Here is a 60,948-nt window from a genome sequence, read left to right as displayed (position 1 = left end):
CTCAGTAGGGAAGAATGGTTTTTGTTTTTCCATCCATAGATTGGTGGTGCCCTTTCTTTTCCGATCCAGGTGGACACCAAGTATCAAATGCTCACAGGATGTTGGAGCTTGTCAGCCTCTGTCTAGTAATACCATCTGTTAGATACACTGCAGACTCATGGGAAAGTCTCTGATGCTAGCCGATGTCCTAGGAAATTGGTCAGCTGTCTGCTCCACACCTCAACCCCCGCCCCCCGTTCCTGCCTGGCTTTTGAGCACTATCTTCCTGGGGGCAAAGCACCTCTGGGGGAGCCTGGCTTCCAACTTGCCCCTGCTTCCTCTGGGATTTGGCAGGAGAAACCCCTGGTTTAGTCATCAGCTCTCTTGCTCCCCTCCAGCTGCAGTCTCCCCACATCTCCTATTATCTGAGGGCAGATTACCCTTCTAGCCTCTGCTCCTGTGGACCCCGCTCCGCTTGGACTCCTGGAACAGCCTCCTTACTTCCATTCCCAGATCTGCCCCTTGCAGCCCATTTCCCACACAACAGCCAGGGTGGTCTTTTTAAAACCTGAATCAAACATGTCACCCTCCTGGCTTGAACCCCCTCAGTAGCTCTCCGTCACACTTGGAGCAAATTCCAGTCCCTTATCATCACCTAGAAGCCCCCACCTAATCAGGCTCCCACCTCCCTCTCTATCGTTGTGTGGCCTCACTTCCCCCTGCTTACGGCACCCCTCCCGGGGTCTGCCCTCTGTTCTTAAGAGGACCAAGCCTCTTTCTGCCGTGGGAGTTTGTGCATGCTTGTTCCTCTGCCTGAGACAGTCCGCTCTGCTTCCCCTCTCCATCAGCCTTTTTCTGAGACTGATTCCTTTTTACCCCTCAGGGCATAGCTTAAATGTCACCTTCTAACAGAGACCTTTTTTCACTACCCAGTCTCAACTAATTTGTAAGGACACAATTCATACCCGCTGACGTGCCTGTTTGTCTACTGGTTTATTACCTGTTCCCTTCTCTGAGCTGTTCACCCCTGAGTCCCCAGCTTAGCATACTTTAGGCCTCTGTATCAGAGCAGGCTAGGCTATAGGCAGTAACAGACAACTTCCAAATCTTAGTGCCCTCAACCCACACAGGTTTGTTTCTCGGTCATGCTAAATGTCACCACGGGTTGGCAGGGGCAGCGCTGTGTACATCGGAGGGTCCCAGGCCGACGGAGCAGCCACCACCCAAACATTCATAGCGGCCATACCATAGAGACAAGAGCTAGGGAGGGTCTCGCATTGGCAAATAAGTTCTCCGGCCCCCAAATGACTTCCACTCACAAGGCATTGGTTAGAGCCAGTCACAGAGCCTCGCCCAACAAAGGGAGCTAGAAAGTTCCATCCTACCCAGTGCCCAGTTAAACAGCACTAAAGTTTCACACAATACGCAGTAAATACTTTTGAAGGAGGGAGTGTCTAGAATGTTCTTTCCATAGCTGCAAAGGGTTAGAGGGACCTTGCGGGATCTTGTATTGCTGTTGCTCAGGCCCCTGGCTCTGCTGGGAGGCAGAGGTCCCTCAAGAGCAGCTCAGCAGACAAGAGGATCTTGAGGCCTAACACGAGCAGTCCTCGAGGCAGATGCAGCCAGGGTCAGCCAATGCTCTTTCTCTGGTGGGGCATGTTCTGGCGCTGGGGGACAGCCCCTCCAAAAGAGTCCTGCCATTATCCCCTGAACCTACCACACTCAGCTAGGGCCTGGCATATCCAGGGGCTGAATAGATGATCCTATTGGTAAAGTTCAGAATCCCAGAGTACTGAGGCTGAGGCCCGGTAGACAGGTGATACAAAGGAATGGCAGTTACACACCCCAGGAAAAGTGAGAGATTCTCCTGTGATTGCTGTGGGTGTAGAGATGGGAAAACCCTCGTCTGCCTATGACCGTGATCTTGTTCCCTGAACTACTCATTTCACTTGGGCAGGATGCTACGGGCAGCTCCCCTGTCTAAACTTCCATTGGATAAAATGGCATCATGACAGCAGCTCCTTTCCACCAGGCTGCACACAGCATTGGCGGCAAAATGGTGGTGTCATACGCTCCCAGATATCACAGGCCTTGGGTGGAAATGCTGTCGCTGGGTTGAGTATACGTCGTAGCCTCCAGTGGCAATCACTCTTTAAGGTAACATTTATTGAGTCCTCACCAAGATCGTAGCACTCCCCAGTTCCTAGTGGAGGGCCCGCTCCTACTGGGCAGCTGGGGATACTGAGGCCCACAGAGGTTAAGTAACTTCCTAAAGTAACAGCTAGTTATATGGTAGAGTCCTCCTTTGAACCTATGCTTTCTGATTCCAAAATCTGTGCACTTAATCCTTACTCCCTAAGAAGAGGTTTGGGTCTGATTCCCCTTCTAGGTTATAAATACTAGAGAACTTCCTTTTTGAGACACCTCTTCTTCTCCTAGCAGCGTTTCTGCCATATACTTAGCACGCAATAAGTCTTTGATGTGTATGAGAAAGATAAAACAGAAAATTTAAGGTAGTCTAACACTAGGATACTCTTCCAGTTACATGTGTTTTGTGAAGCCTGCTATTGAAGACTAAGGTAAAGCGTCTGTGCGTTTTTTGATACAGCTGTTGGTGGAGGGCTTGCATCTGTTAGTTGCTTTTACAGGCCAATCTAATCAAGGCACAAAGCCTCTCATATAATACACCAGTATCTTCATGTATAATTATTAACAAGGAAAGAATGAGCTAGCTGCTGTGGATATCAAGTTGAACAAGAGAGTGTCCATCCCTGGAGATTTAGAGGCAGGCATTTAGACAATTGGGATATAGTGCGACGGGCCATGTGAGGGTCAGTGGGGCCACAAATCCTGATGAAGGGGGTAGGAGAGGATTCAGCTCTAGGGAGGGGGTGATAGTTAGGAAAATCAAGCCGAGAGAAAACCGCATTTGGATAGAAAATAACAAGTTTCCTGTATTTGGAGGACAATGACGGGGGCAGGATGTGGGAGAAAAACCTGTCCGTGAGGTTGCCTACTGCACTTCCTGCCTCAGGGAACCTGGGGTTAGGATTCTCCCCCCTTGTATGTGATCTGGATCAAGTTATTGCTAGGCACTGGTCAAGTCACTCCGTTACCGCTAATGGGATGTCATTTAGCCAAGCGAGTCGTGGAGGCAGGCGGAAGTCCCGCGGCCTCAGGTGTCCCGGCCGGCGTCCTGACAAGCCGCCTGGACCCTGAGACACGCCCGCGCCGCATCGTAATTTTGGTTTTTTCTATATCGGTCTGCCCTTCCCTTTTGCTTTCCACTAGTTTGGCCTCGCTCTGACCTAAATCCACGACTGGAGCGCCGTCCATCCGCCCACGCCCAGAGTCCCCGGACCAACTCGACTCCTCACTGCAGCAGCGGTCACGCGCAGCGAGTCCGGCCCCAGCAGGAGGAGGAAGCGGAGGTGGGCGGGGCAGGCGTGCGGAGCCCGCCCCTCCCGCCTGCGGCGGCTTCTCACTGGCAGAGCCCCCTCCCCAGCTTCCCAGACCCACTTTGGATTGGTCAGCACGCTCTCGGTAGGCGTGGCCTCCAGGGGGAGGGCGGGAGCGGAAGGAAAGCGCGCTCTCTCGGGAGGCGGGGTTGCCTAGGCGACGCCGGGGGCGCGCTCGGGGGCGGGGAAGCGAGCAGGGCTGCTCAATGACAAATCGGCAGGGGACTGCTGGGGTCCGGCCCCGGGAGGAGGCGAAGGAGAGGGCGGGGTAGTTTTAAGAGCGGCGGGACCGGGTGCGGGCGGCCGAGGCGGCGCGGGACGGGTCCCAGGTAAGTGTGCCCGCACCCCGACAGGCCCGCTCCGGGCGGGGTAGGGCGCGGGCTGGGGCGGTGGGGTGCGCCGCCCCGCGCTCTGTGGCCGGCTGCCGCCCTGCGCTCTGCGTGCACGCTGTGGAGGGCGGCGGAGGGCGACGCGGGGTCGACGGCTCCCTTTGGCCCCGGCAGGTCCCCTGGAGAAAACCTCCGAGACCGGCCCGGGGCTGAGGAAATGGGGGTGGCGCCCCAGCCTCTCCCTTTTCGCCGCTCGTTCCCTTTTCCCACAAATGGCCTCTGCTTCCACTTCCTGCCCTTTCGGGCCTCCAGCCCGAGGATGGTCCACTTCCTCAGTTCCTTAGTTGACGCTGTGGGCAGGGTAAGAGCTATTACAGTGTTGCAAAAACTTATTAGTACCCTAAGAACTTGGACTGAACCGGGGCCGTGTTCCAAAAGTTGTTTGGTCTGTTTTTGGTCCTGTCTTGCAAGTGAGCCTAAAGTTGTTTCTTCCCCCCGCCCCCCTCCAGCCCCCACCCTTTAGTTCCTTTCTGATAGAGGCTGACACTGAATGTGGCTTCTAATAGGAAGCACCACAGACTTGAACTGTTTGGCTGGACCAGGTTTCCACTCCTCTTTTCCTGCCCTCTTGTAGGTATGTAAGGTTATCTGGGTCGTGGTTGGTTCAGAACTGCTAGTGGCAAAGATAGCTGTGCCCAGACTGCTTGTTTGAGCAGTGTCCTTTCTGTGCTAATTTACAGATGAATATTGGAAACGTTGGAGCTTTGATATTGTTATCAGGTGAGTCTTCTGGGGAGAAGTTCTTGTGGCTGGCGGACTGCTTTAGAATTGCCCCTGGAAGAGACTTGGCTGATTGTTGATTTACGTTCCCTGTGAGATGATTTCAACCTTTGCAGACCAGGCAACTTTCTGCTTTGGTCCAGCTTTCTAACCTCATTTCTTTCTAAGTTTTGAGGATGGGTAGTGGGTGCTGATTGTCAAAGACTATAGTGTATCCTTTAGATGTGTAAATGACCCACCTTCTACAGCTGAGCTCGAAGTTCTTGGATCAAAGCCCAAACAGGTGAAGGCCATGTTCGAAGTTCTTGGATCAAAGCCCCAAACAGGTGAAGGCCATGTTCGTTAAGCCCGGAGCGATAGAATTAGAACATGGAAGTTCTCAGAAATGGAGTGACTGTGGAGGTGGCATTGGATATAGGGAAGAAAAAGAGGTCAGGGTGTGAAGACCTAGATTTGAATCTGGTTTTGAAACTTTATTAGTGGTGGGATCTTGAGTATGACTTTTCACCTGTCTGAGCTGGGGAGTCCACAGCGGTGAGAAGTTGGCAATAGTTTCCCCTACCTGTTAGGATGACATGAAGTTAGGAATGTTGAAGGTGTTCTTTGTGGTAGTGGGGGTGGGATGGAGGTGGGGGTAGGAATAAGGCCAGGCATACACATTCCTTGTGTGTGGTTTTAGTCCTGTCCCCTCGTCTACATTCTTCTGACTATATCTGAGTCTTTCCTTCCTTTTCTTTTCATGGTATTTCCCATTGGAAACAGTGGGGATCTGGGATCTCAGTAAGATTTCCTTTGTGGTAGAAACTTTCCCAGGACTTTGTGAATATGGAACCAAGACACATAGGTAGGAAGACAAGAATTCGAACGTCAAATGGGATCTAAACGGGTGTTGGTGGAAGGTGGAAGAAGTAAAAAAGTTTTGAATTTTGGCTTAATTCTTGAAGTTTCTTGCCTTGGCTGGAAATGGGTCGAGACTCTGGAAATTTGTAAACCAGAGAGTTGAGGTAATCCGTTGTGCCACATCGCCCAATCCCACAATGCCTGTTGGCATTCAGTTACTAAATTCCTCTCCACTCATGGAATTTATGGAAGTTAGAAACATCAGTGGAGACTTTTCTGAAAGCTAAATTTGGAGACAGTATAACAACAGTGTTGGAAGAGATCTTGGTGAACTCTCCTAATGTTCCCAGTGTAACTTGTCTCAAGATGATAGGCGAGAATCCCACTTTTCATTGGCTCCAATTACTTCTAAACAAACAGCCCCTGCTGTTAGATATGCAAGACGCTTGAGATTTTTTTTTTTTCAAGTGAGTATGTGTTGTTGAGAAGTCTGAATCAGAGAGACCAGACTACCAGAGAAAATGGAACACTTCCCTAATCACGGGGGAGGTGGGTAAGGAAGAGGAGGGAAATTCACATTTATTGAGCATCAGGTATCCACTCGGCGCAGACCCACTGGTCTAACATACCTGGCCTTGGAGGTTGGCCATGAACTGGCTCCTTTAGCTCCTCAGTGCTTTTGATTACTTAGGAATACAAATATAAGGCATATATGTGTACATATTCTTAAAGGTTTCAAAAAGGAGAGGGGCCAGTAGGCAAGAGGGTGTATGAGGCTTTGGATGGGTGAGAGTGGGAAGAAAGTTGAAAAGAATGTGGAAGTGGAAAGTCAGAGAGGGACGGTATTTCAAGTTTATGTTACTCTTAAAAAAAGGAATTGCCTATAATTTCTGTGAGTGTTCTCTGTGGTGGGTGTCAATGAATCTTTGGGGAGTCCATGCTTTTTGAAAAAAATTGAAATCTAAATGCAGGAAATGGCACTGTTAATCGATAATTGCTAATATATCGTCATTGTTGCTTTTGCCAGGGTTTGTGGACAACTTTGCTATAGTGTACTCTAGGCCCACCAAACTGGGAATTGACCGAAAATTTCAAGTGAGGTCCAATCCAAAGGAAAACATGACAAGCTCTGTAATTTTACTTAGTATATGGCATGAGTTGAAGGAACTATAGTGGTTTGGTCCTGTGTAGCTGGCCACCTCTGTAGTTTGTCTGTCTTGAATGAGTTTTCTGCTGTGTACTCTATTACCCCAAATGTAATAGCTTCAAGCAAGAGACATATATTATCTCATACAGTTTCTGAAGTTCAGGAATCGGGGAGCGGCTTGGCAGGTGCTTCTGGCTGAGGGTTTCTTCTGAGGTTGTTGTCATCTGAAGGCTTGACTGGGGTTGGAGACTGTGATTCTAAGTTGGCTCACTCACATGGCTGGTGGCTGGAAGCTTCAGTGCTGCACCATGTGGGCCTCTTTCCATAGGACTCTTCGCGACATGGTAACTAAGTTTCTCCCCAGAGCAAGTGATCTGAGAGAGGGAGAGAGAGAAAGCGGACAATCAAGATGAGAAGTGTGGTATCTTTGCATCTAGTCTTGGAGGTGACATATCATCCCTTCTACTGGCACATAGACCGAACGGGGTACAATGGGACTGCAGGAGGGAAGCTTGAGGTCCCTTGACATTGTCGGAGGCTACCAGATTTCCTTTTGAAGCTTTAGACCAGACATTATTGAGAAGAATCTTTGTTTCACATGCTTACTAAAGTATGTACTCCAGGAGAATAAAATGCAGCTGGAGTTTCTACCATTTTAGAAACTTTTAATATTAGACTTTTAACTTTATGTTCTTTCTTCTGGTTCTTCGTTGTCAGATGCTAGAATTAATTAGCCAAATATGCAGTAGCTTTGGAAATTAGAAATTTAAATCTTGCTGATCCCTAAACCAAATGCAACAGCTGAGTTCTTTTTTTTTAACCCTAAAACAAATTGGTTAAAAAATTATTGCCAAAACGAGCTCCTTGATGAACAGCTTAAAATTAGTCATTAATTATCTGTGTATTTTTTTTTAAGATTATTTATTTATTTATTTATTTGACAGAGAGCCAGCCAGCAAGAGAGGGAACACAAGCAGGGGTAGTGGGAGAGGAAGAAGCAGGCTCCTAGCGGAAGGGCCTGATGTGGGGCTCGAACCCAGATCGCCAGGATCACGCCCTGGGCCGAAGGCAGATGCTTAACGACCACGCTACCCAGGTGTCCCCATCTGTGTATTTTTTAAAAATAAAACTCATTGGCAAAGTAGCTAAAAAAAAAAATCTTGGAGAACCTAAACCCTGCCCCCTCCCCCAATTATTTTAAATCTTTGGACAATATTTATTTGGCCAGCACTTTTTCATTTCTCTTTTGAGAACTTACTACCTTTTAATTATCCACCTGGACAGAAGGACTTTATTCTTTTAGCTTCTACATGAAATCTTCCTGAAGTGTCTAGAGGTGGAGAGAAGAGGCATCCTGAGCCAAAGCCTAATTAAATGACCTCCGAGTTCCTTTCCATCTCTGAAACTTCTGTGATTGTAGTATTGTCATTTAACAAATATCCTTGGAATGAGGCATATTTAGAACGAGAGAGTTCATAAATCATGTTAAAATGTAACTTCAGAAAGCGAAGGCTGGTGAGAATGGCTTTTGTTCATCCCAGCCCAGTTGAAGGTTGCTAGAGTCGTCACTGGGCAGACTGGACACTCAGCACAGCTTGTGTTTCCTTTCTTCCCATTTTTGGCCTTTTTCCCATTCGCTACCCTCATTTGTAGCTAGTATCTTTCTTTTCTTTCATCCTGCCTCTCCTATTGTCCTCTCCTTCCTTCCACCCCACTCCGCCTGGAAAAACAGGAAAGGCTCAGTGGAGGGTCCTGGAGTGTAGATTAGCTGATCCCTTCTGAGTAGTGGATTTAGTCATGGTTGGACCTCTACTCATACTTGCATGTTAAGCCTTTTTAAAATCTAAAATTATGGTGTTCATTCATTAAGTTCTGCCATTTTTTCATGTCTAAAGGGGTTCAGTACCGAATTCCAAGGCGGGGTATGTGGTTTTTCCGGCACCACTGCACAGTTCTCTGACATGAGCTGAGTGTCTACATTTCAGCTCGATTCTGCCACTATCTACCTGGGGACAGCATCAGAGTCTATAGGTGAAGGGCCTGGCCCCGCAAGACCGCACTGCACTTCAGATGTCAGTTGCAAGTGCAGATTGTTACCTGGGCTTCTGACTGACCCGCTCTAAGCCGGAGAGATTTTCCTAACCCCCAGCTTGGGTTTGATAATGTGCTACAGCGCCTCACAGAACTCAGGAAGCCCGTTTACTCACTAGATTACCACTTTATTACAAGAGATATTAAAGGATATGAATCAGCCAGACGGAGAGATACATAGGGTAAGGTGTGGAACAAAGGAGCTTCTGTCCTCATGGAGTTGGGGGCCCACCATGGTGGCACATGGAAGTATTCTGTCTGGTTCCCCAACCTGGAAGCTCTCCGAACCTCCTTTCTGGTTTGTATGGGGGCTTCATTATCTAGACAGGATTGATGAAATCATTGCCACTGGTGATTGATTCAACCTCCGGCCCCTCTCCCTTCCCCAGAGGTCAGGGGATAAAACTGAAAGTTCTAACCCCCTATTGGAGGTTGGTTCCTCTGGCAACCAGCACCTGTCCTGGGTGGTCTAAAGGTCACCTCATTAGCACAAACCCGGTTGTGGTAGAAAGGCCTTGTTTATGAATAACAAGACTCATTTCACCTTTATGGCTTGAAGTTCTTCAGGAGTTGAGGACAAGAGACCACACATTCTAACAAAAGATGCTCCCATTGCCCTTAGCATTATGGAAATTCCAAGGGTTTGAGCATCTGTGAGAGAAACTGTTTGCAGACCAAATATATGTGAGACATATATTTTGGCCATCTGAAGGAGCAGGTATCGATTTCTTATAAATCATAGTGTCACATTCTCCGAGATAGTTCTGACATCTAGCCATTTTCCTCACATCTGCTGTCATGCTCTTAGGCCACCCTTGTCTCTGGCCTGCTGTATCTCCCACATCCGCTCTTGGCCCTTCTGTTTCTCCACACTCTCGCTAGAGTGAGCTTTTCAACATGCAGGTCTCATTGTGTCACCGGTTTGCTTAAAGCACTTCAGTGGCTTTCCAGTGCCCTCAGTAGAAAGTCTAAAATCCCTAAACTGCTGGGCCTACCAGGTCTTAAATAATCTGGCCCATTCCTTTCCCATGTCATTTCATCTCATGGTGGCCTCTGTCTTTCTTTCTTCTCCAAGCGGCCCCAGGGGTTCTTCAGTTACTTGACTGTACATCGCTTGCTTCCTCTTGCTTCAGGTCTCCCTAAAAGCACTACAAGAGGAGAGTAGACTGTGAAAGGGGTCCTAGGTAGGAAGGCACTGGGCATAGTCATGGAACGGAAGGAAGGCAAAGCAGGCCAGGGAAAGAAAGGTTTGGGTAGGGTCTTGTAGGCCATGGTGAACAGCGGGTTTGGATTTTATTCATGGTGCGCTATGAAAGGGCTTTATGCACACTTTTATTTGCATTTTTGGAAAATTCACTGCAGGGGCTATGTGGAGAATAGATGAAGAGGGGCTCAAGTGGCCATGACAAGACATTTAGGAAGTTGTGGCCATTCAGTGGTTGGTGCCCGGGCCTAGGGTACGGCAGAGATGAAGTGAATGGATTTGAAATGGGTTTTGGAGAGGGAACCAGTAGAATTGGGCATGAACTGAGTTGGGGGGAAGAGGCAAGGGGAATCAGAGATGACTCCCAGGTTTTTGGCTTTACTAATAACTTGGAGACGACTAGTTACTTGAGTAACTACTAGGTGGGGAATAGCGGAGAAGGAGCAGACTTGAAGCAGGGCAGGAAGAATCCAGAATTCTGTTTTGGGACCGTTAAGTTCCAGCCGGACACACACATGGGCGGCAGTTAGGCGGAGGGAGAGGAGACTGGAGGTCGGGAGAATGCTCTGCACTGCGTTTTCAAGGTTTGGGAGCTGTGTGTAGGGCCGCAGGAATGGGCGAGGCCACTGAAGGAGAGTGGAGGGGTGGGAAGGGTGTAAGACTGAGCTCCGAGGGGGACTGACTGACATTAGAAGCCAGGTAGAGGAGCAGGAGGCAGCCAATGAGCTGTCAGAGAAGCAGCAGGGCCCGTGGGAGAGTGTGGTGCTCTCGAGGCCGGCGTACAGCATCCGGAGGGAGATGCCAAGCGGGGTGTTTGAGCTGGCCTCCTACGGGCCTTCCCCTTTCCAGGCAGCTTTCTCTCACAGTTGCTACAAGCTCCTTTGTGAGAAGAGGGAGGGCGTGGGAGAGGAGAAAGAACAGTTTTTATTGGAGTTTGCAACGTGGAGTTGATGGGTGATCCTGACCAGCCCAGTTTCAGGAAGTTTTGCTGGCGGAGGGAGCCACACTCACAGGGACTGGGTAAAGGAAGTAATCAGGGAAGGAGCCGCAGGCCTTGTTATGTGGAGTGGAGTCCTTGGGCCTGACCGTCCTCTGGGAGCTGGTTGGCGGTGCTGACTCTTGGGCCCCACTCCAGACCCACTGAAGCAGGATACACATCTTAGCGAGATTCCAGGTAACTGAAGTTGGAGAAGCATTGGTAGAGATAACCAGGGCTACAGGGAAATTGTGTCACCAGCTAGAGGGACATAGGCGATCAGATGGGCGTGTGTGGTTAGGATGAAGATTAACAAGAGAGTCTGTGCTGTCGGGGATGGTCCCCTGCGGAGGTAAAGACTGAGGAATGATGCAGGAAAAAGGGGGGTAATGGCAGGAGTGACTTCCTGGGCCGGGAGGGAGGGGCTGTGCTAAGAGCAGTGGGGGGCCATCCATGGAGGTGGGCGTGCATGCTGGGAGGTTCGTAGACTTGGCGTAGGAGCAGTGAGGGAGCTTGTCCCCGATGGCTTGTGTTTGGGGAAAAATGAGGTGAGGTTATCTGCCGAGAGGGAGCATGGGGAGGGCGTGGGGGAATCACAGTAAAATTTCTAGGCAGTGTAGAGTGAATTGCCCATTCCTGGTTTGGGATCACAAACAGATTTAATGTGAAGCTTCATAAGGCTGGCTGCAAGATTCTCTTCCCCTCTCCAGCAACATTTGTTGGCTTGCCAGTGCTGCAGGAGTCCAAGGGGCGAGGGCGGGCCTGTATCAGCAAGAGGGCTTTCATACTGTGAGATCTAAGCTGCTGAAGGAGGGAGGCAGGGCCGGGAGGGAGTTAACGCCCGCCCGGAGAGAAAGTGCTAGAGGCCTGTGCTTGCAAGTGACCAGCAGGCAGGCAACTGTGGTAGCAGTACCAGTAGTGGGTATTTGAGCAAGTGAACTAGAACGAAGGAGGCCGAGGCTGGAGACCTGGAGGAGCCAGCTGTTTCTGATGGTGCTGAAAGTGCGGGCCTGAGCGCGACCGTGATGCGAGAATGAAGGAAGCGGTTTCCAGAGAAGAGGTTTGGCCTTTGGGAGAGGCGGAGCTCTGTGACAGGTCGTCCATAGGAATGCAGGAGTCACTGAGGAGGATGACAGAGATGGAGTAGAAGGGAAGTCTGTGAACCGGAAGCAAATACCAGCAATAGATGCGGGAAATGACGAGGTCCAGGGCTGATACGAGGGCAGCAAGGTGAGGGAAAATGAATTGCCCACGCCTTGAAGATGTGGGCTTTTTGCAGGAGGAAGGAGATTATTTTTCTGAGGGAAGTCGTCTACTAGAAGTGACAGTGGGAGGGAGGAAGGACACTTCCTTCTTCCTGGCCCTGAGGCACATGGCGGGAGAGGAAGATAGCATCTGCTTAAGATACGGTGTCCCCAGGGCACATCTGAGACTCAGGGAAAGCTGAGAGGTAGAAGAACGTTCTCGGAAGAGCTGGAGGGTCTTGAAGAGTTGGCGGGTGTTCTGGGCATGGGGTGGGGGTGGGGGGTGGGGAATGAGTCATTTCAGAGGATGGTGCAGTCCTGTTGGGAAGGGAGTGCCAGTAATGAGGGAAGAGGGGCACGTCTGTACTTCTGGTGGGGACTGGGCAGAGGGTGTTCAGCTGTATACTGCCCCCGTAGAGAAGGCAGACCCACTTCTGGCTCTGTAGCTCCCCAGTCATGGCTGCCTAGGTGGCAGCTTCCCTAGGTTCCCTAACCCTTTGTACAGGAGCTAACAGGGAAGAGAATGAAGGACTGTTTCTGTTAGAGAAATTTCCAGAGCTGCTGGAGGAGACTGAGGGTAGGTCCCACGGAGATGCCCACTGGCCATGCTTCTCAAGGTGAGTGACATTGTCTTTTGGGTGATAGAGAAGAGAGAAGGGTCTGAAGGGCCTCTGTTGATAACACTCCTCTTGTTACCATATTGAAAATGCTTCCAAGGCCCGGAAGCCTTTAGTATGAATTTTCCCATTTGTTCCTTCCCGGTTACCTTGAAAGATAGATGGGGCGAATACTGGGGCCGAGGGGGGTGAAGTGACTAGCCTAGTCATACAGTGAGTGCGTGGCTGAACGAGGTCCAGAGGCCAGGCCTCTTCCTTCCTGGTGTGGCGTTCTGGACTGGAGTCACCTCAGCTCTCAAAAGACTGAGTCTTGGCAAAGGAGCCTCCCTCGCCTATTCGTGTCCTTCTTTAAGGACTGGCAGCCCATCCTGCCTTCAAGTAGGTTTGGTTGCTAGACCATTTTCTTTCTCAGGACTTTCTAGAACATCAGAATGATGTACAAAAACGTAAGTGCTTACTCAGAGCCGGTATTATGATGGTGTTTTCTCATTTAGTCTCCGTAATAACCCTGAGGATACACATGCCCTGTGCATTTTTCAGAGGAGACTGAGGCCGAGAAAAGCAACTTCAGTAAGAGAACTAGGGGCATTAGCTGCCCAATGGCAGACTCCAGACTTCTAGCTGGGTGTTTTTTCTCCAGTCCCACGCTGTAGTTGGTATAGAATTACCGAAAAAAATTGTGGTAAAATATGCATAGCATAGCATTTGTCATTTTAGCGATTTTCTACAAAAAAAGTAATCTCTACACCCAACGTGGGGCTTGAACTCATGACGTCGAGATCAAGAGTCATCGCATGCTCTCCTGACTGAGCCAGCCAGGCGCCTCTCTGTCATTTTAGTGATTTTTAAGTGTGAATTAAGTACATTCACAGCGCTGGGCAATCACCACCACCATCCATCTCCAAAACATTTTCAACCATCCCCATTTTGCAGCTCTGCATTCACTAAACACGAACTCCTGTCCTGTCCTCCCTGGCCCCTGGCAACCACTATTCAGCTTTCCATCTCTATGAATCGACTCTCCTAGGTGCCTCATATAAGTGAAATCGTATATTTGTGTCCTTTTGTGTCTGGCTTATTGCACTAGCCTCATGTTCTCAAGGTTCATCCGTGTTCTAGCTTCTATCAGAATTTCATTCCCTCTTCAGGCCGAATAATATTCCATTGTACCGATAGCCCATGTTTTGTTTTCCATTCATTCATCAGTGGACACTTGGGTTGCTTTCACTTTCGACTGTTGTGAACAGTGCTGCTGTGAACACGGGTGGATGAATCCGTTCAAGTCCCTGCTTTCGGTTCTTTGGGGTGTATGAGAACTGCTTTTTTTGTGGTCTGCTTCCCCCTAGAACTTGTCCCCTAGTTGCCTGTGCCTTTCTCTCTTTGAGGAACTTTCTGATCCATAGTTCTGTATGGTTGATAAAAATTCCAGTATTTCATACCCTGTTTGAAGGCCTTCCCGCCCCACCCCAGTCCACGAATGAGCAGCCCAGTGTCATGGCTCGGAAGCCAAACTGCTGGGATTCTAGCCCTGCATAGACTAGTTAAGTGACCTTGCAAGTGCTCCGAGCTCTGTTTGAGTGCGTGCCGTCCGCTAGTAGACACTGTAGAAGTGGAAATAGTAGTACATCTCTAAATTGGATTGTATTTGGGTAAGTGATTCGGAACAGGGACGTGTGTGCCAGCTCCAAATTTGACCTTCAGCTACTGAGAGATAAAGTGGTTCTATTTTTTTTAAAGATTTATTTATTTATTTTTGAAAGCCAGTGAGCATGAGCGGTGGGGGAGGGGCAGAGGGAGAAGCACGCTCCCTGCTCAGCAATTCTGGACTCGATCCCAGGACCCTGGGATCATGACCTGAGCCAAAGGTAGACGCTTAACCAACTGAGCCACCCAGGCGCTCGAGATAAAGTGGTCCTAGTGTCTCTGAGGCTGCCTTTGCAGGTGGAAGGAACCAGAGTCTGTATATGGTGGTAGACCTCTCCAGGGCCAGTGAAATCCCCAGATTCCATTGGGGGTGAGGATATGGTGGGAAGAGGACTTTATTTCAGAAATAACTGTATACTTAAAAAAAAAATCGGAGCTTGCAAATTTCCTCCCACTGTAGTTCAGTTGCTTTGTAGTTCAGGAAAGTCATCCTAGAAATGAATTAACTTTTCCAAGTTTACCAGTTACCAAATATCCTCTTGAGACTAGACCTCTCAACCCAGATGGTGAACTCAGTTATTTTTTCCAAGTACCGAGCATTTCCTAAGGCACGCTGAGCACACAAAGATGAATGGGCAGCCCTCAGTGTGGTGGGAGAGACAGCCCTCAGCTAAGAGGAAATTATGGGTTTATCTCAGTGCAACAGTAGGCTTATCAGCCCTCAGGGGGGCCCACTTATGGGAGGGTCAGCCTTGCTGGGGGAGATGTAGGAAGGTGGTGGAGGAAGTATTTAGGCTGAGTGCGAAATTACGGGCGATCCTCGATCAGGAGGAAGGACGGTCCTGGCAGACGGAACGACATGTGAATAAGGGCCCAAACTAGAAGCAGAGTGCTTATGGTGAGTGACTTCAGAGCTTTCTGGTTTTCGTTTTAGTTAATTTAGCTTTTGTTCATTTAGGTGTGTGTGTTTTGGTGGGAGAACATATAAAGAGATATTCATTAGGGAACAGAAAGACCTAAAATAAATTTCCTTAGGCACTCAGCAGCACTAATTGAAGTTGTTTTGCAGATTTGGTTTCAGAAAAAAACAGCAAAAGACTGGAAAGGAACTTAGATCATTTAATTCAACTTCCTTATTTTTATAGACATGGAAACTGAGTCATACGTGTACAATATAAAAATATTCTATCCACTAGTGCTAATGACAATAGCAGTTGTGTAAGGGAAGGGAAAAATGAGTTTCCTTCTTCAAGTGAGATTGCGTAGGCAAGGCTGAGCACACAGAAAGAGAAACGCCGAGAACACCGATGACTTAAGCTGTGTCTTCCCAGGACTGTCACTGCTGGAGTGTCCTAGTCAATGAAAAGCAGCAAGAAAATACAAATTTACCAAATAGAGAAGTCAAGACTGAGTGTCTTCATTTAATAGAAGGATTTAGCCGAGGTTCAGCAGCAGCCCTAGTGAGTTTGTATCTGTGGAGAGCTTGTTAGCTAGCTGATAACACATTCTTCGCCAGGTGACCAGCAGTACCTGGAGCTAAGGGGCTCTGAGCCACGTCACACGTTATTCCCATCGCTGAGCCCATCGCGTTGTGCTCGTTCCTGCAAGGGCCTGTGCCCCTTTCTCAGAATGCAAAGTCCTAGGAGAGATGGACAGTCTGAAAAAATCACTGCCAAATGAATAACAATTAAATGTTCATAAAACTTCTCAGACATCCTTATTTAAATCAGTGGGTGAAATGATGAGAGTCTTATGAGTACCAGGTTGCTCTAATTTTTAAAGAGTGTCTCTGGGGGCACCACGTGGCTCAGTCGTTAAGCGTCTGCCTTTGGCTCAGGGCGTGATCCCAGGACTTGGGATCGAGCCCCACATCAGGCTTCTCTGCTAGGAGCCTGCTTCTTCCTCTCCCACTCCCCCTGCTTGTGTTCCTTCTCTCTCTGGCTGTTTCTCTCTCTTTCAAATAAATAAAATAAAATCTTAAAAAAAAAAAATAAAGAGTGTCTCTGGTATAGCCGTGGAAGTTGGCCTATTGTATGGAAATACCAGACCCTAAGGCAACAATTTTTTGTTTACTCTGAAACTTGTTTAATAAATAAACTTACTTTACTTGATGATCTGGAAGTCTCTGTTTTAAGGGCCTGTATTATAATTAATAATGACAACCCCATAACAAGTTCAAATAAATACTTAAATAACAGCCTTAAGAGAGTCCAAGTCTTTAGAGATAAATCCACAAAACTTAAAAAATAGAAATTCATGTCATCCATTTGCCCAGCTTGGCTTTTGAAACAAGGAAATGATGGCTTAAGCTTTTTAGGCTTTTGGCCATAAGTAATGGAAATAGGATATGGATGAATCCAAGTGTTAAATTTACACAGCATTCTAGATTTTATGATGACCATAGTTTGGGTAAGCTTAATGTTCTTTAGGCTGCAGTGTGTTTTATATGACAACAGGGAAATATTCCCACCGTACAAGAGTCTAAGAGGGCAAAGGGCAGACCCGGAGCCCGGCCTCATGGAGCCTTAATAGTAGTGGAAGAAATAAGCAAAAAGCAAGTAAGCAGAAAAAAAGGAATTGCAAGTTGTGTGATCAGTGCAGGGAAAGAAGCCAAGGGGCTTACCTGAGGTGTGGGGTTCCTGGAAGGCTTCTTGGAGGAAGTTGACATTAAGTTGAAAGTTAAAGGAGAAAGAATTTGGTTGTGAATGACGACGGTGGAAAGGCTCTGGGCTGGGAGGGGCAGGGGGCAGAGTAGTAGGCGGAGAGGTGGAAGAGGTGGAGCCTAGGGAAGGGGGGAGAGAAAGTGGGTTCTGGAGCCACCATCTGAGCCCCTGGAGCCAGCTTTATTCCTGGACACATGGTTACATGAGCCAGTAAATCATTGTTTTGCTTAAGCTCCTTTCAGTTGGGCTTTCTTTCATTGTGGACAAGAGTCCTAATTCTTTTTTTTTTTTTTAAAGATTTATTTATTTATTTATTCGACAGAGATAGAGACAGCCAGCGAGAGAGGGGAACACAAGTAGGGGGAGTGGGAGAGGAAGAAGCAGGCTCATAGCGGAGGAGCCCGATGTGGGGCTCGATCCCACAACGCCAGGATCATGCCCTGAGCTGAAGGCAGACGCTTAACCGCTGTGCCACCCAGGTGCCCCAAGAGTCCTAATTCTGTAAGGGGGCAGAATGTTCGCATTCCCTGGAAGCACCTTCAACTGGAATTTCTATTTGTAGAGCTCATGCTTTACTCATGCAGGATGAAGTATTTTTGTGTCGTTACATTTTCCCCCTGGGCCTGCCTGGGTCTGATTCCCTGGACTTGGCTTGTGTGTGTATTTTCAAAGCTGTTATGTACAGTCAGTTGGGACTCCCTTGGTTGGAAGTGATAGAAACCTAAGGTGCATGAGCTCACACCACAGGGGGGATTTACTGGATGGACACCAGTGCATGTCACTGACTCAGCGGAGAAATGAAAAAGCAAAAGCAAGCCAAGGAAGGGGCCGAGCATGCGGCAGGGACTCAGGAGAATCTGGAACCAGCCCCCTGAAGGCTGCCCGTCCCCGTGTTTCCTCCCCATGTGCTGGCTTTGTCTCTCCTTCTTGCTGTAGATGGGTTTTCGCTGCTTGGCAAAAAACATAGCTGCCAGTTTGCAAAAACGAGTGGCCTGCAGACAGGCTTTGTTTGTTCACAGTGCTTTTAAAAATTGATTTAATTATTAACATTTTAAAAAGGGTGATTTCACATAAAATTCCAAATTTCTGGCATCTCTTAAAGAATCAGAAGTTTGACATTCCTAAATCCCAGCAATCAGCAGGCGCTTCTTTTGGCAAGGAAAATACATTGTTCAAGGGCCGCAGGAGGGCTGCTGCGGTCTTACTTCTGCGGGGGGGGGAGGGGGGGGGGCTTCCTGTCCCTGCTGTAGCCATCATGGGCCTGGCTGCTTAGTTCCCTAGCTTGGGTCTGGTGCCTGCCTTGGGGTCAGTCGGTTTGTCCCAGGGGATGGGGCCATGAACCAACCTGGCATGTCTTATCTCCCTCACCCTTCTCCCCTGTCCTGTAATAACCAGGCGGATGGTGGAGGGGAGCAGTTTCTAGAAAAAAAATGCTAGGCATACAGAGCCATAAGTTACGTATTAGTATAAAGTTGTGTGTTATTTCGTGAAATCTTTTTTGAACTAATCTTTACTGATGTATGTTTGCCAAAAGGGCTGGTTATTCTTAATACACTTAACATACTTTAAGTAGTCCTCTGCTTTTTTATCTTGGAGGAGAGCTGGAAGACTTCATAGAATCCTTTGTGATGATTCAGTCCCGTGACCGTTCCCATCAAAACTAAGCATTTCAGTTGGAATTTACGATGTAACGTGGCTTATCCATTTGTTTTTATGGATGATTCGAACTAGGATTGCAAAAAGCTGCTACAGATGTACCAACAATCTTCCAAACCTGATTGAGTAAAAATTAAAATTTAGACATTGGTAGAATTTGGTAAAGTATTTAAAAAAAAACTATTTCCTGGTTTCTAGAGTTTCTGTTCTGTTCTAACTTGTGAAAATCTAAGAACACATTTTCAAGTCAGAATCACTTTTTTGTTTCTTTAAATGTATTTCATTATTTGAAGTGAGTCTATCATTTTAAGTCTTCATTATTTTTTCCTATCTTTGGTAAAATTCTATGCTTTTCCCAAGACAGACAATCTTTTAAAAAATTTCTTTCTCACTTACTCAGGGCTCCCCTATTTCTGAAGACTTTAAAACCTTAGAGTGAAGTTATAGAAATTATTGCTACTTGAATTTGAAGAACAGGAGATTAATAGAAGACTAATGTGAAAAAGGGTCCATAGTTAGAAGGGAAATAGGAAGAGGAAAACATTCACCTGTGGACTGACTGAAAGCTAAATGCCTCTAGGGAAGACATTAGGTAATATTTTGTCATCACCATCCAGACACTGGAAAACTCACATGAAAACTTTTTTTGAGAAAACTCTCAAAAAGGTTTGAATCAGATTGTAAAAAGTGAATCAGTTTTCTTAAGATGGCAACGTAGCATGGCCTTTGCAAAAACAAAGGTGGCGGGAGAGTGTTCCTTGTGAGACCGCTGACTAACAGAAAATAAGAATTTCATTCGAAGGTGGGTTCATGGTGCCATCCCGTGTTCTGCTTATAGAATTAAGGTGAGAAAATGGCTCCAACCTTAGTTAGTGAATTCAATTAATATGTATGTTCTCTGTGATAGGTCATGAGTGAGACAGTGGTTAAGGAAGATAGAGAATGTTCTCAAAGAGCGTCAGGTCCAGCGGAATGGTTTTCAAAGCTAGGCATGAATCGGAGTCATCCGGTGCCAGAGCACCGTGCTCCTCAATTGGAATCTCTACGGGAGTGGGACCCAGGCGCCCACATTTCTGTCATTATGTCTTATAAATGTTACAGTGCAGACATTTTCAAACATGTATGAAAGTACAGAGAACAGTGTAACCAGTCAGCCTTTTGCCCATCAGTCAGCTTTGGTAATTATCAGTTCACGGCCGGTCTTATTTCATCTGTATCCCCGCTCCCTTCCCCCTTGATAACTGAAGCCAAGCCCATATGTCATTTCACTTCATTTGTAAGGAGGTTACAGTAAGTTACTGGGAATTTTTTATTTTTTTATTTTTTTTAAAAAGATTTTATTTATTTATTCGACAGAGACAGAGACAGCAAGCGAGAGAGGGAACACAAGCAGGGGGAGTGGGAGAGGAAGAAGCAGGCTCATAGCGGAAGAGCCTGATGTGGGGCTCGATCCCACAATGCCGGGATCACGCCCTGAGCCGAAGGCAGCCGCTTAACCGCTGTGCCACCCAGGCGCCCCTACTGGGAATTTTTTAAAATAATAATTCCTTAATATTATCAAATCCAGTCAACATTCAGATTTCCCCAGTTTTCTTACGTGTTTAGGATCCAAATTGAGGTCCGTATGTTTCGCTCACTTTATGTCTCTTAGTTCTCGTAATTTATAGGTTCCCTCTCCATCTCTCTTTCTTCTTGCAGTTTATTTGTGGAAGAGGCTGGGGGGCTTATTCCATAGAGCTTCCTCCAGTTTTTCTGTTGCCGGTGGTGTGTCTGTGTGGTGACGCTCACCAGATTCCTGTCTCCTGTATTTCCCATAATTCCCATAGAAGCTTTCTTCACAGGACAACATCGTTGATGGCTATTTGTCTTTTTCAAGGTGCTTGTAATGTCAAGTTGTCTTTTTTTTTTTTTTTTTTTGTAATGTTAGCAGACTTTGATGCTCAGGGCCTAGATTTTCTTAATTGGTGAGGAATCGCAAAGTGGTGATAGCCCACATTCTGTCATTCCTTGATTTGTTAGAAGATTTTGTGGAAGGAAACATTGCTTCATCTGTTACAGCTGACCCTTCAACAACACGGGTCTGAACTGTGCAGGTCCACTTACATGTGGGTTTTTCTCGATAAATACAGTACAGTACTGTAAATGTATTTTCTCTTCCTTACGATTTTCTTAACATTTTCTCTAGCTTTATTGTAAGAATGCAGTATAGAATACATGAAACATATGAAATATGTGTTACTTGAATGTTTATGTTATTGGCAAGGCTTCTAGTCAACACTAAGCTATTAGTAGTTAAGTTTTTGGGGAGTTAAAAGTTATATGTGGAGTTTTGACTGTGGAAGGGTCGGTGCCCCAGCACCGTCATGTGGTTCGAGAATCAGCTGTATTTAGTCACCCGATAATACAGAGTATAGGAGAGGCACGATGCATTTTTCATTCTTTCCCTGTGTTGACCAGTTTTCAAAATAATGAGTTGTTTTCCTAGTCCTCCAAAGGTGACCAAAAAGACGCACTTAAAGTATTACTGTGAACAAATTTGATGTATTTCAATCCATTGCAGTTACTGTCTTTAGTGATCTTTAATTGTCCACCTTTGACCAGTGTCTTCACCTTGGCTCCTGAGTGTGTGTCTGCGTGTGCGCAGATATATTTTAAAATTACTATTACTTTTGTAGCTAACAGCATTTATTAAGCCATAAAAAGAACCTCTGGGGAGGGCTGCCACTTTAATGATGTACCTTCTAGAATCAGTGTTCACAATAGAACACTCAAGACGCTATTTCCTTAATGGAACATTGATGAGAAATGTGGCACGGTATGCGTCATGGAAAATCGTTTAAAATGTGTCCTTGTTTTCATTTCTTAAAACTCTTCCCTCATTATTCATTCATTCCTTTATTAATCCTCTAGGCGGGTCTAGATCTCTAATCCACTGGAGGTCAGACTTCTAGATCCTGGCGACGTACATAGGAGTAAGCCACTATCTTTCCCCCCACCGTGTTCCTGTGAACCTCTTGGCCAATAACCACAAGTTTGTGTGTCATTAAGGTGACAGTGATATAGGGTTTCAATGCAGGAAGGGAGGTGCTGTCATCACACACCGGCGCAGTTGTGTACGGTCCCTCAGCTTGTTTATTTGGTTACAACTACTGAATAATTTGGCGTTAGATGCTAAGAAATAAGATTCCATGTCGATTTTCAATACTAGTGGAAATGACGTCTACTGAGTAGACAGTGTCATTGCGTCTTACTTTTTCATGACAATCCCTGCAATCCATCTGTTTCCTGTGTTACTTCATATTTGAAAGCGCTGGGGTTTTGTTTTGTTTTGTTTTGTTTTTTTTGGGAGGTTGCTTCATGACCCTAATTTAGATCAGATTGTTCCGAATTTGGATTGTAACAGGAAGTGGTATGAATAAATTGGGATTTGCCTTGACACCTAAACAGTGCTGCTTGTTAAAATGCAGATTCTGATTCATAAGTGATGTATGGAGACACTTTAAGACCATGCAAATATCCTGTTCCTCATCCAGATCTCCCCTTTAGATTTAGCATCTATTAATGATTCTTGCGTGAACCAGTCTTTACTAGGATCGTTACAAAATGTTGATTTTCCAACTTAGATGCACCCTTTACATTTATCAGTCTTCCTTGGACGTTCTACTGGAAGCAAGAGCCCTCCCTGCCTCTTCCCTTGTTTATTTAATACTTATCCTAGGTATGGATTCACAAATTCCTAATTTTTCAATGGTCTGTTTTTATTACTGTCCTTAATTACTTTGGTGCTTAAATTGTCCCAGATTTAGGATTGTTCTCCTTTCTGATGGTTATTTAATGGATTAAAAACATGAGACAAACCATGAGAGACTCTTGACTCCGGGAAACAAACTGAAGGTTGCAGAGAGGTGGGAGGGGGGATGGGGTAACCAGGTGATGGGTATTAAGGAGGGCACGTGATGTGATGAGCACTGGGTGTTACGTGCAACTCATGAATCATTGAACATTATATCAAAAACTAATGATGTACTATATGTTGGCTAATTGAATTTAAATAAAAAACATGGATAATATTTTGGGAGATTGAAGTATATATCTAGCTTACCTAAGTTACATTATCTGGAAAAAAAGTGCCAAGTGCAATTTTTCACATGTGTATGGTGTTTGAGAGTTTCCCCTGTGCTTTTGTGGGCCCTATTACCTAGGACACTTGAATTTTATGAGGGGGTCTGGAGGAGTAAGTTTTCCTCTGCATTTTCAAATTCTCGCTTGATTTTCTGGACAATCCTGTGATATAGACAAGGTGGCATTTTGACTCTACCTACCAACTCATTTTCTCCTAGCCTCAGTTTAACAAAAGACTAATGATTATATTAGCCTATGGGACTAAGGTTCACTGGAAACTACTCCTTCCACCTAACACGCATCAGCGTGGTTTATATATTGTGATTTGCTATAAAAACTTTACTTCGCCATTGAATGTGTTCTGGTCTTTGAATTAATGCTGAGTGGTAGAGAGCCCTGTTTCTTTTTTTTTTTTCCCTAGTGAAAATATCTTTCTTTTTTTTTAAATAATTTTTATTTTGATATATTAGTCACCATACAATACATCCCTAGTTTTTGATGCAATGTTCCATGATTCATTATTTGCATTTAACACCCAGTGCACCATGTAATACGTGCCCTCCTTAATACCCATCACCAGCCTATCCCAACCCCCTCACCCTCCTCCCCTCTGAAGCCCTCAGTTTGTTTCCCAGAGTCCATAGTCTCATGGTTCATTCCCCCTTCTGTTTACCCCCCCTTCATTCTTCCCTTCCTTCTCCTATCGATCTTCCTATTTCTTATGTTCCATAAATGAGTGAAACCATATGATAATTCTATTTCTCCGCTTGATTTATTTCACTTAGCATAATCTCCTCCAGTCCTGTCCATGTTGCAGCAAATGTTGGGTAATCGTTCTTTCTGATGGCTGAATAATATTCCATTGTATATATGGACCACATCTTCTTAATCCAGTCATCTGTTGAAGGGCGTCTTGGCTCCTTCCACAATTTAGCTATTGTGATCAATGCTGCTATGAACATTGGGGGTGCATATGGCCCTTCTCTTCACTACGTCTGTATCTTTGGGGTAAATCCCCAGTAGTGAGAGCCCCATTTCATATGAATGTATCATAGAACATGACATAGAAAAAGCATTTCCCCACCCTTGCCTTCCTGCCCAACCATCTGAAGGAAGCTTTTTTAGTTTGGAGTGGCTCATTTTTCTACACGGTAATGTGTGTGTTTATTCTTATTGACCCAGTGCCTTACACGCTGGCTGGGGTGAAGGACACACCTTGCAATGGCTTCTCATTTACTCCAGGGGAGGTTTCTTAAGATGGCATCTTAGGCCCATTTGGAGGTGAACATGTCTCTGTTTGGAGACTCCTCACCCAGTCACTTCCCCACCCCATACTTGGTACTCGCTATGGTGTTTCATGCCTTCTTTCCTTAGCGTGTGTTCTCAGTTATGCATGGAAAGCTCCCCTCTCTCACCCCCATCTGCTGAGTGAATTCTTATTCAATTCTGAATCCTTTCCTGATTCTCTTTCCCCGAGTTCATTATTCTTTCTGTTATACCTTGTACATCTTTACCATTGCATGTGGGAAATTACAATAAAATGCTTTAGTTGTATGTCTAACCTTAGGGGATTAAGTTTTCTAAAGGCAGAGACCCACGGCTTGGCACAAAGTAGCACTTAAATGTTTTTTGGACAGAAATGAATTTTCCTGTTAGTAAGTAGAGACCTAGTAAAGGGTGTTCACTGGTATGTTTCTCAAGTCCCCTGTAAAAGACCTCTGACCAAGAGAGAGAGCCATGCCAGGACTTGGTGTTATGAACCCGAATTCCCCTTCTGGAAGGTCTGTGTTGTGGCTTCATGTATTGGCCATGAACCCAAATAGTTTGCTAGGAGGATTGCTAACCCCCTAGAGAGAGTTCTGAAATTGTTAGTGGAGGCAGTCGGGGGGAGTCTGATTGCTTTGGAAAAAAATGATGTCTCCGTCGAAGTCAGGGGTGAAGTGTACTGATGTCTACAGCTGACATGAAAATGCATCAAAGAATAAGATGGACTGACGGGTGGGGGAGGGACGCCAGATGATGGGGTTTGTGGTAAAGCGAACGGAGCAAAACGCTCATTGGAAAATCCAGGTGGTGGGTATATGGACTCGCTGTTGCAGTTCGTTCAACTCTGCTGTAAGTTTGAAACTTTTCATAACAAAATGTTGGGAAAAAGGGATACTTGTATTATTTTTTAAGAACACGTTTATTGGCTAGGCATGTCAATTACAAACATTAAATCATCACCACGCACTTCCTAAACCGCGCTGATTTGTTTTCTTCCTCTTATTTTTCTTCCTCTCTTTATCGAGTCGGCTCTTTCAAATCCCAGTTCCTGTGTTGCTCCCTTTAGGAGAATTTCCCTGACCTTCTAGTCTGATTTAGTTGTCTCTCCTCTGTGCTCTGGGAAGAGCATCCCTTGTGTCGTTCTTACGCCACAGCATTTATTATTCTGCACTGTGATCGTTTACTAATCTATTGCAATCACTAGACTTGGAGTTTCTTGAGTCAAAGACTAGGTAGGTTTCTGGAACACTTTTGGTACAAGTAAGGACAAAAAACAACAACAATAAGTAGACTAACAGTGGCTTAAACAAATAAGGATTTATTTTTTCCAGTGTCAGGAGCCTGGAGGTCAGCATTTCCAGTTTCCAGGATCGGTTTGGTGATAGGCACTTGGCTGGCCCTTCTGCCTTTTCTCCCATCTTTTCCTTCATCAGGTCAAGTCGACCAAAGTGGGTATGTGGGTTGGAAATATCCACCGTGGTTATTTCAGTTTTTGAGCTTTGAGCACAGATACTTTAGCAGATATCTTTAGACTTGCTAAATAGTCTTCCATTCTTTTATTATGGTTTCTTCTAGAAAAATTGACTTTGTTTTTGGAAAAGAAGAGCTCAGAATTTGATAGATGTCTACATGGGTTTGAAAGCCTCCCCCACCCCAACCTGGAAGCTTAGTTCTCCATTTTCATACAACTATAATTATTCGTAGAAGCAAGGTTGCTTCAGAGAAATTGTGCGGTGGATGGTCTGGAGGTTGCAACCTCATACACCAACCTGAGCTCTCTGGGAAACACTTTGTGGACCAGAAATTAGGCCAAAAGCTGTTTCACTTTCCTAAAGTGAAGCCTTTTGGGGAGGCCCACGCCTTATCCCATTTATTCTATTTTAGTCACAATTCAAATGTGCTTAATTATCTAGTTAATTGCTTAGAACACTTATTAAAAAGCACATAATTAGAAAAGGAGCAGTAGAAAGAAGGCCTGGCATAGGCAAGTAAGCTGAGGTTCTGTGGAAGGGGGCAGAATGAGCAGACAACCGATTCTACTCACAGCAGCCCCAGGCGGCTCACATAACTGATCTCATGCTGAGGATGGTCCTTAAATCATCAAGGAAAGATTTAATTATGTTCAGTCTGCTCTAAGAAGACAGATGGTTATAATACGTGAGGGATAACATGCCAAATTACACAAATATGATCTCAAATAGGTTTTAAATATAGGAATATATAGATTAGAATACTGGCAGGAAATCTCCTGTTTATAGTGAATATCTCTGGGTGGCAGAATCATAAGTGATTTTTTTCTCTTTTAAAGATAGTTTAGATATTTCCTAAATTTTCTTTCTTAAAAAAAAAAAAGATTTTATTTGTAAGTAATCTCTGCACCTAACATGGGGCTTGAACTCAATAGCCCCGAGATCAAGAGATGCGTTCTCCACCAACTGAGCCAGCCAGAAGCCCCTGTTTCCTACATTTTCTATTGAGCACTGAAAGGGTTCAGAGTATGCTATCCCAAAATATGCTGCTTTGACTTAGGATTATTTTGAGCTGAAGGCAGTTGAAAAGTAACAGACCAAAATAAAATTCTGTGCCTCCCCCTCTCTACCAGGAGGGGCAGGGCTATTCTGAATCACCTGAGAGCTCTGGACTCTTACCAGCCCAGAGAAGGCACCAGAGAAGCCTGCATCACACACTGTACTCACCAGCTCTCATCGTCTCTCAGTTTCTCCTATATAGTATTTGTCTTCCCACAATTTGTTGCCCTTAGAAGTGCAAAGTCCTTTGTTTTTTGGTCTTATCACTTCTCAGCAAAATTTATTATTATTTTGTTAAGACGCCATGTGAGCCGAAGTTCTAACCGACCCTTTGAGTTACTCATCACTGAGTTGTGTGTGTATGTGAGATGCACACAGTAATAAGCTCCTGTTTGTTTTTCTCTGTTAGTCCGTTTTTTGTCAGCTAAATCTGCAGGGCCCCAGCCAATGAGCCAAAGATAGGTAGAGAAAAAAATGATAAGTTCCCCCCCATTGTTTTATAACTTTGTTTTAAATACTTATAAAAATACTTTAGACATTCAGAGGGGTTCTTGTTCAACCACTGGTCTTTTGATAATGTCATTTTTCTCATTTTGATTTTGGCTTTGTTAAAAATGCTGAAATTCTACTTCTTGTAATAGTCTGAAAAGTCCTGCTTGTTGTGGATGTGGGCTCCTGTGTATGGTGATTTTCTTAGGTGTGTCATAGGTTGGAATTGTGGGCCCTATCTTTGGGTTTTAGCTATGACTGTCCTAACCTGTCTTACTGCATGTTGTCCTCTCAGGGAGGTTTTGTTTGTCACTCTGCCTTGTGCTCCAGCACCATGACCAGCCTGGGACCACTTTTTATGTTAATTTCTTGGCTTTGGAGAAATGCTATGGTCACAGATTTTCTGGGTACACTTCCACACAGCTGGGGCCCAGTCAGACAGACTTCCTTGTCATTGTCCCCTGTTGGTCAACAAATGTTTTTCTAGTCCCTTCTTTACCTGTAGGTGTGTTCCCCCAAGGGCCTTGTCTTCTCAGTTCACAACTGAGAAGAGGTCTCAGTTCTAACTCCCACCTGGCCTGGGCAGCTGGTCTCCTAGCCCTGTGTGTTTGTTAAATCCTAAGTGACCAAGAACAGCAGCTATTTAGGACTGCAGGAATAGCAGCTCTTAGTGCCCTGATTGTTTTTGCCCTACCATGGGGATTTCTTATTTTCTTTTGAGCCCAGCTCTGCATGTAAGAGAACTTTTCATCCTTGGACATCCACTATAATCACCTAGGAAGCTTTTAGAAGTCCCCATGCCCAGGCTGCATGCCAGGCCAAATCCATCAGAAGCTCTGGGGTGGGACCCACACATCAGGATGTTTTTAAAGCTCCCCAGGTGATTTCCATTGTGCAGCCAAGGATGAAAACCACTGATGTAAAGCAGTGTTGTTTTATTTTGCGTGGATGATTTATGTGTGTGCTGTGTAATTTATTGTTCTAGTGGTGATGTTTTCAAGTTACCTGGTCAGCAGTAATGCTGACATATTGTAAGCCTGTCATATTGTAATTAGAAAAATATTTAAAATTTTAAAAAGTTAGAATTTGCTAGGAAGGAAACCAGCCTTTATTTAGTTTCTACTGGGTGCTAGGCACTATGCTTAGGTCGTTCACATATGTTGTCTCCTTTAATCCTCAGGAGAATCCTGCAAGGTAGGGGGTGGTTGGTTTTTGCAGATAAAAAAACTGACTTGGAGAAATCAAATAGTTCTAAGTCTCACAGCTCACAAATGGCAGACCCAGGCTCAGGCCCATGAGATGCCCAGCCCCACGTCCTTTTCTGTACCCTGTGGTATATGTGAAATAGGCTTTTCCATACACATTGGTTAAAATAAAAATTGGCACTGGGATTAAAATAAGTTCCAGGTATCTGTTAAATTAACTTATTTGGGGGGCGCCTGGGTGGCACAGCGGTTAAGCGTCTGCCTTCGGCTCAGGGCGTGATCCCAGCGTTACGGGATCGAGCCCCACATCAGGCTCCTCTGCTATGAGCCTGCTTCTTCCTCTCCCACTCCCCCTGCTTGTGTTCCCCCTCTCGCTGGCTGTCTCTATCTCTGTCAAATAAATAAATAAAATCTTTAAAAAAAAAATTAACTTATTTGGAAAATTTTATCTTCCCACTAATTCCAGGGATTCTTGCCTCTTTTTATCTCACATCTGATGTTAAGCTGATTTTGACTAATCAATTGTTATTAATAGGAAAGCTTAGCTCATTTTAGTTCACCACTTTAAATACACTTGGAGAAAACGCTGTCATGTGCCACGAAGGGGTACTTATTATAAAAACTGCATTTACTCACCCCCTTCCTGAGTACCTCCATGGCCCGTGTGGGGGGCTGTGTGAGTGTGTGTGCTGGGAGGTAGAGGTACAAGGGGAGGTGAGGAGTAGAATAAAGAGGTGGCGGCTCAGGTCCCTGAGTGCTGGTGGTGTTCTCTGGGGTACCAGATGCCTTGGGGTAGGGGTGGAAAGTGGGACTCGGAGCTCTTGGGTACTCAGCGTCGGTGAATCACTTTGAGGCTATATTGATTTTTAGTGGCAGGTTGCCCCCCCCCCCCCCCCGATACAGGTGTTGGATGTGTAACCATTTTCCCCTCTCTCTGTCCTGCCTTCTCTCTGGCTCTGCTGTGGTACATGACTTGCGGGGTTGTTGGAGGGGTGGTTTTATCTCTGTGTGGAACCGAGAAGATTTATTTCTCTGTGGGAATGTCTGGGTTAAACTTTTCTGGTGCATGTGGATTTCATTTGATTTTTAGTTGGGTAGAAATCAAACTGCTTCTAAGTCTGTGTCTTGTTCACTGGCAGCTCTTCAACTAGGTCTTCTGTTCGTGTGTCGTAACCTCGGAAAACCAGCAGGATGGCCGCAAACAAGAGTAAGAGCCAGAGTTCCTTGGCCCTTCACAAGGTGATCATGGTTGGCAGTGGAGGGGTTGGCAAGTCGGCCCTGACGCTTCAGTTCATGTATGATGAGGTAAGACACCAGGCACAGATGACCTAGATCATCGAGTCTGCTGTAACAATGTCCCTTCTCCAGCTGTGTCCATGTGCTCATTGCCTCACACGCATGGAGGATTGTGGGGCAAATCTGTGTTAACATTGGTTTCTGAATAGCTTTCTGCGGGGGTTTAACCAGCATAAGACCTGGGTCGCTGATTTTGGTAAGTAATTTCAACCGTGGCAGGGATTTGAGGGGTCCCTGCTTACATGATTTCCATTATCCTTTGTGCTTTCTTTCTGACACAAGTAAGGGATGAGGTTGTTTCTAAAGAACAAGTCAGATACTTAGTTTGTAACAGTTTGGGGAGATATTGAAAAGGACAGCTAAGTTGTCTAAGACAGTCTTTCCTCAAGTGACAGACATCTGGTTCTCTCTAGTTCTCCATGCAGCAAAGGGAAGCTCGCACCATCCTTGCCTCAAATTGGTATTACTTAATGTGGATAATAGAGCTGGTGCCGAGTCCAGTGTGACAATACAGTTTTGATTTCCGTGGCAACAGACGTCCCTGCCTGATGGCCGTTGGCTGGTACTACAGGCAGAGCGTTCCGACCAGAGTTTGCATCCCATTTACATGGGTGTGTGCTTCACACAATTTGAGAAAAGAAGAAACCTGTAACCACAATCGGTGAAGATCATTACCTGTTTTCCTTAGACTTGCCCTGTCCACCTTCCTGTAATGTTGGATGGTATTTGAGTGGCAATGGCCATTTTGGGGATCTAGATGAGGGAAGTGGAATTAAGGATATGGTTAGCTGGGAGTTAGTGGAACATATTTTTGTGGTTTGGAGTCACTTTGGCATCTGGTTGTTACCAGCCATCTCACTGTCGGCATGGCTTCCAGGAATATGCCCACCACCCACTCCGCTGACTCACCTGGCACTGTGACACGAGGTGCAGGCCAGGAGTGTATCGTGGTGTGGCTATTATCCTGTGGCACCTGGCTCTGAAAATGTGTGGGCTATGAAAGGGAAACAAGGGCTGAGACATATGGAGCTAGAAACTGGTCTGGAAAGTTCTTCCAGATCTTACAGCTTCTTACAGGGAAGTTCAATAGGGGTTTCCTAAATTTGACAACAGTCCTACAACTTTTATGACTAGTAATGTCAAGTCGTGAAGCTGAAAAAACCCTTCTAAACTTTCAAAAAAGAGAAATGTGGACTGATTATGCTAGAGGACCAGACTAAATTGTTTTTTTATTCGCTATAGGAAGTATTACAGAATCATTGGCATGTCTGGCGAGATAATCAGAGGATATGGCAAACAAACCAATAGGAAGGTACTAGGGGGATGCCAGGCAGTTAATTAATAAAAATCGGTTATTTTGCTGGATTTTATGATAAAAGCGGGATTTATATTGGTTTTCTTTTTTTCTTTCTTTCTTTCTTTCTTTCTTTCTTTCTTTCTTTCTTTTTTTTTTAGGATTTTATCTATTTATTTGACAGAGAGCACAAGCAGGGGGAGAGGAAGAAGCAGGCTCCCCACTTGGGCTCAGTCCCAGGACCCCAGGATCATGACCTGAGCCAAAGGCAGACACTTAACCAACTGAGCCATCCAGGCACCCCTTGTATTGGTTTTCTGTTGCCATGTAACAAATTCCTACAAATTTAGCAGCCTGAAACAACACACATTTTTATCTACAGTTTCCAGGGGTCTGGCATGGCTTAGCTGTGTGCTCTGCTCAGGGTCTCCCAGGGCTGCTGCAGTATCGGCTGTGGTCGTGAGCTCAGCTGAGGCTCAGGTCCTCTTCCCAGCTCTGGGTGCTGACAGAGTTCAGTTTCTTGCAGCTCTGGGATGAAGGCCCATAGGTCCTTGCTACCAGGCCCTTTCTGTAGGTCGTTCATACACTGGCAGCTGCTTCCTCAGGGCTGGTAGGCACGTCTCTCTGGTTCACTGAGACAGATTCTTATATAAAGGAATGTGATCATGGGGTGATCTCGTGACCATTGCTATATTCTGTTGGTTAGAAGCCCATCACAGATGCCTCTGTATTTAAGGGGAGAGCATCATACCAGGTCATGACTCACTGAGGGTCACCTGAGGGTGTATTTGCCATAGTATTTGTCCATTTAAAAAAATTTATAATGGATTATGATTTCTTTTCTCACTCTAGATATTCACTTTTATATCCAATATTATATGTGTAATTTTATATTCTTTCCTTAAAAAGGATGAATAAGCCTGAGACCACAACCTTGATGTCCTCCTGGGTCATTCCCTCCTATATCTTACAGAGAAATTTTTGTCTTTGATGTTTGCTTCTCTTTATCTTATACTAGGGGCCAAAGTGGGGGAATCTAGTGGAATCTGCTTGATTTACCCAAAACGTTTTTTGCATAAAAGAGCAGAGGCAAGTCTTGAAGATGGCTTTGGAAGTCTTTGTTTCTGCTTAGTAACATGATTCGCTTACGAAAAATTCCTTATTTGTCTTCTGTGGAGTCTGGGAAGAAGGGAGGGTGAGGAGCAGAGTTAAGACGGAGACAGGATTAGAGGAGTAGATTGTTAAGATTGTTAATCGAGAGGAGGAAGGGGATTTTTGTCCCCCTCCCAGGGAATCATTGACAACGTCTGGAGATAGTTTGGGGTGTCCCACCTAGAGGACAGGTGCTACTAGCACTTAGTTCTTAGAGGCCAGGGATGGTGCTAAGCATCAGGAGCGATCCCACGACAAAGACTTACCCACTGCAGACAGTTTTGTCAATGGCCGGGCCGCTGATTCCATATGAGACCAAGTAGGAGAGTCTGATCGGGATTTGCATTTTTATTATGTATGGTGGTGTGTGCGTATGGTAAGAGGGAGGGGGAAAGATACACGCGGAAGAGTTTTGTCCCTTTTTCTCAGTATCTTCAGAGAAACCAGGGAAAGCGGGGCTTGATCTTAGTCTATTTTTTCATGTGCTAACAGATTTGAGGACTGCAGAGCAGCAGTTGTTGAAGAAACGAGAACATAAAATCAGAGCAAGGAAATAAGTCAAGCAGAGAAAGACAATTATCATATGATTTCTCTCATCTATGGAGCATAAGAACTAGGAAGATCGGTAGGGGAAGAAAGGGATAAAGAAAGGGGGGGGTAATCAGAAGGGGGAATGAAGCATGAGAGACTATGGACTCTGGGAAACAAGCTGAGGGCCTCAGAGGGGAGGGGGGTGGGGGATTGGGATAGGCTGGTGATGGGTAGTAAGGAGGGCACGTATTGCATGGTGCACTGGGTGTTATACGCAACTAATGAAGCATCGAACTTTACATTGGAAACTGGGGATGTACTGTATGGTGACAAACATAATATAATAAAAAAAATTTTAAAAATAATAAAAAAAAATCAGAGCAAGGAAAGCCAAGAGATGAAGCAATGTATGTTTGGGGAAGTCTTTAATTGATTTTCTTTCTTTTTTTTTTTTTTTAAGATTTTATTTATTTATTTGACAGAGATAGAGACAGCCAGAGAGAGAGGGAACACAAGCAGGGGGAGTGGGAGAGGAAGAAGTAGGCTCATAGCGGAGGAGCCTGATGTGGGGCTAAAACAATGCTGTCTCATAGAACCTTCTGCTTCGGTGAAAATGTTCTGTATTTCTACTGTCCACACCTGTGGCTGCCGAGCTCCGTGACACGTGGCTAGTGGCTAGTGGATTGGACAGTAGAGTTCCAGAATCATCATTTTGGAGCTTAAAGAAACCTTGGCAGTGATTCCCGAGCTTAGCTGATCACACAATCTTCTGGCAGACCTTTGTAAAAAAACACCTTCCGGATGGCGTTTCTAGAGTTGAAGGTGGGAATCTTTCTCTTTATGAAGCTCTCCTGGCCCTTCTGACGTACGGCCAAGTGTGGTGACTCCTGCCTGAGACATCAGCTAGTCAAGCCTGGTTTCATAGAAGAGGAAACTGAGTCCTATACTCAGGGATGCCAGTTATCTAAAGTCTCATGGGCTACCCCAGTCTTTGTTTTTGGTCCAGTGCTTTACCCCAACTTTAAAAAAAAAATTAGCTTATATGGCGAAGTTGCTATGAAAATTGGATTATGTGAAGAGCCATGGTCCCAGAAATGTTTATTTTTGGCTAAGTCCTGACTTGGAGAAAAATTGGAGGGGGATCTTAACCTTTTTATCTTTGACCTTTTATCCTCTTTAGACCGTCAGCGGCTGGCTCAGTGGCTGGCCGAGGCAGCTTAGATGTGCTCAGTAAGAAGGGGGTCTCCGTGAAGTTCGTCTTAGTTTTGTGTGTCTTTGGCATCTGAAACTGGAGCACACACAGCCCTGCAATGCCAGGAGCCTGGATCGTCTTAACAGATACCCAGACTTTAGGGATTTCCTGTTTCTAGTGGAAAAAAGGAAACATCAAGATTGTAATCTGTGTTCTAATAACCTGCACACTTTTTACTGGCACAGAGCTATGCAGCCGTTATCAGGACACTCTCACTTCCTGTGTCCAGGGAGTCTGTGGAACTCTTGCTGGGTTTAACCTTGAAAGCTCAGAAATAAGCAATCGAGATGCTTTATGGTGGTATTCAGAGGTTTGCCCTGGGTGGTGGGGTTTTTTGGGGTCATGGATTCGTCTCTTTGGAAAGGAGTTAAAAAGACACCGTATGAAGCATAGGTCAATTGTCACATATTGTATATTTTAAGATAACAGTACAAATGTAAGAACCTAACACTAAAAATTTTTTGGTTTTTTGTTTTGAAATTTAAAATCATTTGAAGAACCGGTAGCTTTTAATTGGCAGCATGCAGCTCTTTTTTAAAAAAATTTATTTTAGAGAAAGGGTGTGTACAAGTGGGGTGAGGGGCAGGGGGAGGGAGAGAGAGAGAGAGGGAAGCAGACTCCCTGCTAAGCACAGAGTCCCACGCACAGCTCAAGCTCATGACCCCAAGATCATGACCTGAGCCAAAATCAAGAGTTGGGTGCTTAACCGCCTGAGCCACCCAGGCGCCCAGCATGAGGCTCTTTTTAAGGGTCTCTTCAAAGGGCCCATAAGTTCAAATTGATAATCTCAGTTCAATTTTTAAGTTTTTAAAAATTTAAATTACAGTTTATTAAGATATAATTCACATACCATTATATTTACCCTTTTCAAGTGTGAATTTGAAAGTCAATTCAATGACTTTTTAATATATTCACACAGATGTGCAGCCATCACTATCATATAGTTTTAGAACAGTTTTCTCAAAAAAAGAGAAAAGAAAACACCCTACATATTAGCAGTCTTTCCTCATTACTGCCTTCCCTGCTTCTACTCCTGGCCCCTGACAGCCACTTTCTGTTTTTATGGATTTGCCTATCTAGACATTTCATATAAATTGAATCATATAATATATGGTCTTTATATCTGGCTTCTTTCACTTAGCATAATGTCTTGAAAGCTCACCATGTTGTAACCTGTATCAGTACTTTTCCTTTTTTTTTTTTTTTTAAGATTCCTATTTATTTATTTGAGAGAGAGAGAGCATGTGCACGTACGGGCACTCGAGCGGGGGAAGGGACAGAGGGAGAGGACCTTAAGCAGGCTCCACACCCAGCATGGAGCCCAGTGTGGAGCTCAATCCCCCAGCACTGAGATTATGACCTGAGCTGAAATCAAGGGTCGGATGCTTAACTGACTGAATTACCCAGGCGCCCCGGTACTTCATTCCTTTTCATCACAGAATAATATTCTATTGTCTGGATATGCTATGTTTTGTTTATTCATTCATCGATTGATGGACATGTGGATTGTTCCTACTTTTTGGCTATTTTGAATAATGTCGCCGTGAACATTTGTGTATAAATTTTTGTGTAGACCTATGTCTTAAATTCTCTTGTGTAAATATATTGAGGCATGAAACTTGCTGGGTCTCATGGTTAACTGTACGTGTAACTTTTTGGGAACTGCAAAACTGTTTTCCATAGCAGGTGCGACAGTTTATAATCCTACAAGCAATGTATGAGGGCTTCAAATTCTCCATATCCTTGCCAACACTTGTCATTGTCTCTTTTCGGTAATACATCCTAGTAGATACGAAGTGGTATCTCCTTGTGGTTCTGATTTGCATTTGCCTGATGACTAATGATGTTGGGCCTTGTTTGGTGTGCTTATTGGCCGTTTGTATATCTTCTTTGGAGAAATGTTTATTCAGGTCCTTTGTATATTTTTAAATTGGGTTATTTGTCTTTTTGTTGAGTTTTAGGAGTGTTTTAGGTATTCAGAGTACAAGTCCTTCATTGGATATGTGATTTCATAAATATTTTCTCTCATTTTTTTGGGTTATTTATGGGTCATTTCACTTTCTTGATGGTATCCTTTGAAGCAGGAAAGTTTTAAATTTTGATAAGTCCAGTTTATTTTTTCTTTTGTTGCTAGTGCTTTTGATGTCCTATCTAAGAATGCATTGCCAAATCCAAGGTCATAAAGATTTACACCTATGTTTTCTTCTTAGAGTTTATGGTTTTAGCTCTTACTTTTCAGTCTTGATCCATTTTGAGTTAATTTTTATATGTGATGTGTAGTCGAGCCTAACTTCATTCTTTTGCATCTGGATATCTGCCTAAACCAGCACTAATTCAATTTTAGTAGTACATCGCTGTCATTTATTTAGTTTTTTCCTAAATATCTATACTTCTGACATCATTAAGATAATTACTTATTTGATGTCTACCACAATATAAAGAAAATAGCTTTGAAATATTAATACCATTGTTATTTGATAATATAAGCACTGAGGGAAGTTCAGCATTTTTGAAATTCTTTTGTCCTTAGTCTCTCTTAGTGGGACACCTACCATCAAAATAGTCTGTGCTAAAGTCTGTGGAATTAGTTCTTTCTCTGTGTGGCTGTATTACCAATTTCATAATCATTTAGGGTCGTTGCTTCAGTTCTGCTGTTTCACAGTTTTTAAATTTATTTGTCCTTTCAGGATATCTTTTTGGCAAATACCTACCTAAGTACATATGCATATACATACCTATTAAGATTTTACACACACACACACACACACACACACACACACACACACACAAACAGCCACTACACACACAGACACGTTTCTTATTCTTTATTCTCCCTACTTGTGTAAAAGGTAGACTTATAATCTGGAGATCTTTATGCATCTGTACATAGTTCTCTGTCTTTTTTATAGCTGCAGAGTATTCCATTGGTGGACACCTGTTGCTGGGCGTCTGGCTGGGTATTAAACATTTGTTGTCACACACAGTGCCACAGGGATCACCTTGTATGTTGCCGTAGATTAGATTTCTAGAAGCAGGGTGGCTGGGACCCAGGAAGAGTGCTTCTCCAGTGCTCTTAGATCTTGCCGTATTCCTCCCCATAAAGACCGCACTGTTCTCTCCTCCCACCAGCCATGTGCAAGAGGGCCTTTTCCCCAGAGTGTGTTGTCCGATGGTGGGGTTTTTACCGGTCTGGTAGGTGAAAAATGGCATCTCCACGTAGTTAACAACTTCTCTATATTAAGTGAGGATGATTTCATATGTTTAACATCATATGTATTTATTTTTCTGTGAATCGTTTATGTCTGTTGCCACTTTTTCCCGTTGATTTGTTGATCTTTTCTTTCCTCCCTGTTTCTAGGAACTGTGTAAATATAGCTCTTTGTGATGTGAGTTCAAATACTTTTCCCTGTTTGTCATTTGTCTTTTTTTATAGTGTGTTATGCCATACGGAAGTTTTTAAAATTTTTTATGTAGTCTAATTTATCAATTTTTTCTTACATGGCTTCTGGATTTTGAGTCATAGTTAAAAAGGCCTTCCCTACTTCAAGGTAATAAAAGGATTTCACCCATGTTTTCTTCTGGTGCTTGATGGGTTTATTTTTATATTTCATTATGCGTATATTTAATCCTCTTAGTCCCTCTTGCCAAATTACTTTTCAGATGAGTTTTATACTTCTGTTGATTATGCATAAGAGCTTCTGTTTCTCACCCTTGCCCATGTTTGTATTATAATTTTATACTGAGAATAACGTTGCCAAGTGTTCTTTCTGCCCTGTGCTTGGTCTCCTCATCTACAAAATGGGAATATCTGCTCTTTTGTTTTTTAATTTTTTAAAATTTTTTGACAGAGACAGCGAGAGAGGGAACACAAGCAGGGGGCGAGGGAGAGGGAGAAGCAGACTCCCCACTGAGCAGGGAGTCCGATGCGGGGCTCGATCCCAGGACCCTGGGATCATGACCTGAGCCAAAGGCAGACGCTTAACGACTGACCCACCCAGGCGCCCCATATCTGCTCTTATTTAAAATCAAAGTAAAAAAGTGGTAGAGCTGAGAGCAATAAAGAACAGAAGTGTTATATGAGGAGTTATTTTTATTTCCTAGTGCTTTATACATAGCGTGATAATGATAGGCACTCAGTAAGTACTCAGTTGATTGTAGGCAAAGTGCCCGTATATATTGAAATGTATTTTTTTGGGCAGATTTTCTTTCCCTTAAAACTTTGTTCATTACCGATCATGCTGTTTATTTCCTCAGTTTGTAGAAGACTATGAACCTACCAAAGCTGACAGTTACAGAAAGAAAGTGGTTCTTGATGGAGAAGAAGTCCAGATAGATATTCTGGACACGGCTGGACAAGAGGACTACGCGGCCATTCGGGACAACTACTTCCGCAGCGGGGAAGGCTTCCTCCTCGTGTTCTCAATCACAGAACACGAGTCGTTTACAGCAACTGCCGAGTTCAGGTGTGTGTCAAGTGAAATAGCTTCCAGACTCCCGCAGGCTTTTTGCCTTTCTCACGGGTTCGGCTTGGCAGGACTTTGGGGCCAAGCACCGTAGCAGAGGGTTGAGCTCGTTATTAGGAAGAATTCTGCTAAAGAATTTTCTGCGGCTTTTTGAATCTTGGCACATTATAGTCCACCATTTGTCATAGTCTCTCTGGGTTTCCCTGTTTTTAAAATTTCTGAATATAAATTATCTGAAGAATCTGTTGTCCCTAGAGAGGACGAAGCCATTCCATATTCTCAAGAACCTGTCATTTTGTTTTCATATAAAGCCTAAGGGACAGTGATTGATGAGTTCACTGTTTTTATCTTTTTTTTTTTAAAGATTTTATTTATGTATTGGGGAGAGAAAGCGAGTGAGACAGAGCGAGTGAGAGCACGAGCAGGGGGAGGGGCAGAGGGAAAGGGAGAGAGAGAATCTCAAACAGACTCCCTGCTGAGCATGGAGCCTGATGGGGGGCTCAATTCCAGGGCTGTGAGATCATGACCTGAGCTGAAATCAAGAGTCAGATGCTTAACCAACTGAGCCACCCAGGCACCCCAACTATTTTTATCTTTTTTATAATTTTGCTGGAAAAGTAATAATTTTGATCTATTTTGAGGTTCATGAAACCTTGTCAGGAGAGTGAAAGACGTGGGTCCGAGTGACCATTTGCTGCTACCGTAAGGACCGTTAGCCTAGGTGAGTGGGAAGAGCCCAGCTTTAGAATCCGACAGATCTGCGTTTGAATCCTTGCCCTGCCCCTTAGCTGTTTTGTGACCCTGGGCAAGTTTACTCCGCACTGGAGATTGTTTCTCTGTCTGAAAATGCACTTGTCAGTTGATGAAACGAAGTGATGCTTCAGGCTGTAAATTTTTCAGGGCAGACACCATGGCCACCTGCACCGTGTGATGTCCCCAGGCCTTCTCACAGGGTGTGCGCGTGGTACTTACATAGTGAGTAGAATATTAACTGCTGTAATTCATGTGAAACGCAGTAGTTAAAGATACCTTAAGTTCATCTTGTTATAAAGAAATAGCAAGTGAGTGAGAGTGAATTCCTTAGAGGAATTCAAGGAGGAAGGACATCTTTCTCTTTACCCCTTACGCTTTTCCTTTCTCTTACACAATTGTATTTTTTTCATCTACTCTCCTTATAAACGTATCTGCCCAGATGACTTTTGATTTTAAGAACCAGATACAGAGTCTAACAGGGAACTAAAAAGGGGGGGGGGAAACCAGTGTTGTTTTTTCATTCTTTAGCAAGTTCTGGTCAGAAATCGAGGGATCAACCAAAAATAAAAATGAGGAAACTAAATATCCCTCCAAGATTTGGGAGGAGGTGTCAGTGAGCCAGGGAGGCCTCAAGAGGTGATCCCAGCTAAGCCAGCAGAGTGAGCGGAAGGAAAACAAGGTAGCCGTCCATTGCTGTGCTGCCTAGCGCCAGGCCTTCAAAGGTGGAGCATCTGAATTCTCTGGTACTTTAGTGTGTGCATGTTATGGTGATCAGTTAAATGACCGGGACTCTCATGAGCGGTCCTGTTAATTTTCAGACTTTCCCAACAGACCTAGAGTTTTCTCTATGTGGGAATAGCCCCGGTAGTCATAATTGTGTTTGCAGCTACATAATCCTGTTTTTATCTGGCCTTGAGGATAAAACAGGACAGATATACACACTTCCTCATTTTCCTGCATGTCCTGTGCCTTTTTATTTCCCATCACCCCATGACTCACCAAGAAAGGAAGTGGTGGGCCGTGGAGGAGTCCTGTCCAGAGAACAGACGTCCTGTCTCCCCGTGCCACCACACACATGCAGACAGCATTCGTGTTCCCAGCGATTTGGAGCAGTCTCCCCTCATCTTGGGAGATGGGTTTCGGTCATTATGTGAGAACAGGGATCCTTAGAAGAAAAAGGACAGAGGACTACCTAAAAGAAAAAGGAAGGGCAAGTTAGTTTGACTGACTTGAACTCTGGACATTCAGATAAAAGTCACAGCGCTGTCCAGGTTTCTCACAGCACTGGAGACAGAAGAATGGAGGTAGAATATCTCTGAGCCTTTGTGGTTAAACTCACGTTATGCCTCTTAGCAGTTTTCAAACATGGCATCTCTGGATTTATGGGAAGGTCACAACATAAAACATTAATATGCTCTATCTTCCTTGAAACTTTCCCTGGACAGTATTCAGTAAGCTAGAAAAGTAGGTTTGTAATAAGAGACCAGACTTGCTACTCCCATTTTTGATTTAATATATTTATTAATGAGGTAATTTTACAAACCTCTGCATGACTAATGAGAGAGCTATCAGTTTTTCTCGTTCACAGTTGTGTTGATATTTAACTTCTAAATGTAGTATGTTCTTTGACTTCTGTTGAAATGTAGCCTACGGCAAAGCTACTTAAAGGCAATTTTTAACTATCTACTTTTCTTCTTTTTCATTTTTCTTAAAACATTTGCTATCTGATACTTAAACTGATTCTAATGGAAAAATTTTAAAATATTTTTATTATTATGAAATGTTACCCTATATCATATAAAAATCAATGCAGATCTCCACAAAATGCACTTTTGAAGGGGTCTCTTTGGAATATTTTAGAATGTGGAAGTAGAAGTATCTTTACTGGACCAAAATAATGAAAGTGGAATATTTAATTTTTGTAGTAGGTTGTTTGGATTAATAATTTTAGATAGCTGATAGTTTTAATAGAGGTAAAATTTAATGTGGATTATTTCCTTTTTTTTTTTTTTTACTTTGTAGTAGAAAAATAATATGCATTAAAATATGATTACTCCTTAACATAACTGACCCCGTCCTGTTGGCTGTAATATTCAGTGTATCTAAATGCAGACTGGGGGCGCCTGGGTGGCACAGCGGTTAAGCGTCTGCCTTCGGCTCAGGGCGTGATCCCGGCGTTATGGGATCGAGCCCCACATCAGGCTCCTCTGCTATGAGCCTGCTTCTTCCTCTCCCACTCCCCCTGCCTGTGTTCCCTCTCTCGCTGGCTGTCTCTCTCTCTGTCAAATAAATAAATAAAAATCTTTAAAAAATAAAATAAATGCAGACTGGGGGAGCAGGCGCATACGCCAGATACAGATGTAAGTGAAACAAGTGTCGCAGAACCATACTTTATGTAATACTAGAGATTCCTTCTGATGTTTCTGTTCTATAATATTCTGTTTCATTGAGAAAAAATTACTGGTTGTGACCATGAAACTGATTTCATGATCTAATAGAGCACCGCCTTCCTTATGAAAAACACTGATTTCATAGCTGTTATTCTCACAGAGAAATCATACCATTGTTTTCAAGGGAATTATTAAGCATTTTATGTATGAAGATACTTCTGTTAACTTGTTTTTATCCTGGAGCGTCCCAAGTCATTCTTTTTGTTAAAAATTTTTGGTGCCTAAGCATAAGTTGGGGACCCTGTTGAAACGCAGAATCCTGGGCTCCTGTTTAGACATCACATCTGTGGGACTCCTGTGGGCCCAGAAATCTATGTTTGTGATGAGCACCCCACATCCTTCTGATACAGGCAAACTGAGAACCGGGCTTTAAGAACACTTGTTTCCTTTATGACAGGATCTAGGGAGTGCGTCCTTGGAACATTCCCTAAGTGTAACACGTTTTTCTGCGCCAGGACAGCCTTTCATTTTAGAAGTATCAGTGGAATTGAGTTCTTACCCTAGCTTTCTTAGCTGTGTTGTTTGGTTTTGTTTGTTTTGATGCTGTGCCTTAGGGAACAGATCCTCCGTGTTAAGGCTGAAGAAGATAAAATTCCATTGCTTGTCGTGGGAAACAAGTCCGACCTCGAGGAGCGAAGGCAGGTGCCCATCGAAGAGGCTAGGAGTAAAGCAGAGGAGTGGGGCGTGCAGTATGTGGAGACATCGGCTAAAACGCGGGCCAATGTGGACAAGGTAGGTGTGCACTCTGCATGTTTCTTAGAAACAGCAGAACGTAGATGTCTCGTCTGCTTGGTTTTGAGGGAACCGTTTATGGAAAGTAGGGGAGGACTGATTTTTCTAGATGTCTCAGCCAGTATGGTGAGAAGCCCTGGGAGGGTTTGACCCTGGAGTTAATACAACCCAGAGGCCTCTCACTTTGTCATGAGCCTTTGTTGGGTACGCCTAATGTTGGCACGGCCCTTGGAAGTAGGGCAAGGTGAGGCCCTGGCTTTGTGCAGACCACGTGGGTAGGGCAGGTGTTGGTAGTTTGCCTGTGCTCTCATGTCCAATGAGCAGGTTCTTCAGCGGCTTCTCAGGAGGTTCCCCAAAGACACACAGCATAAATGAATGTTGCTGTCACGGATTGGTTAGATTTGTTCTTCTCTTCTCTCTCTTACCCATCCCCAGCGTACTTTTTAATTCAGATCTCCGAAGCCAGCGAAGGGGTGGCCTTGATAATGATGAATGTTGACAGTTTTTGAAAATCCACCTACCAGTGATCACTGTTGTTGGGTTTTGGGGCTTGTTTTTTGTTTGGTTCGGTTTCTTGTTTTTAAGAGTTAAGGTTCAGAGTGGCTGCCACCCAGTTCAAGCAGACAACCTGAGAGATGAGGCTTTTCCTTCTACCGTCACCTTGTTCGTTAGCTCTTGCTTCATGATCCATGCTCTTGCAGCATGTAAATGCATTTCATTTGGGCCCAGCAGTGGTTATACCTGCTGTGTATTATGCGACAGCAGCATCTGAGTCCCCCAAAGCTTCTTATGTTGCTCTTTCTTAGGGAGAAATAATTCTCCTTTCCCTCTTACCTGAAGAGGGACAGATGTGTAATCAAGCTTACTTTAACTTGAAGTGATGCTAGAAAAACACTGGTATTTAGAACGTTGGTATTAGAAGGGACTCACTTTATTTTTTAAAAAAATTATTCAAGTATTATTGACATACAATGTTATATTCATTCAGGTGAACCACGAGTTGCTTTAACAATTCTGTGTATTACTCAGGGCTCACTACGATAAGTGTAGTCACCATCTGTCACCATACAGTGCTATTATGGTATTACTGACTATATTCCCTACGCTGTACTTTCCATCACTGTGACTTATTTATTTCCTAACTGACAGTTTGTACCTCTTAATCCCCATCACCTAATTCACCCATCTTCCCATCCTCCTCCCCTTTGGCAACCACCAGTTTGTTCTCTGTATCTAAGAGTCTGTTTTTGTTTGTTTCTTTTGGTTTTTAGATTCCACATATAAGTGAAATCATATGGTATTTGTCTTTCTTTGTCTGTCTTATTTCACTTAGCAGAGTACCCTCTAGGTCCGTCCGTGTCGTTACAAATGGCAAGATCCCATTCTTTTTTCATGGCTGAGTAACGTTGTATGTGTATACGTATCTTCCTTATCCATTCATCTGTTGATGGACACCTGTGTTGCTTCCATAATTTGGCTGTTGTAAATCATGCTGCTATAAACATTGGGTGCATATATCTTTTTGAATTAGTGTTTTCATTTTCTTCCAATAAATAACCCAGTAGTGCAATTACTGGATCATGCGGTAGTTCTAGTTTTAATTTTTTGAGGGACCTCCATACTGTTTTCCACAGCAGCTGCACCATTTTACATTTCCACTCACAGTGCACGCATGTTCCCTTTTCTCCACATCCTCGCCAACACTTATTTTCTTGTCTTTTTGTTACCAGCCTGACATGTGTGAGAGGTGATCTCTCATTGTGGTTTTCATCTGCATTGTCTTGAGGCTGAGTGACATGTCTTTTCATGTGCCTATTGACTGTCTCTACATCTTCTTTGGAAAAATGTTTATTTGGGTCCTTTGTGGATTTTTTAATGAAATTATTTGGTTTTTAGGTGTTGAGTTGTATAAGTTCTTTATATACTTTGGATATTAACCCCTTATTGAATATATGGTTTACAGATATCTTCTCCCATTCAGTGGTTGTCTTTTTCTTTTGTTGATGGTTTCCTTCCCTGTGTGAAAGCTTTTTCTTTTGGTCTAGTCCCAACAGTTTTTTTTGCTTTTGTTTCCCTTGCCTGAGGAGACAGATCCATAAATATGTTGCTAAGGCTGATGTCCAAGAAATTACTGCCTATGTGTTCTTTTTTTCCTCAAGTTTTTATCTAAATTCTAGTATAGTTAACATACAGTGTAATATTAGTTTCAGGTGTACAATAGAGAGACTCAGCACTTCCATACATCACCCGGTGCTCGTGCCTATGTTCTTTCTTTTATGAATTTTATGGTTTCAGGTCTCATATTTAGGTCTTTAGTCTATTTCAAGTTTATTTTTGTGTATGGTATAAGAAAGTGGTCCAGTTTCATTCTTTTGCATGTGGCTGTCCAATTTTCCCAACACCATTTATTGAAAAGACTGTTTTTTCCCCATTAGATATTCTTGCCTCCTTTGTCTTAGATTAATTGACCATATAAGCATCTGTTTATTTTTGTACCCTCTATCCTGTTCCATTGATTTATGTGTCTGTTTTTGAGACAGGACCATATTTGGATTACTAAAGCTTTGGAAGTATATCTTGAAATCTTCTTTCTCAAGATTGATTTGGCTATTCAGAGTCTTTTGTGGTTCCATAAAAATTTTATGATTATTTGTTCTAGTTCTGTGGAAAATACTATTGGTATTTTGATAGGGATTATGCTTAGTCTGTAGTTTGCTTTCGGAAGTATGGACATTTTCATAATATTAATTCTTCTAGTCCGTGAGCATGAAATATTTCTCTGTATCATCTTCAATTTCTTTTATCAATGTCTTATAGTTTTCAGAGTATAGGTCTTTAACCTTGATAAAATTTATTCTCAGGTATTTTATTCTCTTGGTGTAAATTGTAAATGGGATTGTTTTCTTAATTCTTTCTGCTACTTCAATTTTGATGTATAGAAACACAACAGACTTCTGTGTATTAATTTTGTGTCTTGTAACTTTACTGAATTTATTTATCCATTCTAATAGTTTTGTGTGTGTGTGGTATCTTTAGGGTTTTCTATATATAGTATCATGTCATCTGCAAATAGTGACAGTTTTACTTCTTCTTTTTAAATTTGTATGCCTTTTATTTCTTTTTCTTGTCTGATTGCTGTGGCTAGGATTTCCAGTACTATTTTGGATAGAAGTTGTGAGAGTGGACATTCTTGTTCCTCATCATAAAGGAAAAGCTCTCAGTTTTTCACCATTGAGTATGATGTTAGCTGTGGGTTTTTCAGATATGGCTTTATTATGTTGAGGTACGTTCCCTCTAAATCCACTTTGTTGAGAGTTTTTATCCTGAACAGATGTTGTATTTTGTCACATGCTTTTTCTGGGTCTTTTGAGATGATCATGTGGTTTTTATCCTTTCCCTTTTTAATGTGATGTATCACAGTGATTGATTTGAAAATATTGAACCACTCTTACATCTCTGGAATAAACCCCACTTGATCGTGGTGAATGATTCTTTTAAGGTGTTGTTGAATTCCGTTTGCTGATATTTTGCTGAAGATTTTTACATCTATGTTTATGCAGTTTTCTTTTTAAGATTTATTTATTTATTTGAGAGAGAGCATGGGGGGAGGGACAGAGGGAGAGAGAGAGAATCTTAAGCAGACTCTCCACTGAGTGCAGAGCCAGATGGGCCCCAATTCCAGCTCTGTGTCACGATCCTGAGTTCATGGCTTGAGCCTAAAACGAGAGTCAGACGCTTACCTGACTGAGCCATCCAGGGGCTCCTGTAGTTTTCCATTTCTGTGGTGTCTTTGTCTTGTTTTGGTATTAGGGTGATGTTGGCCTCATAGAATGAATTTGGAAGTTTTCCTTTTCTTTTTTTGGGAATAGTTTGAGAAGAATAAGTATTAACTCTTCTTTAATGTTTGATGCAATTCACCTGGGAAGCCATCTGGTCCTTGACTTTCGTTTGTTGGGAGTGTTTTGATTACCAATTCAGTTTTGCCACTAGTAATCAGTCTGTTCAAAGTTTCTTTTTCTTCTTGATTCTGTTTTGGAATATTGTATGCTTCTAGGAATTTACGCATTTCTTCCAGGTTGTCCAATTTGTTGGCATATTGTTTTCTAATACTCTCTTATAATTCTTTGCATTTCTGTGGTGTCAGTCGTTATTTCTCCTCAGGAAGGGTTCACTTTAGAAGCACTTGGGCAGCATCTGCAATCTAAATCTCTCTGCGATGTGAAGTACGTTCACTTGTTAGCTGTATTTTCTTCCTATTATTTCTCAGTTCTTATGTCGATTCCTGTGCTGTTCCAAATCTCTTTCTTTCTATCACATTGTTTTCTAGATGTAGGAACACCCAGGAAATCCAGACATGTATTTTATTTAAAAAAAATCAGGCCGGCTTTCTCGGCACAGAAGCGTGCATATGTCAGGCCTTGGACGGTTGGGGCTGTCGCAGGGCACCTTGCATCTCCGCTTCCTCCACTGGAGCAGCTTGACCTGCCAAACAGGACCCAGCAGAAACTTATGACTGGCAGCATTGTGTTCACTTGTAAACAATTTACACGAAAGGACGGGAGGTTGTTGATAAGATCAGCCCATGAACAACTTCGTCATCACTTTAAATTGGACACATTCCATTCCCCTCCTGCCTTTGCTGTTAGAACAGAAAGAAGAAGCTATCACTTCTGAAGCTGTTCCCTGCTGCTCTTGTGGGTGGGGTGCTTCGTTCACTTTGGGGGGAAGAGGCCCTTTTCTGTGCCTGGAGCTGGTGGTAAATGCACAGGGAGTCCCCCAGTAAGAAAGCTCGGGCTTACTTTTCACCAAGAAGAGGATAAGTCTATGAAAATAAAAGGAGCTTCTAGTTTTGTGCGAACATCCAGAGATTAAAGCCTACACTCAGTCTCTACGCTTTTAGTCTCCGTCACTCCCTCTGAGAAATCTGAACTGCGTCTTCGTCTTTGTGGGAGGCGTATTTTGTCTGCTTGGGTAGGTAGCACCGGCACTTTGGCAGATTGCTGGTATCAGAGGGCAAAACCCAAACTATTGTGACGAACGATAATGTGTATCTGCATAACACACTAGCATTCAAAGGACACGCCTTATATCAGTTCTTGATAAAGTTCCTTTCAGCAAACATCACCAGGAACGAACAGTGGCTGTTCCTCAGAATGAGGGCAGGGGCCCGCGTGCGGGGGTCGGTGTGGGACAGCACTTCTCTCCTCCCCAGTGCCCCCAGTTTCCTGGGGCAGGAGCCTGACTCTGTTTATGCTCTGTCCCCCTTCTCCCCACCCCACCCCACCATGTTCCAAGTCCGCTAGTTTTGCTGGGGAAGCTGTCAGGCACAATGAGGTCCCTGCCTTTATAAGGTCATGATAAGGATTACATGGTCGTGTCTAAGAAAGTACCCAGTAGCAGGCACTCCTGTTCTCAGCCTTGCCTGGTGGCTGGAAATGCTAGAAAGTCTGGTGCAAGTTTTGGCACGGGGTTGATAAAAATGAGGCTGCTTTACGCTTTAAAATGTAACTACGCAGCCTGCTTAGTGCAATTGCTTCGTGAAATCATTGAATGCTTTTTCCTCCCTCTTCTTTTCACTCCTCCCTCCCCACCCCAGGTGTTCTTTGACCTAATGAGAGAAATCAGAGCCAAAAAGATGTCTGAGAATAAAGACAAGAACGGCAAGAAAAGCAGCAAGAACAAGAAAAGTTTTAAAGAAAGGTGTTGCTTACTGTGAAAGCCAAGATGGCGGATGAAGTCAGTCGTCGCTAAGGACACAGGGCGGGCTCCTTAAGAGAAGAGTGTAGTCGACTTCTTGGTGTGTTCCCTGCTCTCCCCACCCTCATTCACGCATACTTCTTTAAATGGGGAAAATGTTTGTGAATCAGTGGCCGGCAGAAGAAATAAGCCCTTGTCCGTGCATTGGAACAGCTACCTTATCAGGAGGTTTTGGAATTTCCTCCTTCCTCCCCTTTTCCCTCCCAAAAGCTGAATCACATATGTAGTGTATAGGCAAGAGATGAGTGTTAATTAAAAGGAAATGTACTGTCACAGCATCTTATCGCCCTCCCTAGTTTTATAACATCACCATCTTTCGTTTTGAAATAAAAATGTCTTATTAGGTTTTGGGGAGGGGGTAGGATAAGACTCTCCCTAACTCTTATCAGCTTAACAGAAGTACTTAAAAAATCCATCAAGCTCTAATAAAAATTCAGAGATTTTTGGGGATAAGTTTCTTGGCAATACCCTGTGGATCTGAAGCACAGCGAAAAAATAAAAATAAATATGAATCAGGCCGAATAGGTCAATAACAAGCTCCTAAACCCTTCATGCGTTCACGCGTGTGAGAAATGAAAGTTGAATTCTTCACATTTGAATATTAACCAGCTGCAGCCTGTGTTGGCTATTTCTCTCCTGTCGCATCCTGATTCTTGCGTCGAAGCTTCTGTTTAGCAGATTAAGTGAAGTCTCAAGAGTAGTATACTTTATAAGTGACACACCTTTCTAATCAGTTTAAGAATATATCTTTGGATACGTCCTCTCCTCATTGCCAGACATGGTTAGGTCCTTGCTCCTCTGCTGGTATCTGTCCTTCTGGTCAACCTCTCTGCATGCAGAGGTTAAGAGAGCCCCTTCTTTTATTTCTTTTCAGTATAATGAGTTCTCCTGAAGAGCGATGAGTTGAAATTGTATTCTCAAGTCATGAAGCCAGAGCCTGTGCCAGACGTTCTGCTACCTCTCCTAGAACTGCTCTGTAATTCTAAATTTAAAATTAGGAGGAGTGGGAAAGGATAAGATAAGCCATTACCCTTTTACCTCTAAGAATTGGCTGCTACTTCTAGTATAATTTTCTTCTGAGACAGCCATAGAGTCGGTTAGAAAAAGGCTTTTATTGATGAGATATTGTTAAGCTTTTTTGTATCAATATTCTCAATTTAACACCCAGAAAAGTTTTCCTCAGGAAAGGAATACTGTGATTTAAACCCAGTATTCAGCACATTTTCCCCCATTTTTCGAAAGTGACATTTCACATCCAGGTGCCAAAAGTGAATTGGGGTGGGGAGAGTGGGAACCTTTCAAATTTATAGTTACTACAGAAATTGTGGAAATTATGATCTGACTGGAAAGCAATCTTGTATCGCCTCCCAAAGAATCATGGTCTTTTTTAATAATAAAAAAAAGCAGACAAATACACTATTTCAAGGTTTCAGCTTTTTTATTTTCTCCTCTTGTACATGTAAAATGCAAGGATTAGAGAAACTGACAGTAACTTATTATTGATCTTGTTAGATGTTCTGTGATATCAGAGAAACTTTATTTCAATTAATCCTTTGAACTGGGCTGTGGGAAATATAATTGAAGCATAAACAGTAATTTTGATTTCATCTTTTCTTTGGGAGAGAGGACTACTGTTCCTTCATAAAGTTTAAAAGCCTGAAGTGAATCACACTCTCGAAGTTTCTGAAACAACCTTTTCTTTTCATTATAGTTTGCTACCTGTTTGATATCAGTTGCGGTCGATAGTAGGTCGATCTGGAAGATGTACGAATATATTAAAGATGGTACGAATGATGTCATGCTATGGAAATTCCTCCGGGTATGTGCTATTAGTGTGTCTCTAAAATTATAGTTAACCGGATAGCAGTCGGAAATGCGTCTCCTAACAAAAGAACTTATACAGATGAGGTCCTTTTACAGAGAAAAAGAAGGACACCATGTTCTTTATAAATTTGAAACACGGTTACTTGCTAAAAGATGATCTATTGTGTCCAAGAGCCTATCATTATTTCCCTAAAGTATTCATTCTAGAAATATTTAAGCACCTATTTGGTGTCAGGCTTGGTTCTAGGTGCTGGGACGTGGTATTGAACAAGGTAGGCAAGAGCTTTGTTCTCCCGGAGCTTATGCTCCAGTGACGTGGGAGACAAGTAAATGAAAATAATCAGGGGAAGTGTTTGGATGAAAATAAAACTGGGTAATACGATAGGAAGTGTTTCTGGGCAGGATTTCGACTGCGTGGTCAACAAGCTTCTCCGGGCAATGACATTTAAATGGAGAGCGCGTGCCCTGAAGGAGCAGCTGTATGCCCAGCTGCTTGGGTGGGTGCAGGGAACTTCCCAGGCTAGGGAACAGCTGGTCCAAAGGCCCGACGGTGTTGAGGAAAAGACCCCAAAGATCATATGGCTGGAGTAGAATGAGGGAGGGGCCGAGCAGTAGAAGACGTAGCCGTTTATGGTTTCATAACATGACGTAGGGGAAAAATACCTAGACATATAATTTGCTACAAGTATCCTGTTTCATCAAATCCAAGACACCATTAATTCTAAGATGTCACCATCGTTTATTATACCACTAAGAAAAAAACCTGCCAATTAAGTGAACCCATCCTGACTCCAGTGACATAAAAGTGTGGGAAAAATTATACATGTTTTAGATGAGGTGAATTACAATATATAAACTTAAATACAGAATTCACCTCTGTTGGTTTAGAAGCTTACAATACAATAGAAGCTTAACAGTGGTAAGTATGAACAGTGGGGAAAATATACATAGATACCATTAATGTTATCGTAGTAAACTTGATTTGGATATTTTTATTTTAAAATTCATGAAAATTAATCAAAATTGTAACCACATGTGCTTTAACATTCTAACGAATTCTAGAGAAGTGTTTGTAATGGAAGCTCTTGAGTCCCCCTCTTCCTGTGCCAGCCCTGTTCCCCAAAAGTCAGATTCAACCATTTCTATTCCCAGGTCATTCAGTAGGTACTCCTGAGTTTCTCAATAGTGTTCTTAACGCTGTGATTTCTTGATTTTCACCTCACCCATTCCCCGTGACGACTTGCTGTGCTAGGTAAGGGTGTAGCCCCCTTGTGTCCCTTTCCCCTACCCCATTTTTGACAGTAATAGGATTCTTTTAGCTTCTCTCTTGGTGACAGTTACACCTTTTAGAACTATATTAAAACGTTTGTTCTTCACGCAACTTCTTGACAGCGTCTCTTGGCTCCGCACTCTGGAATGTGAGGATATTAATGCTCCCACCCCTTATCTCTTGACCCCCCCCACCTCTTCCTTCTCTGTGACACCTTTCGCTTTTATATTATCAAGGTCAATGACATGAACATTCCATTCTGTGACCATAACTCAAGCTTTCGCTTTATCCGTAGATTAATTTTAAAAGTTGAATACCAGTCAACAGCAGTTAGATTTTGGTGACTTATGTAAACACGACTTATTGCTGGGCCAAGCACCCTCTGGTGATTGCCTCTCCTTCAGGCTCCACGGTCTGGCCGCCACACACAGGAGAGCGGCCTCGTGTCCAGTCATGTGGTCGCCCCCATCCGTTGCCTGGGTCGCTCCACATTTTCGCTTGCTTCGCCTTTGGACGGTTTCCTCTGCGGTGTTGTCCTCCCCACCCCGCCTGCCCGCCCCTCCATTTTTCCTGAAGTTTGATTGCTTTTTCCTGGTGGAGAGGATAATGATATCTTCTCTCTCCCCAATGCCATTTTCTTTTGTCGCTTGGGAGATGCTTCCATTCTTCTTTGGAAGGCCTTCCATCTTTGGAAGGTCCATCCAGCGCATCGCCCGATCTCATGTGGACTCATGACTTTCTAGGCCTTCTACATAACTGCCACACGGAGGTTGATTTTCATGGACACCTGGGTCAGTTCCAGGTTCCCGAGTCTCCCGTCGCTTCCTTTACTGATTTTTAACCTCATTTTGCAGGAGTACGTTTTCAGAAAGGGTGCATTAGCGGTAAGCTTTCCAAGTCTCTCACCGCTCATGAAAGTGTGTTACCTTTGCCCTTTATTTAATTGCTAGTTTGACTTGGCATGGAATTCTAAGTTCAAAATAATTTGCCCTTGAAACTGGGAGACTTTGCTCCATTGTCTTCGAGCACCTGTGGTTGCTGTTAAAACCGGTCTTATTCTGCTCGTCATCCCTTGTAATGGGTGCTCTGCTCCCCCCTCCTCCTCTGGAATCGTAGAGGGGCCTCTCTTGATCTGCAGTGTCCAAATGGTGCCATGACGGATCTGAACGTGGGTCTTTCGTGTTCACCCTGGCCGGCACTCCGTAGCATCTTCCAGCGAATGCTCACCTCTCTTCGGCTCCAGACTTGCATTTCTGAAATGTCTTCAAATAATATTTCTCTTCTCTGTTCTGTGCTTTCTTTCCAGAACTCCCGCTCTCTGCTTTTGGACCACCTAGACGCCTATCTGCACCATCTCTCCCTGGATGTTCCAGGTTTATTTTCTCCCAGAGCCGCCCTCCTCCCTGCCTGTCTTCCTCCCTCCCTCTCCCTCTCCTTTCACCACCCGTGATTTGCCAAACCCTGTTGGAGGCTCTCAACATTCAACAGTGACCAAACACGAAATCCTTTGCCCTCCTGAAGCTTACACTAGTGCAAACAGCTTTGCTTTTCTAACTCATTATGTATGTGCGTGTGTGTGTGTGAACACAGGCTTTCTTTGTCTCTAATTGTTCCTTTTTCATAGCAACAGTTCTTGGCCTCACGGAGGTAACAGCATGACTTTTTTTTTTTTTAAAGGTTTTCTTCCTTCCTCCCTCCCTCTCTCTCTTTCTTTCTTTTTCTCTCTCTCTCCCCTTCCTTCCTTCCTCTCTTCCTCTCTCTTTCTTTCTTTCTTTCTCACTCTCTTTCCCCTTCCTTCCTTCCTTCCTTCCTTCCTTCCTTCCTTCCTTCCTTCCTTCCTTCCTTCCTTCCTTCTGAGGAGGGGGAGAGAGAGAGAGGGGGAGAGGGAGTCTTAAGCAGGCTCCACACTGGGCAGGGCCTGATCTCACAACCCCGAGATCACAACCTGATCTAAACCCAGAGACAGATTCTCAGCCGACTGAGCCACCCAGGCACCATTATAACATGACTTTCTGAGGATGTTAGATCTTTGGAAAGTTCTATTTCCAGAGTTACCTTCATTTAACTTTTATCCAGTTTTTCTCTCTATTCTGTTCTTTATTTTCTTGAAGCTGAAGTTTTCCTCCAGCATCCGGTGACCTGGTGGTCCAGCCCTGACCAGGGACTACAGAGACGGGCCAGGTGCTCCGGATACCTGAGTGAGAGGCTTGTGAAGCAGCAGGCTTGACTTTGGGGTGAATGTGGAAAACCACTTTGGGGTGAATGTGGAAAACCAGTCCTGCAGACCCCTAACATCTACACCAGGGCAGCACACTCTGGCGGGGGAGGGGCCAGCTGCCAGGCTGGCCTCCGTGGTTCTTGCCAGGCACTCTCTTTCTGTAGAGAACAGAGCCCTGGCGAGAGGCGGTGTTGCGGGAGTGGAGCCGGGCGGGCTGTTTGCCAGCACACCTCTGACTGACTGCTGTTCCCGGCCATGCTCCCTACGCCTGCTGCTCGGTTTGCAAATTCGGGGCTCCGGTTGGGCAGTCAACCTCTCCTCTCCACGGCCCCTTCTTTCCTCTTTTTCCGTCTGTCAATGCCCTTCTGGAGTGCAGCTTTCATAACTCGGTCAAACTTCTGCGTTAATTAGTGGCCCTCTCTCCTCCTCTTGGCCGTTGGAGTCTTTCTGGACTAGGACTTGAAGGCAGGTGTCAGGACACAGGAGGGACTGGCATTTGAGCTCACTCTCCCATTTTGACCTGTGTTCATTTTCACAAGTACTTACTATTTCCTTTTTTTGGTAGATCAGTATTGCACAAGGGGTAGCGTGAAACCATTGATCTGAGCTTCTGCGGTGTCTCCTCTTCAGCTCGGGGGCCTGTGGTAATCCCTGTTCTACAGGGGTGCGGACTTCAGCATTTGGGGTCAGACCTGGGTCTGGCCGGTTGTCTTCTGCCATCCACTTTATTTTATTTTTGTCTTGTATTTATTGACTTTTTTGCCATCCTCTTTAAAGTGAGGGAATCGTGGATTTTCCCTAAGCCTGTATCCCTTCATATGTTTTGTCTTTTATCTCTTGGGTGTGAACAGATAAAACTGCTAGAGGAAGTAGTGATGTCTTGTTTGTCCTATCTTTTTAAAAATGTGGTTGGCTTTGTTCTCCTCTGTTAATCTGGTCAAGAAATCGGAGTGAATGTACCTGTGTTATTAGGGGTCCTGCAGATTTGTTGTTATCAGGCTTAGGTGTAACCTGTTTGCCAATTTGTAATCGGGCTGCTGCTGACTCCCTGGCAGTGCTGCTTTTAAAAATGCATATTGCTGGTAACAACTACCCACCAACGTTTTTTAGGAGTTACTACAGAAGTTTCATTTTTTGAGGATTTTGGAAAGAACGTAAACATTTTTTTTAAAGATTTTATTTATCTGAGAGACAGAGCTCGTGCGGGGGGAGTGGCAGAGGGAGAAGCAGGCTCCCCACTGAGCAGGGACCAGGACACAGGGCTGGATCCCAGGACCCCGGGATCCTGACCTGAGCCGAATGAAGGCAGACACTTACTTACCCGACTGAGCCACCCAGGCACCCAAGAATGTAAAAATTTTCAAACTAATTTGGGCCCTTGGGTTTCCGGCGAATCTTCTCTCCGAAGAAAGAAAGAAACTCCCTGTGATACCACTCACCCTCCTGTCTTTGTCTAATTTAAATGCCAGAGCGTGTTCTGGTGTAGTGTAGCTCTATTCATTTCTACTCCCTTGTGTGCCGCCCAGCTACATCTGTTGTACCGGTAGTAGTGTCCGAAGTACCGCCAGAGGGATTCGCACATGCGTTCATTGGGCAGAATGGTGTCTTTGGTGGTTGTCTGGGGACCCCTGCAGCATGGCCAAGCCGAGGGGAAGCCCTCACCCGGGCGGCGAAGCATCTGCGTGGTTAGGCCAGAGCAGGACTGAAGCCTCAGCTGCCGCAAGGGCAGACCTGCTTTTGTACAGCATCCCGTCTCTCCCTCTCCCCCTGGAGCATCTTCTCCGGGCGCATCAAAGGAGGGCCAGGCATCTGAGCGATTTGGGAGCTCCAAAATCCTTAGGAAAGTTGGCTTCTGTCAACTTTATATTTTAAAACAAGCTTAATGGGGCGCCTGGGGGGCTCAGTCGGGTAAGCATCTGCCTTCGGCTCAGGTCATGATCCCAGGGTCCTGGGATCGAGCCCTAGGGGCAGCTCCCTGCTCAGCGGGGAGCCTGCTTCTCCCTCTGCCCCTCCCCCTGCTGGTGCTCACTCGCGTGCTCTCAGATGAATAAATAAAATGTTAAAAAAAAATAACACAAACTCAATTATTTTGAGTAGTTAAACCGAATGCATCTCAAGGTGAGTGAACCACAGCGATCAAAAGGGTAAACTGATTAACTTCTTCACCAAATAATCCCCACGTGTTTTCAGTAGTTACCCCCAGAAAAGCCTCCCTAAAATCTGATTTACCCAGTGAAAACAACTGTATGGTAGGGTTATTTTAAACCTGTGGTTACATATGTAAATGACGACTTGGATTTACATTCCCGAGTCACAGGCTGGCTTTAGCAAGCGAGCAGGCGAAGGCAGGGTGCCACCTCAGCCTCGAAGCTTCCTCAGAAGCTTCCTCACCGGCACAGCGGAGACCCCAGCTGCAGCCAGGTTCTCAGCTCGGGGAGAGGGGTTGCAGCGGTCCCGCCGCGGTGGGTGGCCAGCTGAGCGTGTGCAGTGCTGGGGACGGTGTCCTGGTCATGGACACTCTGTGGTGGCGCTTCCCGAAGGGCTCTGATAACTGGCAGCACCTCCCGAAAGCGATCGGCCACCTCTCGACTCCTGCTGTGCGGTGCCCTTTACTGGGGAGAAATTGCGTTTGGTGTGTGGATAGTTTTGTTTTGTTTTCTGCAGAGAGGCTTAAATTGTGTAGGTGTAGGAAAATATTACCCATTTTTTTCCCTTTTCGTCTTTAATCGTAAAACCTATTATTATTTACCGCATGCCCAGGAGAGAGAGCCTCATGTTCCAGGAACGCGAACCAATGCCAATTGTCATCTCCATTTCTCTTGGGCTGTCTGCGGCAGTCACCAGTGACTTCCTATCAAAAATAGGTATTTCTGATTTCCTGCAAATCAGAGGCCTCTTTCAGTTTTTGCTCATGCTTTCCTGTCTTTGGTTTCTCCTGGTTCTCCCTGCACCTCGGACTGTTCTGGGTCTCATTCCTTTACTGCCTTCCCTCTTGTCCATTGTTTTTCTTTCTTTTTTTTTTTTTAAATTCAGGTTTATTGAAGAATACTATACAACAATCAGTTATCCTTCTAAAGTCCAGCTCTGATCATCTCTTCACTCCGAATGTTCTGAGGCTGCAGGCTAAGGCCTGGACCCAGGGCTCTGGCTGCCTTCAGCCTCCCCCTGTTGTCCCTCATCCTTCCCCCCTCCACGCCTCCCACCTGCCCAGTAGTCCCAGAATATGCCAAGGGATCCACTTCTTGGTGGCTTTCCTGGACGTTCCTTATCAGCCCCTCACGCGGGTACTAGCTGCTTCTCCATGTGCTCTTCGGAAGGCCCAGCAAGCCCCAGGAGCACACAGACCGAGGGCTCTTCAACTCAGTCTCTGGGCCTCCCACCGTTTCTGCCCATTGTATGATCTGAAGTGTTGGCTAAACTGAGTTAAGTAGCACAGATATAGTCATGTCGTCTTGATGAAGCACTTAATTAAAGTTTCTTTGTCAAGCGGTGGCTCTCTTAAGGACCATTACCAAGAGGCAAAGCGAGGTAAGGGCTAGAGCTGTTGCCTAGCACGTCGGGCAAGGATTATGTCCGCAGCCCCAGGCCTGAAGTCCGCCCGCGCCGTCTGAGCTTCCTGCCACGTTGGAAGGAGATATTCGTGACTGCCCCGATGCCCCCCACCGCAGCTTCTGGGTTGAGCGAGCCTTCCCATCCTTTTCTGGCCTGTTCTTCTTAGTAATGTTTGCTGGCCCTTCCTCCTCCCCAGGGGCCTCCAAAGAGTTGAAGTTTTCAATTGTTTAACTCTCCCCGGCTCCTTCCCTCCCATTTCTTTCCCCTGACTGCACCTGCTTAGGGGTAACCCGTCATCGGTGGTCTGGTCTGGTGGTCACTGTGGTCTTCCCACTCGGGTCTCTCCCCGCTTCCATCCACGGTGTGCACCCCGCTTTAGCAGCTGGCCTATATCACCCCCAGACTCTGCCCCTGCCCCACAAAAGTGCGAATGATTTGGCAGCATTCAAGGCAATAATGGGACTGCCTCAACTAAGTGTGCAACCGGAGTTGGCAAGGTGGTGCCCCACGGCTCCGGAAGTAGGCAGCTGGCCTACAGCACCCCCGCCCCCCAGAAGCGCAAACCTCTTGGACGGATCCCGGAGCTGCTCCTGTCAAAGCCCCAGGGGCCTCCTGCCTCCTCGCCCTCTGACACCCTCTCACCCTTCATCCTTGCAGTGTGGCTTAGTGTGGTCACGCTTAGTGTGAGGGACACTGCCTCTGGCCCGGGAGCCAGACAGGCCTCCTCTGGAAGGCTGGCTCTGCCCATGTCAGCTTTGTGACTGGGGCACACCCATAAAACAGAAAGGCTGTTCCCTCTCTCGCTGGCTGTCTCTCTCTCTGTCAAATAAATAAATAAAATCTTTAAAAAAAAAAAAGAAATATACACTGTGATATACCCGCTGTCTGTATACCTTGTTTGGAATGTTAATCAGAGCCCCTTAAGGCATTTTTTATTTTTTATTTTTATTTCTTTTAAAGATTTTATTTATTTACTTGAGAGAGCGTGAGAGGAAGAGACAGAGCACAAGCAGGAGGCAGAGGCAGAGGGAGAGGGGGAAGCAGGCTCCCCATGGAGCAGGGAGCCCGACGAGGGGCTCCATCCCAGGACCCTGGGATCATGACCTGAGCCGAAGGCAGACTCTTAACTGACTGAGCCCCTTAAGGCATTTTTTTAAAGATTTTATTTATTTATTTGACAGCGATAGAGACAGCCAGCGAGAGAGGGAACACAAGCAGGGGGAGTGGGAGAGGAAGAAGCAGGCTCACAGCAGAGGAGCCTGATGTGATCCCACAACGCCGGGATCACGCCCTGAGCCGAAGGCAGACGCTTAACCGCTGTGTCACCCAGGCGCCCCTTAAGGCATTTTTTTAACTTGAAAATTTCATAGACTTTAACACAGAGACGAAATGTGTTCTAGTCACCGCTACCTTAGGTGTGTATTTTACAATAATAAAGAGGTTTATTTAATACTCACTATGCCGTGCTGTGGCTGTTTATTCTGTCGCGATCGTCAGAATCCTCATATGTCATTCAGTGCTCTTTCTAAATGGTAGAGTCTTTAAACGTACACATCTTTCCCCACTGAACACGTTCTCATGTGTCCTAGTGCTTCACAGATTAACAAAGCCAGCGAGGACCACTAGGGGTCATTCTTCTGCCTACATCTGGCGTGCTCCAAGTGCTCCCAGACATACTTATTTGTATCCTGAGGCTTCTAGAGGTCCCCTAGGAGGTACAGCCCAACGGTCCACGTGGACAGGGGCGATTGTGGACTCCCCTCCCTGGAAGGAGGGCGTGAGCCCAACAAGCTTGCGGGTAGGCTAGGGAGAGCCGTTATGTGACAGGTGTTTGTCCAGTAGCTATTTGTGCAAACCCCTGTGCCAGGTGGGTGCCCAGGTGATGGTAGGGCTTCAGCGTAAATGAAATGAGCCTTGCCTTAAATCAGCTTACACACTCCCGGTGCTGTAGTGCTGAGGGCTGCTGCTGCATTTCGTGGGCAGAAGACATCATTTAAACCCACACCCTGAGCTCTGGGCTAAGCACTGGGGATACAGGATGGAATAGAATGCAGCGCTGCCCTCAGGGGGCTTCCAGGTTGTTGGGGGGGGGTGTGGACACTGATAGAGTTAGGTTGTAAGCTGCAGTGTAAGCACAGCCATAGGATTGTGCGTGCTAGCGGGGTGTTCTGCAGAATGGCGGGGACATAAATAACCCATCTGGAAGGGGAAGAAAAGCTGCCTGGAGTTTGGAGCTTCCTTTGTCTCCTCTGCCTGCAGGACCCCGTCCTTGAGGGCAGGACCGCAGAAGCTTCCAGGCCCAGTTGTAAGGATTGTTTGTAGCTGGGGGGTGTCTTGTGGAAAGAAGGTGGGTTTTGAATAGAGCAGCTCCCTGCCTTGGCTTCGAAGCTCTGTGCCCACTGACGTGTTACTAAATCTTTCCGAGCGTTTTCTCATCTCTACAATGGGGATAATAGCACTTTTCTTGTTAGGGTCTTTGGAGAGATTTAGTGAGTGTGTATATGTATAAATCCGTGTGCTGTGCTGAGGTTATCGGAGATGCCGAGTAAGACGGTACACCATGAGCCTCGTCGCCACTCGTGATATTTACAAGGGGTGTGACACGGGGGAAAGTGAGATCGGTGAGTCTCTTGCTGTTGAGTCGTTGAGATGGTTGAAGATGAGAGTTTAAACTGGGGAGCGGCCAAGGAGAAACAGACAAGGGTTTGGAGTTGAGATAATTTTCAGAGGAAAAATCAGAACGACTTGGGGATGGGTTGGGGGTGGGGGGTGGAATCCACGATGACTTCTGGCTTTCCCCTGGCGGGGCTGCTGCAAGGCTGCGGGGGCACCCTCTGAGACACAAACTACAGGGTGATGAACAGGTTTCGGGGAAAGACGGGAGGAAGTCAGAGGGAGGGGTGTACATGGAGGGCCAGCCCTGTGCAGAGCTGGAGTCCTCACTCTGGTCAGCCGGCTGTCATGACTGACCCCCAGTGCTCCCGTCCCTGCCAGCAGGCCCTCTCTGTGACTCAGCCTCTAATACTGGACACCCTCGATGGGTGGGTATATGAGTTGACTATTGCTGCACAAATGGAGTGGCTTGGAAAACACACATTTATTATCTCACAAATCCTGTGGTTCAGGGCATGGGTGCAGCTTAGCTGGGCCTCCACTCACGATGTCACAGGCCACGGTCCGTGTGCCACTTGGGCTGCGTTTTCATCTGGAGGTACAACAGCGGAAGACTCCACTTCTGATCTCCAGCAGGTCATTGGTGGAACTCGTTTCCTCGAAACCTTAGAAGTGAGTTTCATTTCCTTGTTGGCTGTTGGATGGAGGCTGCCCTCGGTTTCTTGGGCCTCCTGTGGTTCCCTGCCATGTGGCCCCCTCCATTGGCCTTCACAACATGATGGCTAGCTTCTTCAAGGCCAGCAAGCCATAAGGTCGCGTCAATCACAATGTCAGGTCATCACAGGAGTGACATCCCATTCCAGTGGCCATATTGTATTGGGGAGAAGAAAGTCACAGCACCTGTCCACACTTGAGGGCAGGTGTGAGCAGTAGGAGGTGGGGATCCTGGGGGACCCCTCAGGCTTCACAACCGCAGTGGGCTAGTCACCCTCCATGCACAGCAGACCTCACAGGCCTGCAGGGTTTCCTTTGGGCCAGTTCTCGACCCACCTGCCGTGGCCAGAAGTGGGCAAGTTGACCCAGCTTAGAGCCTGGTGGCCTCTACATGCTCACTGCCACTGGGCATTTGCTCCAGAGCCTCACTGACATTGCAGACTTAGAGCATCGCGGTTGTAGCCTGAGACTCAGAGAAGGGCAGCAACTTGCTTGAGCTCACACAGCAGCAAAAATCATGACAGTGAAATCTGTAAGCTACTCACAAGGTTCACTTCCTCTGGCTAAGTAGGTACTTTGGATCATTTTGTTTCAAGATTTATTGTTTTTTAAGATTTTTTTTTATTTGAGAGAGAGAGCACGAGCAGAGGGAGGGGCAGAGGGAGAAGCACGACCTGAGCCCAAGGCAGACGCTTAACCGACTGAGCCCCCAGGCACCCGTTTCATGATTAAAATTGACATTCTTTGGATGCTCTTTAAGCTTCCCTATGTTCCGTCTCCTCAGAATTGGAAATAGCACACTGCACTGACTTTTCTATACTGGTTTTAACACTTCTATT

The 60,948-nt window shown here is 44.9% G+C and overlaps 1 protein-coding gene across 2 annotated transcripts; it reads left to right on the top strand.

The window, feature by feature from the left end:
- Positions 1 to 3,600: 3,600 nt before the first annotated feature.
- RALB (RAS like proto-oncogene B) lies at positions 3,601 to 49,337 on the top strand. 2 transcript variants are annotated; one of them, XM_034654395.1, is made up of 5 exons: positions 3,601 to 3,766; positions 29,378 to 29,543; positions 38,018 to 38,226; positions 41,984 to 42,161; positions 47,758 to 49,337. In XM_034654395.1, the coding sequence occupies exons 2-5, from the start codon at positions 29,430 to 29,432 to the stop codon at positions 47,875 to 47,877; spliced, it is 621 nt and encodes a 206-aa protein (XP_034510286.1). In that variant the 5' UTR covers positions 3,601 to 3,766; positions 29,378 to 29,429; the 3' UTR covers positions 47,878 to 49,337. The 2 variants fall into 2 exon arrangements, with proteins under 2 accessions (XP_034510286.1, XP_019653449.1); XM_019797890.2 differs by lacking the exon at positions 3,601 to 3,766 and adding an exon at positions 4,525 to 4,546.
- The last annotated feature ends 11,611 nt before the right edge of the window (positions 49,338 to 60,948 follow it).

The sequence above is a fragment of the Ailuropoda melanoleuca genome, chromosome 2, assembly GCF_002007445.2.
Source record: "Ailuropoda melanoleuca isolate Jingjing chromosome 2, ASM200744v2, whole genome shotgun sequence".
In the NCBI taxonomy this organism is placed as follows: domain Eukaryota; kingdom Metazoa; phylum Chordata; class Mammalia; order Carnivora; family Ursidae; genus Ailuropoda; species Ailuropoda melanoleuca.
This window is presented reverse-complemented; position numbering and strand designations above follow the sequence as displayed.

Bases quoted from the DNA above. Each gene is read 5' to 3' on its own strand.
- RALB (XM_034654395.1), top strand. From the start codon at position 29,430: ATGGCCGCAAACAAGAGTAAGAGCCAGAGTTCCTTGGCCCTTCACAAG. The intron at 29,544-38,017 runs GTAAGACACCAG...TTATTTCCTCAG, and splicing joins TTCAGTTCATGTATGATGAG to TTTGTAGAAGACTATGAACC. The intron at 38,227-41,983 runs GTGTGTGTCAAG...GCTGTGCCTTAG, and splicing joins ACAGCAACTGCCGAGTTCAG to GGAACAGATCCTCCGTGTTA.